At 35.6% G+C, this 72,089-nt stretch overlaps 1 protein-coding gene and 1 non-coding gene across 2 annotated transcripts; both read left to right on the forward strand.

Annotated features, from left to right (window-relative positions):
* The first annotated feature begins 6,461 nt into the window (after positions 1–6,461).
* LOC129754109 (zinc finger protein 568) lies at positions 6,462–53,599 on the forward strand. The gene is made up of 5 exons (XM_055749973.1): positions 6,462–6,574; positions 6,698–7,781; positions 41,060–42,090; positions 42,162–42,334; positions 51,754–53,599. The coding sequence occupies exons 3-5, from the start codon at positions 41,105–41,107 to the stop codon at positions 52,455–52,457; spliced, it is 1,863 nt and encodes a 620-aa protein (XP_055605948.1). The 5' UTR covers positions 6,462–6,574; positions 6,698–7,781; positions 41,060–41,104; the 3' UTR covers positions 52,458–53,599.
* Positions 53,600–55,229: 1,630 nt separating this feature from the next.
* Positions 55,230–55,302, forward strand: Trnav-uac (transfer RNA valine (anticodon UAC)). The gene has a single exon. It is a non-coding gene; the product is annotated as a tRNA-Val (tRNA).
* Positions 55,303–72,089: the final 16,787 nt, after the last annotated feature.

Here is a 72,089-nt window from a genome sequence, read left to right on the forward strand (position 1 = left end):
AAGTGGTAGAAACTTTGACACTTGTAGCACATTCTAAAAATGTAACCATGCAAACATTTTTTCAAGATCTGTGGATGTCATATATTTTCGCAAACCCCTTTTTTTGCACATTATGGAAAAAAGGCCGTGGAGTGGTATGCCGCTTACAACATTCAGGTTGTTTCCAAGTATAAGAATCCTCCCAAAACACCAGAACTTCGCCCAATCGAAACACATTCGGCGATAGTTAAGCAGAACCTTAAGAAGACCCAAATAATTTTTAGCTGCGAGAAGCCGTTCAAAGCAAACCGGCTTTCTGCAGCAAAGAAAGTGGATAAGTTGACTGTACTAAATCTGATGACTCAAAATACGATTCGCACTTCAGACTCAATGCTAGTCGCTGCAGCAGTTTAATCTTGCTTAAATTTTGCATGTTACATTCATTTTATACAATGATCATTGTAAGCCTGGAATGATTTATTAAACGTTTTATTTTTATTATTAGGCCCAATTTTTGTAACCCTGCTGTGTTCTGATGATTCAATTTTATTCAAAAAGCTAGCGTTACTGTTAAGGTTAAATAATTTAGCATCTACAGTTTTCATTCCACTGTATAGTTATAAAAACCTCTCGAATTCTTTGTTCTAAATTGAAATTTAAAGTTTTTAGGAAATATTTAAATCTAGTCTAAAACTGTGATAAATTTGAAATTATTTAAAAAAAATGCATTTCTATCTTTTCGTCGATCTTAAATAACCGAAATCAATAGATTGATAGCAAACTAGCCTGAAGCGCGTTAGAGTCATCATTCGTTCCATTCTGATTCTAGTTATACTACTGTACACTGCAGTTCTCCTTTATTATTTACTAGAACATGGGTGGCCAAACTATGACCCGCGGGCCACATGTGGCCCGCGACTAACTTTTTGTGGCCCGCGAAGCTAATTTTTGAAAAGCCATGTTCTAAGAACTAAACGTTTTTATTCTTATTTTTTTTATAGATCATTTGGATAAATATATCTGAATCAACACTAGCTAAATTCAGAACAAAGATTTAAAAATTTATTTGAAATTATATAAACTAATGGAATAAAAGTGTTTAAACACTTATTTCGAGAATACACGCTTTTGAATTGTTGTTTTTGGTCATTTTCCAAACATTGTTCTAACATTTGCAATTTTCTAGCGTACGTCAAAGTATCCGATTATAATTTAAAAAATCTGAAAAAAATCATCAAATATAATTTGAAACATGAAAAAATGAACTATATCAACATGATAATTGAAATTAAACTTTCACAACAGCTTTAACCATTCGTAACTTGAATACTATTCCAAAACCTTCGTTCATCCATAAAAATTTAATAACTTTTGCAAATTATGTAACATATCGAAAGTTTGCTCTGTAAATTTTTACAATTTGTAATTTTTCGCTCAGTTTTCCATAAAAGGGTATATTTTTGAAAATAATACCAAATCCAGATATTTTAACTGGCAACGTGCCTTGTATTTGTGTACATCAATAATGAAAAACTAAACAGATTTAACAGTTGCGTAGTAGAATTAAACTAGAACCGGTTTCGGTACTGACAAATCTTTCAGAAGAACGTATTTTTTAAGCAAATTTTTTACTTAAAGAAGGTGTAATGAACAATCAAATTCGTATTCATCCTGTGAAAAGAGTTGTATTGAGTTCATGTTAAGGTCCATACTTTGCAAAATCAATATTTTTTATGATATATTTAAAGTTCGTTGAAATAATTATATTTTTGAATGTCAAAAGCTTATTACCGTTTCTTTTTTTCAACAATTCTATTCTGCAGTTTTCCTAAATTTGTCTATAATTTTTTTCTCGGTGAACTTGAAAACTTTAAAAAAGTGGGCGGGCATTTTGTTTTTATTTGGAGACCATAAAATTGACTTGATATCCATTGTAGTCACGCGATTTGACATTTTTGGGATGAATAGGTTTCAAATCCCTTGAAAACAAACATAAATTGGGAGGGATAATTTATTTCGTATTGCATAATATTTCTACTATTTTTCAAATGTAGCAAAATTTGTTAAAATATGCAAGTTACACAAATGACTTATTAGGATGAATACTCGATGTGACCTAGGGAAATGTTTTTTTCATAGCGTTTTCAAAAATCTGTTATAATTTTTTTGAATACTCGAGAACAATTCGTTTTTGTGGCCCGCCTGCCAATCTCATTTCTGAAATTTGGCCCGCGTGTTGAAAATGTTGGCCACCCATGTACTAGAACATTAATTAATAAAGCATTGATGTTGCAGTAAAACAATGATAATTTCTACAATCTTATACCAATTGTGGTAAAAACGTCTGAAAATCATTGGTTCAAATTAACCATAGAAATCTATAAAAACTGTAAATTTTAAAATGCAAAAAATTTGGTCTAAAACCGTCGATGAAATTGAAATTTCTCCTGAAAAAAATAGTATTTCTTCGTTTTGTAAATCATTGATTCAAAAACATCAACAGTATTTCAATTCTAGCACAAAAATCAAGTTGAAATGATTGAAAAAAAAAAAAAATTACCAACAATACGACAAATAAAAAGATGTACGGATTTCAGTGCAATTATTTTACTTCTAACTAAATTTTATATTTTAAATTCTATTGAAGACTGGTCTGCTGAGATTTGTTTAGATTTAATCTGGTAAAAGAAATTCAAAAATACCAGACGTTGAAATTTTTTATGATTCCGATGACAAAAACTTGAATAAAAATGAAAAAAAAAATTTTAAAGAATAATGTTGCTGTTCTTTTGCATTGGAATAATTTTACAGATGAAAATTTATAAATATGGACTACAAATCTTCAAAAAAAAAACAAAGCGTATGGGGACTGACCGATCAAATATTTTAATTTGGCCTGAAAATGACTCAAAAAAGTCTTAATTTTCCATTTCTATAAAAATTAGCGTTACCGTGACTGCGGGTAACTCCGTGCAGCACATAATTCCGTGCATTTTCCTGAAAAAAAGTTTTTTCTATGCGAAAAATTATTTATATCCAACATAATTTTATGCAATCGTGTAGACATTGAAGTTACGCACAACGCTGTCAAATACCTAAAGCATTTCAGCTTTACACAGCCCAAGAAAAAATAAAAACGCCAGCACTCTTCGGTTGAAACGTCACTTTCTGGTGTTGCAAAGCGTTAATGCAAACTTGAGTCCGCAATGATTTAACGATTTTTGTGTGAAAAAAGAGTTTTTCGTGGAAAATCGTTTTCCTGGAGGTAAATATACGTTTCTTTAAGCATTATTGATAATTGTTGCTCCAATTTTTCCTTCGCTGGTTTATTTATTTCTAGTTTTCCCGTGAACGGAATTAGGAGCTCCAAAGCAGGCGTTGTTTACGGAAGGAGGATGAACTGTAAGAAAACTGAAAACTCCCCTCCATGCGTACATAATTTGTGAATGACCCCTTAAATCATTTTTGAATGATGCCTCATTAAAGTAAATCTACCTGCTCAGAATACTGAGAGACGGTACAAAACAACGTGCTCATATTATCGGCAATTTTTACTTCACCTTAAAGAACAGATTTTTTATGTTAATGGAAGGGAGGGACCATGTAAATCATGGATGGCCAACATTTTCTACAGGCGGGCCAAATTTCAGAAATGAGATTGGCTGGCGGGCCACAAAAACAAATTGTTCTGGAATATTTATTTAAAAAAAAAAAAAAAAGTTTTCTGAAAACTCTAAGGAAAAACATTTGCCTAGGTCACATCGAGTTAAAATTCATCTAAATATGAGAATTTTGTTACTTGCATATTTTTATAAATTTCGCTCCATTATCCGCTCCATTTCGCTGAATTATCCCTCCCAAATTATGTATGTTGTCAAGGAAAATGTCAAATTTCCTGACAACATTGGACAACAGTCAATTTTTTGGTCTCCAAATTAAAAAAAATGACCACCCTTTTTCAAAGATTTCAAGTCAACCGTTCTTCTTAGAAACATTTGATAGATAAATTAGGAAAAACTGCAGAATGGAATTGTTGAAAAAAATTAACGGTCACAAGCTTTTAACATTTAAAAGAATAATTATGTCAAAAATATTAATTTCACAAAGTAACATCAACTCAATCGAATTATTTTCAAATTTTCTATCATCTCGATTTGACAAGTGTATTAGGAAAGATTTCTTCAAACGGGGTGAATACGAATTTGATTGTTTTATTATCATTGCACTTTCATTAAGTAATTTTTTTTAAATCGTTCTTCTGAGAGATTGGTCAGTACCAAACCTGTTTTAGTTTAATTCTACTATCCAACTGCAAAATCTATCTAGTTTTTCATTATTGACGTACACTAATACAAAGCACGTTCCCAATTAAAATATATTTGGATTCGGTTTGATTTCAACAATATACCCTTTTCTGGAAAGTTGAGCAAAAAATTAAAAATAGGAAAAAATTACAGAGCCAACTTTCAATATGTTACATAATTTGCAAAAGTTATTAAATTTTTATGGATGAACGATGGTTTTGAAATAGAATTCAAGTTACGAATGGTTGAAGTTGTTGTGAAAGTATAATTTCAATGTTTATGTTGATATAATTCGGTGATTTTATTTTTAATTTAAACAATATTGATAGGGTCTTATGTACTATCTTTCTGCGGCTATCCAAACTCCTCAATATTAAAACTAGAGTTCGCTTGAACGCTCTTCATACCAACGATATGTAGCAACCAAAACTTAATCGGAAAACATTGAAAATGTGTGATAGAATTTACAGATAATGTGTTAAATGCCATACAATTTTGATATTTTAAAAATTGTAATTGTAATCGTTTTTTTCCGTGACGGTATATTTTTTGTAAATGTCCCTAAAATTCAAAGGGGTATAAGTGTAAAAATTATCAATTTTGAGTCAAATAATTATTAATGTTTCAAATTATACTTGGTGTTTTTTTTTCAGATTTTTTAAATTATATTTGGATAACTTTACGTTCGTCAGAAAATTTCAAATGTTCGAAAAATGTATGGAAAATGGCCAACAACAACAATTTAAAAGCGCGTTCTTTTGAAATTAGTTTTTATATACTTTTATTCCTTTGCCTTATATCAGTTCCAAGAAATGTTCAGATCTTTATTTTAAATTTAGCTAGTGTTGATTCAGATATATTTTTCCAAATGATATATGAAGAATAAAAAAATGTTCAGTTCTTAGAACAAGGGTTTTCCAAAATAAGCTTCGCGGGCCACAAAAAATTGGTCACGGGCCACATGTGGCCCGCGCGCCATGGTTTGGCCACCCATGATGTAAATGGTCCACCTCCTTGCGTAAAATAATGTTTTGAATCCTTATGTCGGTTTATTATAGCTTAAAAGTCATCGCATTTATTTAATCAACACAAACTGTAGATAAATAACAAAGTTCAGAGTGCACAGAATTATGAGCATGAAACACATTTTTCAGATGCATTTTTCCAAACTTTTTTCGTGTATTTCATCAACTACGATTTCCTTAAAGTACATAAAAAATCCTAACTAATGGTGGGTTTGCGACCTTTTGAATTATTCATTTGAATTTTTTACACAGCCTTGAAAAAACAAAAATCTCTTAGGTGCACGGAAATACCCGCAGTCACGGTTCTGTTTTTTTTATTCTAAACATCTTCTAAAAACACAACGTGCCTAGGTATATATAGCGAGAGAAAGTTTTTTAATAAATTGTGGCACAGCCTTGTAAATTTAAAACATTTTCTTTGATGCGGAAAAATATTTCTTGGCGATTTTAGTCTTAAAAAATCATAAAACTATGTATATTTACAACATCCGATCGGCATATTTATTTTGACATGATTTTCCGAAAAACGGCCGGTAAATGTTTTATGTTCTATGCACTTTTAAGTCATTCGGCATCAACATTTAAATTTTGATTTTTTCGATTTCCTTTGGTTTCCCCTTTGATAATTTTTGAGGGTCAAACAACCTAAACTTTGAGCGCTTTGAAGTACCCCTAAATCAAGTTCATTCAACTGAGCTGAAATTTTAAACAGGTCAGTTTTTTGGGCAAATCTACAAAATGTATATGGTCTGTTTTCAAAATTCGATCGTGATTTTTTTTTCCATACATCCATTGCCACCCTAGTGTACATACCTAGGTAATCAAGCAGCAGCACACATCCTTGAGCTTGAACGCAACAACAGCAACACCATGCGCCAAACGTAGGCCTACATAGAAACGATCATACGAAACTATACATACAAACGATCGTTTTCGGTACGAAATGCATGCAAAAGGAAAAACAGCGGAAAAACAAATCCAATACCACCGCAAAACCACCAGCAGAAACATGGGCAAAGGATGATCGTCTGTCTGGATACGCGATCGGCGTACTGTACGCTGTATAGAAAGCAGTGCCATATGCAAATGAGTGAAAACCTCAAGTTGGTACTGGTACTGGTGAGCATCGAAAGCGAAAGAACGACCGGGTGGTGGTTCATTTGTGAGACTCCCGTCGCGTTTCACCACCGGCTGCGCAGCTTGCGCGATCACTTGTGCGCGCACACGCAAGCAAGCAAACGCGAATCCTCTTGTTGTAGCTGCTAGGTAGGCTTTACGCGTAACTGGCAAGCTACTGATGCTGGATTCATTGCTTGCGAGAGGATTTCTCTCCTGCTTGGTTTTTATTTTATGTTTTTTTCTGTGTTACTATGTACTGGCACAAAACAGGGATCGCTTGCACTGCGGCTCAGCAGGAGTTTTTCCTCATTCACGAAACGATCGCTTCAACGTTCGAACGGGATTTTCCCGCGGGACTTTCTAACTAGCTACTACTTGTGGAAAAGTGAATTTCCGTGACGATCAGTCTGCGACAGGACTGCCGAGTGTGCGCACGTTTTCACGAACGAAGCCGCGGAAATTCAGTGAGCCGAAGAAAACCGGTGGGACTTGGTGTTTTGGTGTGGACTTTTTCCTTCTTTAATCTGGTTTCGTTTGGGGAAATTGAAGAACGCCAACAAAGAACGCCATCAACCGGACGTGTTTGGATCGGTCGTCATTTGGCAGTGAACTAGATTTTCAACGGTTCATCGCGGGAAAATCGGAACAAACGACTTCCCCTGAGAGTGCATGGATGTAGGGTGCGTGTCACTGGGTGGTGAAACGAATTCAGTGGTGCTCTTTGTTAATGAATTGTTTGTTTTCTCGGAGGCTAGTGGCGTGTAAAATCGCTTAACGATCGCGGACGGCACGAGGACACAATAAATTTTGCCGCTTTTCGCGAGAACGCTGCTGGTACGGATGTAGGTGATCCATCAAACCAGGTCTCGTCAAACTGCGTGTGAACAACGTGTTGATTGAGGGCATCTGCCGCAGCGTAGTACAATTCGGCACAAAACGAAGCGATCGTGAACGTTATTACCTAACAGCAGCAACAGTCGTTTTGAGTCCTGTTGATGCGGTGTGTGATCTCGGCACGGGAAAGTTTCGTGCTCACAAGTTATTAGAAAATTAGCGTCAAATCCGATTAGTGGAAAACGAAAAATTGGACGTCACCAATCTACGTTTACGTCTACGCAATCGAGCAACTAAGAAAACAACCCACCACGAGAGATGAAGGAAGTTAGCGGTGAAAATTTTGTGATCAGTCGAATTTCGCACGATCATTAGTAAATAACAAGTAGTGACATTTTTAAGACTCGCGAGAAGAGGGTTGAGAAGATTGGAGCTCAGACGCAGCAAGGAATCATTCTAACAACTGCGCCGCTTTTTCAGAACGTTCAGAAAGGGTTTTCACGCTCGTGTTCCAGCACAGGTGAGACAATCTTTACTTGATTCAGCGGGAGGGCAGAGCAATTTTAATTGATTATGAATTTTGTAGACAACATCCAAAGAAAAAAATGTTTAGAAATATAGATTGATTTAACTGTTAATCTTCGAACCGTCATTCACTCACCGAGTTGGCTTAAGTGGAATATTAGATGATTAAAAGAAAAATCGTCAGAACTGTCTCGAAAAAAGCGACTAAGTTTGGATATCCTAAGTTTAAAACGTTATTCATGGATAATTGCACTTTTCGTTTAGAATTTTTCTGATAGGAGAAATTCAAAAATTTCAATTTTTTCCCGTTATCTAGATTTACGGTAGAACAGCACTATTTTTTGTTTAAATTCAATGTTTCAACCATTTTTAAGAAAACCGTTTAAGCCTAAACCATAGGGGAGAATGAGGTGAGGATACTTGATCCCTGGGGATACTTGATTCTTTCTCTATATCTCGAATGTCTTACAAATAGGGGAGAGTGGGGTATCGTGGGCCATGGGGAAACGTGGGCCACTTTTAATATCTCAGATGTGTGTTGAGATAAAAATCTCAAACCAACTGTCATCGTCGTCGCTTTGCGTGAGCATATTTTTCTTTATGTTGTTGAATGAAATACGCATCATATGCTTCTTTTATTTATCAAGCTTAAAAAAAGTTAAAAAAATTTACTTACATAATTAAAAAACACCCGCTAATTTCATCGATAGGGAACTTCAATAAGTCACACAAACGCAACCAATTTGCCAATCATAGCTTGTGGGGAGTCATGGGCCACACATCTTGAACCACCTACATTTTTATGTTTTTATACACATTCAAAACTTTAAATACGTGTTTCCTATCTGTAAAGTTTTCTTATTCCAAATGAAGAGTTATGAAAAATATTTTGTCCATTTGCCAAAACGTTCGCGAGCCAGGTTTTGAAATCTATGCGATCATACACAGCTCTCTGTTTTATTTCATCATCTGAAATTGATTTAAAATAACGAAATGAATTAGAAAATCACAGTTTTGGATCAACTCATAAACTTTGCATGTTATTTGGTCAATTTGGGTTTGGTGGCCCACGATTCCCCACCATTTTTCAAAACCCAAAAAATATTGCTTTTTTTCAAACAGTCAGAATTTGGAGAAAATAACTTATAAAAAATAAGAAAAAAATACCATATGATACTTTGAAAAAGTAGAAAACAATACCATTTTTTATTTTCATTTTATCTTTTATAATAAAGAAGTTATGGAACAACGAAAAAAAGTGGCCCATGATTCCCCACTCTCCCATATCAATTGTTCTAGAAAAATGTGCCAAATAGAACAAAACAACAATGCTGTAATCTCAAAAAATCTTAAAAAAAAAAAAAAAATTCGAATCATAGAACTTTGTTTGAAAAATTTTATGGAATGAAGATCTTTTTTTATCACTTTGAAATAAAAAATTATAGTAAAAATATTTATTCCAATATGTTAGAGTATAATTTGAACTTCATAATTCCATATTTTCAAAGCAATAGTAAACTTTCAATTTTTTTTAGAAGAAGATTTTTCAAAATGTATGTTATGAGTTCAATTGATCCTTAGAGTCCAGAAACTTATTTTTTTATTTCTCTTTTGAATGGGTCATGGTTATTGGTTATCACGAGACTAGTAATATACATCAAATAACTAATGTTTATCCATTAATTATCTGTAAAATAGAACTCAAAATACTGTATTTATCTTAAACTAGAAAATTGCGCCTTAAAGTATGCAATGAAGTAGTAGACAAACTTTTAGAATTCACTTTGTCTGATACTTACACACTGTGAAATGAGAACTAATTTGGTAAAAAATAGTCACGGACCTTTCATCTTTGGATTTTGCTAGATTTTTTGCAAAGGTTCAGAGCACCCTGAATTAAGGATCAAGTCTCATTGAGTAAAGGATCAAGTATATTTCAACTCAAAAATTTCACTTTTTTGTCTCACGAAAATGCTTCTAGTTCATCTACGGGTTCGTGTATCGTTCTAACTTTTGGAGCATATAAACTTGAAGTTACACGCCGCCCTTTCTCCCTACATAAAGATAGAACAATCATTTTTCCCTTCATCTCAATGCAATAAACTTATACGAAACTTCAAATTAAAAAACAATTTTTTCATCGTTTGTTAGAAAATTACTTTTTGATTAAAATAAAAGGAAAGCAAATGGTGACTATTCAGAGAGGGAAAAATATGGATAAGCTTTCAATATGCTTCCAAAGGCGATAAAGTAACTTATCGTTATTTAGTCAGCCGCTCAGGTTATTGATGATGGTTTTTTAAGAGAAAATAGCGGGAAAGTTTACCTGGGATTACAAAGAAATCACGATTGAGAACTGGAACCTTCTCGATATTTGCTTGAAAATCAGTCATTTTCGGGATTCTTCTGCAATTTCGACAACTTTTCTCAACTTCTAATCTCAAACAGAGTTTTAATAAAAAAAAAATGCAGGGTTTTCATCGTTTGTAGGTCTTCGAGAAAGATTTAGATTTAAGAAAAAAAAAAAAAACACGTTAAAAAAGGAATTTAAGCCAATAAATTTTTGATTAAGATTCAACATCGAACGCTTGAAAGGGAGTTATTTTAAAATAAAAATTGTATTTTTACTGTAACTTATCACTGTGGTAAAGCTCCAGAAGATTGTGTTACCTTTGTTAAATACAAAGGCCTCGAAAAATTTTCATTTTTGATAAAAAAAAAGAATCAAATGATGTTTCTATTTGGAAGAACAATTTTTTGAAAAAATGTTAAAATCTATCAAAAAATTGAATTATTCAAAAATTTTCAAAAAAGGACTAACTAACACTAAATTATGTACCTGATCAATTTCGGATGCTATGTTTGTTTTGTGTTTAAAAAATGGTGTTGAATTTCCCTTCAAACTTTTTAGATAAATAATGTATGAATTCTTGTTATCTTTCCTTTTTCATTTTTTTTTGTCAATAAGGCTGGAACAAACATCAATTTCTTCATTTGTCACCCCTCCCTTCGAAATTTACAAAAAAAAAACCCGAAGGGGCAAATAAATAATGAAATGAAGTAATTTATGTAAATTTTGAAAACAAATTCCAATATCTTAAAGATTACAAGACTAAAAAAGATGGCAGTTATACCACCTTTTGTATTCTTGATTTGATTGAATTATTCGATACAAAATAACTTGTATTATAGCTTTTGTGCAATGATATAGTATGCAATTCTGTTGCATACAAGCTTCCGTGCAATTTATTATAATTTTTTTCGCATTATTTTTCATTGTCGTCAACCCCCCGCCCTTTTCACGATGTTCCAACTCCGAGTGACAAAAGAAGGATTTGAAATTTGTTCCGGCCTTATTTGTTATTATAAAAGAATGACGTTTAATTTGAATATTTTTCCAACACTACCCGCGGGAAGATTTTTAAATGTTTAATAAGTAATATTTTAAGTGCGTCCCGCCGGAAAGATTATAAATTCAAATTGGCCCGTTGGTTCAAAGGTTGCTCACAACTGCTTTAGATGATAATCACTTCATAAACTCTGTTCACACCGTAATTAGTGTGTTAATGAAGGTTTCGTTGCAATGTGTCTCAATTCAAATTAAATTGTTTGAATTAATGTAGCCAAAAAAACTTCTCTAAAATCATAATTCCGTTGTTTTATATGTTTATTTTAATTTAAAATTTTCTTCAAACTAAATAAGAGAAATAATCATTGCCTAGAATTGGATTCGAAAGACTCAAATCTTATTGCAATGTTCGCAAAATCTATTACGCACAGAAATTTTTTTAGCATAAGTATCCATCAAGTATTTTGTATTTGAATATTACAACTGACTCAACTTAAAAAAAGGATCGATTCAGTATTACAGTCTATCTACTTAAAGTTACATCTTTTTCTTCAAAAATCATAAAACTTAAAAAACATTGACATTACAAATACTATTGGTATTTGTAGTGGTCCTGTTTTAAACGCAAAGACCTTTAAACTTTGAATTCAAATTGGATATTAAATCAAAGCTTCGATTGAAATTTAACATTACTGTTTTCTTAATTCTTATTTGATGAAAATTTTATTTTATTTAATTTTTCTTCTGATTTCAAATTTATTGCCTTTGGATCTTCTTTTTCATTCAGCCCTTTTTATTTCCGCTTAAAAAACTTACTCGAAATAAAGTGTTAAATCCATACTTCAGTCTTCCTATCATTGATTCCCTTTTTAAAATATCGAAATCTCAGTTCTAAAGATTGATTACTACATCGATTTCCAATGTATTAATGCGAAATTAGAGAGTTGATGCTGTTTTTTATACCACAGTCGGCTTCACGTTTTCTTCAAATTACCTACATCACATAGGAGGTTACCCATGGATAGTTATCCACTAATATTTAATCTAGATTTGTTGATATGAGGTATCCATTCCTAGCATAGCTACAGTCTACACTATCGATTGTTAATTCCACCAGCGCTCGCCAAAACGAGAATTGCCAATCCTTGGTTTCAACACCTCCCATCAATGCGCAGATTGAGAATGTTGAAGAGCATCGTCGATTGCGAGCCTCCTGTAACACCAACAACTTCTTCCAGCCATCTTAAATCAGCAGACACATGCTAGCCGCAACGTAGCTGAATATCACAAGATGAACTCTTTTAGCGAACTTCTCCTTCCATTGTTTATCCCCGGCAGAAGTCGTTGTCGCAGGCCAACCATGTGGTAAATACCACAAAAGATACTGGAACAATCCAAAATCTGTGCGCCTTTAGTTGGCAGGAATCGGACTGATAATGTTTTGAAACCGAGGTCTATTGCAACCGAAACTTCTGAAGCCGATTTGCCTCTACTCATACCTATCCGATGTATGAAATTTTCACGAGGTTTTCCCATTTGCTACAGCGCGCTTCACAATTATGTTCACCTTCTCGGTTTTAATCAGCAGGATTCAATATTCGATAAACTGCTTTTACATCTGGAAAAAAAAAATCAATAGAACGAAAATTTTGACGTTCTTGCAAAACAACGCCTACTTGCACTCTCGCATTATTAACTGTCACTCTGGCGCAGAATACTGAATATTAATTCTTACACCCTTTATGAGTTTTATTCTGATTTTTTTTTCACGAATGTCCGATAATGTGGTTAAAATCTGGTTCTTAAATTTGGAACCGATATTTTGAATCTTTATGATAGGATTTTATTTGAAATTGTGATTTTTAATAGTCATTCCTTATTTCACCTCTCGACGGCTTGTCCTGGATGCCGCCGAACCATGTTATTCTATTTTATTCCTCCTCGATAAATCCGTCTCTGGATACAAGCGTCCACCACTAACCTTTAGTTTGGCGAAGGTGTAGTCGCGGAGCGAAGATAACCGTCAATCATAATTGACGGGATATATTAGTTTTACGGACAGCAGCAACCGCGGCTTCTATTTCTAGGAAAACTGACCACCACTTGAGTTTTCCTATCCCCCCAAAAATAACCTCCAAAATATCAGCTGTTTCCACCGGTCGGCCGTAGGATCGGATCGATTCGGTTCCGTGTGAGCGCAGCTGCTGCTTTCCAATTCTCAAATTTGCGACGACGGATCCCAGTAGTGGGGTGGTTGGGTGACGCACTGGCTTAGATTATTTGAGGCTTCTGCTGCTTGGAAACAAAATATCGCAGATCGGGTTTTTGGCGGCAACTTGATGTGATCTTTGGCGATGTTTCAGTTCGATGACTTAAACTGCTGCTGCTGGGAAAATACCAAGCCGGGAGAAAACCCGATACTAGGCAATTCGACTTTCGGCGGCGGAAAGCGCACATGATTAATGGTGCCTTTTTGTTGTGAAATGACGTTCATTCGACGAAGCTCAAGGATTTGGCTACTCAAAGCCAGTTTTGCTTTGTATCTATCAGCGAATGATGGACTGCGAAGATTAGCTTGGATTGAAGAACATTATAGGGAAAGATGTAAAGATTCGTGATTTATGTGAAAGAGTTACACAGATTTCTCAGATTTATGGTCTTGATAAACACTAAAGGATTTTGACCTCTAATAATTACTGAGACATGTGTACACACTAACCAGGAAACTTCGAGTTTGGTAATTCGTTTTACCGATAACAGAACTTTAACAATTTTTTCGGTAAATATTGCCGATTTTACGGTACATATCATCAGATTTCTTACCAATTCGATAAAAATCACTAGCATTCGATAAAAAATACCGAATGCTTGGTAATAAAATTATTAATTTACAGGTAATTGGTCATTTAAATGTTATTTATAATTGTCATTTATCAAAATAAATTCTGGGAGGGGGTCCATCCGGGCATCCAATTGAAGCGGTTCTTTGAGGAGAGCATTGGGCTACCTCATACATAAGGAATCGTGGATTGAGGACGGGCTCGTCTCCACACCCAGTGGAGCGCTCTTCTTTTTAATGGCTCGAATTAGAAATTATATGATTTCACAATGTTCTTTCGATGGAGAAATTATTATCCTTCCCCAAAAAAGATTTGTAAGTGCCTCTGCTCGCATATTTAATCCCTTGTAATAGTCCATTCAAAGGCATTTGGGTTCATAAAGTTTTTGAATCTTGGTCAAGTTATTAAGAAACAGTTGCTCGCTGCTACTGGCTGCGCCTTGCTAGCTGGGTGGTAGATATACATACATACAATACACAGCGCACTAGATTGGACTGTGACACTTGTGCGAACTCGAACATATGTGCGACCTGTCAAACAGAGGTGCCAGGTGTCCAGATAAATGAGGATTTGTCTTGATTTTCGAGAGACCTTCCTGATTTTTCAAATTGTCCTGAATTGTCCTGATGGTCTTTTTTAAATGTACTAAATTGTCCTGATTTTCAAAAAATATCTAAACTGTAATTGAATGTTTAGTAAAATTATCAGGATATCGAACAAATCGGTAATTAAAATAGATTAACTGATAATAATCGTCGGTTCAGATGATATTTGAATGGTGTTTTTCATATAAACTCCAGGGCATGGCAATATATTTCTCACTTCTGTGCATACATTAAGGCAACTACAATACCTTTATTTCGCCTTCCATTTTCCATGCAATTTAAGCAGATTTAGTGGTCTCCTGAAAATCCTGATTTTTTTCTTCATGGTGTCCTGATTTTTGACAAAACCACCTGGCATCCCTGCTGTCAAATCAGTATGAAATCCGAAATGAATATATAGGAGGTGTTACCGTATGTCAAATTCCCGATTCAGCCATTTTGTCCATTTTGGTTTTGCAACTGCCGAACTCATGGAGTTTATTTACCAACAAACCACTGAACAGCTGTTTCTTATGTTTGGAAACAAACTCATTGAGCGCCCTGCGCACTGCTCGCCTACTTATTGTGAAAGTCGGAGAACCTTGTGTTTCTAAAAACCTTGAAAAAAATCTGTCGAACTTCTACACGCCAAGCATTTTTTCAGTTAACCTTTGTACGGAAAACGGCGACTGCAAAACATTGCACGAAATCCAACTTTCAATGAAAGGGATAATATGCATGCTTTTCCCAATGTACATTTTAGTAGTTTTTTAAAGCCATACTCGTTCGGTTATTTTTTATTCCTTCGAGTAGATTTTTTGAATAATTCTTCATATGATTTTATATTTTCTTACTTAATGTTAGGGATTTCGGCGAATTATGAAATTAAAAGTAGAATTGATAGACAGAAATGAAAGTATTGATAGGAGGAAAAATCATTGCTCGAGCACTTTGGGTAGAAGAAATGACACGTGAGACATGAGCTTTTGTGCTGTGGACATTTTAAAATTACTTTTGTGATTCTAAACTTGAAATGCATGTTCTGAATTGAAATTTATTAGTTAGAATAATTGTCTTTTACTAAGAAAAATATTTGGCTTTGAGGATGCTTTCTGTCAAAATGAGGAATTTCAATGCACCTTCTAGAACGATTTTTTTTGCTGAAAAAATCACAAAAGTTTTAATTTGTGATTACGATGAACTTTTGTTCTTCGAAAAGCCATATTGATGAAAAATAGTTGATTTCTCAGTTAAAATATTTTAAGCAAGTTTTGTATGCATCATTTTTACCCACTTTGGTTTATTTTCTTTCAAAAAAATCAATTTAACATCATTTCAACATTCCCACGGAGTAAAAAGAAATTTAAAATTCGACTTATCGACCAGGAAAACTTCTAAATTTTATTGAAAATTCGAGCGTTTTCGTATATTTTGAAACGGTTTTTTCCTGCCTCCATAGGACCGCGCTTGAACGTACTTCACATGTTGAAAATTCGGTGAAAAACAACCGGTTTCAGCGATTCCCGTTTGCTGTGCATATTATGATTTAAAATTTGAAGATTCAGTTAGGTATCCCTACAGCAAGACTAATAAATATATTTTTCATAAACTTATATTTCGAGCAAAATCATAGCAAATCGATACACACCTAACCTAAACCTAAAAATTTGGCCAACCCCAAGCAAGGCCCCGATTGTTATCGATTGGCCGCGTCAGCCATGTTTCTAGCGTAGCAATCAATTTCCATGCCGGGCGCTAAGTAAGACTTAACTTAACCAACCACCCCGGCCAGGGGCACGATTGATGAAAGGAAAACAATCCGTTGACACGTAGTAAAATCACTTGTTGTTTGCTGTTGTTATTGTTGTTTTGCTAATGGAAGTCTTGTGTGCTGTTGTACGTAAAATGCTGATGGGCTTCAATGGAAACAACACGTTGTTTCCTCATGGGAAAACTTTTGACGTCAGATCTTTGTTTTAGGGTCGTTCGAATTGTGGTGGACTAGTTTTTAACATTAACCCACCACTACACAGAGCTGTCTGTTGGGACTACATATATGTAGTCTATTTTATAGTTTTAAAATGTTCTGATTTCAGCCGCTAATCCAGACAACGGCGACGCAAGTAATAAAACTTCAACCTTACCGATTAATATTCCCTACAACCCGGTTCGAAAATCCTTGTACAAATTTCGAAATCGAAAATAGACCGATACCCGCGTTAGCCGTATATCTACTTATACATCATCGGTTCGAAACGGCTCGAGTGCGATCATCATAAATGCAAATAACAAGTTGCTTTTAAAGGCACACCTTGACGTTCGCTTTCGGTTTCCCGGCCTCTTTACGCAAACCCTGGTTTTCCATCCCATCTCCAACGCGGATGAAGATGAAACCACCACCCTTAAAGTCATTAGCCGATCGGCCGATCAATCGGTGGTGAACCTATTTTTATCCTCACGGATCATTCCTCCTCCATTGGATCGTGTACAAAATATTAATCTGTTATTTATACACTTTCCAGGCGCTCTCGATTGAGGTTTTCTCGCATCATTTCTGAAATAGGGTGCGCGATTTCCCATTGGCTTAGTAGCGGCCGCTATTTTTGATCGTGCCAAATCGCGGTTCCGTCAGACTGGGCCAGACTTGCGATTCCCTTTTCGAACTTTTCTCTATCGTTAAGAATTGTCTAATTCACTTTTGCGTTCATGCACCCAACTAAGAAGTAGATCGACCGAAAAACGTCGAGCACAACATTGTTATTCTACCGAGAAGACAACTTTCAGAAGAATACCAAACTTGGAAGAGTTAGTTTTTCAAATTGAGTTTATCAACCAGCAATTCTTACTAATTCTATTCTCCACGAAATTTTATTATTTCTTCATCCTATTATTCCATAATAAACTCATAATCCCAACCACTATATGGGAATCTATTTTCAGGTTTTATTGGCAGTTCTTGGGAGCCGGGAGTTAAAACAGACCGACACCCTTGCCTTGATAGTCCTGTGTTCGTTATGTGGATCAGAACGGATACACCGTAGACAAATGGCAGGCCGGCAAGCGGTTTCTTCCTCGATTGATTTCCTATTAGATTTACGAGTATATTTTTATAAATGCAAACCACCACCTATTTTAAGGAGAAAGCAAAACCGAATTCGATTGAATCAATTATGCGTGACCCTCGAGGCGTCTGGTCAGATCGCCCGAGGAAGATGGGAATTTGAACTTACTCAGCTTCCCTTGACATCAAAAACGTTCGGTTTGATATTGTGTTGTACAACATAAAAAATGTAATTTCCTTAAGAAGAGCTACAAGCTGTTGGATTAATCTGAAAACAGATGTGTACGTGAAAAAAATTTCAACTCCTTTGCATTCTACCAGGAGAGATGCTTTACATTGCCGGCAGGATTGGGTTGGGTAGAATAGCTGGAGGGTTAAAGGATAACAAAGCTCAGGATAATTTACTAATCCCTCGGCACAATAGGCCATCCCATTCGCCGAAGGTTATTTGACCGAAGGTTGTTTGCTCGAATAGGACGTAAGTAAGGCCGAGTGGTCGTTAGGCCGAATAGAGGATACCCAATAGCATACCTAGCATGCATTCCGCCTAACGTCCATTCGGCCTAGCATCCATGGGGCCCATCTACGAAGGATGTTCATTAAGCATAGGGGAAAGTCTGGTAAGGCGGACACAGCGGATAAAACGGACACTTTCAATATTTCGAAAATTACAATGTTTGGAACAAATCTAATGATGGGAATATGTTCGTCTAAGTGTATCAACACTTTCGAGACCTGTTGTTTATTTATAGCAAGCAAGGTCCCATAATAGTAAACAAAGCAAACAAAAACGTGGAGGATCCATTATCTGATGTAATTTCCTCTCCTCATGAAATAGTTCATAACTCGCAAAATTTATGAAAAATTTAATCGTTTTCAAAGGTAGAGTGTTTATTATGCTTTGTTGTGATAGGGCGGCAAATGAAAAGCGATGCACTGGTACTGATAGCAGACTATATTTATAGTTTAGTAGTGATGGTGCATCGCTTTTCATTTGCCGCCCTATCACAACATTCTTCAATTAAATCAGTGACCCTAGCTATTCCGGCCCTAATACAACTCACTTCAACCTTGTATCGAGAGCAAAGAGTCCGATTTGCTACTTTTAGCGCTCTCAACAGAGATGGTCAATCAAATATCAGCGTTTTGCCTGATAATGATCCTACGCTTATGATACGAACAAAGAATATTTGGCAAAACGGAACACTTTAAACTTTTAGATTAATTCTGCTTCTACGCAGTACGCAACTCGATACAAAATGGCTAACAGAAGTGAAAATTTTCCTCGTGCGGTCACTTTTGGCGGCAACCATGACGTTTAGTTTTCGCTGTTATTTCTCAGCGACTTTTGAACAACCGCGGACTGGAACGGTGGCCAGTTTTCCAACAGGCTTCTTTTAAACCATCTGGAGGAAAATCATAGAATTTCCGTCAAAAGGCTTGGACAACAAACGTTTGGAAAAAAAAATTTGCTAAGGCGGGTAAGACGGACACCTCAAGGTCGGGTAAAACGGACGCACAAGTTTCTCCAGGTATTTTGAAATTTTCATCGGTTTGATCCTCCATATGCCTTCGAAAGACCTTGGCAAGAGCAATTGTCGGTCTAAAAGCACTCGGCATGTCAAACAGGCCATAAAAACTGCAAAAATCGGATCTCCAGTTAAGAAAGCGCCTATAAAACACGGAATTCCGAAATCACACTGTTTTGCTGCTGGACTTGGACCATTTGGTTCCATTTTGGTTTTAAAACGTTTTCAAATGCTTAAATCACAAAAATATTTAGTTTTACAGCAATTTTTGCGGCAACATGTTCCTTTTTTGAGCAGTGTCCGTTTTACCCGAACATTTTGGAAAAGTGTAATTTTCAAGCATGTTTTGGATAGCTATAAAAACAGTCTTGATGAAGGAAATTTACTAATTCCAATGGTTATTGCGTTAGCAAACAACCAAAACTGCCCATCTGCACGAAAACTGCGATGAAAAAAGCAATATCTGATTTTCTATTGCGATTCTACCTTAGGGTGTCCGTCTTACCCGACTTTCCCCTATCTTTTATTAGGATTAACGTTCAGTCGACATACATAATGACCATTCGGCCTAACGCCTGTAACGTTTATTAGTGTACATACGGCTAAAGCACTCACAAAGTGAGGAAATGCGAATAAGAGTGAGACAACCAATTTGAAGTCGGTCCCCTTCACGCTCGAATTGTATTAACCATTTATGGTTCAAAAATAACCATTTTTGACCTTTCTCTTTAGCATTTAGAGATTTATATTTTTACCAAATAGTTTTGTAGGGGTAGATAATAAGTGTGAAAATGTTGGAAAATAATTGTAATGGCATTTTTGTAAAAGTCTTATATATCACCGGTCACGATAGTCATTCCTCCAATGATTAGCTGCATCACCTCCTCCTCTTCTTCCCAGATTCTGGCCATTTTGTCTTCGATCCCTCAAGAACCCTGGTCACCTGCGTTACGATCCCCTCAGGAATAGGGCTTCTGCTGTTGCTGGCCTTGATGCGATTTTTTTGGCCCTGTGGCAACAATTGACCCCTCATTCGCATATTCGTGTTCCGCATTCCCTGCGTCTCACTAGCATCTGGTTGAACATTGACTGGTACAACTTGTAAAAATCAGTTAATTAATTCTGATTCAGCTGCAGGCTGCCGTTGCATCATCCGGGAATCTGTTGTTGCTGCTACTATTGGTTCGGAGATTGATTGTGTTGTTGTTAAGGTTCTCGCCGAGACATTTTGAGCTACCAGCAGCAAAGAATCTACCGGCTCCTCTACGGTCGGTGTTTTATGGATAGTTCGATCGGATTCAGCTTTCCGGAGGGTACGGAAAATGGCCATACCAGCTTCTCAATGCTCTCGATTATCGGAGGACCCGCAATTTCATCATCCTATTTCGAGTATCTAGCATATTATTTATTAAAGACCTACCCTCAGCAGAGATCGTTTGCCGTTTAATTTTCACTTCAAGCAATACAAAACGTTTTAATACTTGAGTTCGTTTTTTTTTTCAAAAACGCACCTGGCTGCAAAAGCAATCTTTTCCAAAATGGCTATAAAGAAATAACAATTTTTTCAATCATTTTGTGGTAAGTATTCGAGAATTTCCCGAATGGCTAAAATTCTTTCTAGAAATATTGTTAAAAAATAACCAAATTGGCGATTTAAACACAAAAATCATAAAAAAATGGTTATAAAAAAATGAGCGTGTTCCAAATTGTGGCGCACAAACGTCAAAGCGAAGAGAAAGAGAGAAAAAAATGATCCAGCATAAAACTTAAAATCGGCAGGAGGCAATTGCGTCGGCGTTTCATCCCGATTCCGGGGTTACAACGCAAGAGGCGGAAGCTATGACACCTAACCTCAAAAGAGCCCTCCCAGTTCCTCTCGATTGCGAAATTAAAGCGCTAGAGACGGACGGCACCTAACTTCAAAATAAAACCTCATATAGAGGCTAGAGCTTCCACGTTTCATACCGGTTCCGTGTACGATAAATATCGTACGACGGCCGTAAAGGAAACACGCGACAAAATAAGTTTTTATTTTCTGAGGATGGCTGAAATTCAATAAGCCGAAACGTAAAAAACAGCAGTCTTGTTTTCCGTCGTAAATCATCGAAAAATGTCAATTAAAGAAAAGCACAAGAAAGTGCGGTGATCAAAACCAAACAAATAAAACTTTGATATTGGTTGGGGTTTCCAATAGCAGTAACATCCAAATGCAGCTTAATGTTTATAAAACGAGAGTTCCATACATTTGCAAGCAATCAACATATTTATTATCGAGTGAGGCACCCCCTCAACATGATATTAAATCGGGAGGGTCCATTTTATTTAAATCATTTATTTGTGGGGGAGGGTCCATTATATATAATATGTTATCACATATTCTTGATTTATTTCTCGATGAAAATTACCCTGGGTGTTTTCTGGCCAATTTTGCTTCATGTTTCCTTAATTTCAAATGGGGACCCCACTTTTTTGATGGGAGGGACTTTTGTGTGCTATGAATAATCCTAACATATAAACAAAACTTTATGAGAACCACCTATCAATTGATTGAATAAAAATAAATTTTATCGTATTTTCCAATTATTTTGTATAGGAGCCTTCCCTCCCTATAATGGGGAGGAAACTGACTTCAGACGACATTCTATACGATCTTTTCACTATGTAGTTGGAATTGCAATTCGTTACATCATTATTGTAATCAACTTAAGTTATCATTTCTGATACGATTTCATGTTTGCTGGGCATGAGCAGATAGGATCAGGCTTGGCAAAAGTCATCGTCATGAGGCGTGAAGCTGTGACTGTGAAGCCTCTTGGTCCGTCAAACTCAATTGACTGTTCCTTAACGACCAGTCACTTCGTTTGCCAGTCATTCATTCCCCATTCATTTGAAGCTAAAATAATAACCTAGTCAAGCAATCGCATTCAAACAACCGATGACGAAAAAGAAAAGCATTTATTATTATTGTTGCTCCTGCCAGCAAGCCGAAGACGACCGAAGAGGAACAAGAAAAGCATTTATTATTATTGTTGCTCATGCCAGCAAGCTCGTTTTCAGTTTTTTATTGCAATTGTTGCTCTCTGCCAGCAAGTCGTTCAATTACTTGTACCTGCCGTCAGCAGCCGATCGAAGTGTGAAGAGATTTGCCAGTCACTTTCGGGAGAAATTTTGACCATGTGTAGGAGCTTCGCCAGTCGATGATGGAGAAATGTTGATTGTTGTCGTGCTTTATCCGTCATGCGAGTAGTGAGGCTCCGTCAATTGAGAACAGTGCCAGTCGTTTGATGAAACAAAACTAGTCGGGTCAACCGTGACGGGCGAAATTTACCATCACTGGATAGGATGAAAAGCAATTTTTTTAAAACTATTTTCTGGCTATTTAAATCTATAAAACTTGTAGTATTTGCTAAGCCTAACGTGTAAAATAAAAAAAATACCATATTCGATTTATTTTTTTCAAGGGCTGAGATGTTTACACTTAATTTCAGGAATTTAAGATTTTTTTTAGTTTTATCGGCTGTTAGCTTTATGTTCACAGTCATAAATTATCATAAGGTCAATAAAGTTCTTTAGAGCATATTGTTAAAGTGTAAGATATTATTATTAATTTCCATAGTTTTCCGTCTCACGACATAAATGGATGCACATAATTTCTGAAATTCAGTGTGTATTATTTACACACACACATATATTATTTTTTAATTATTAAGAGAGATCAATTCCTTTAACATTTCTCGGCAGAAGTTTCGACCAATACAGTCAGTAAACCTGATCAGTAGACGGGACCGTGCAAAAAATCCGAAACAACCGTAGAAGGAAAAATTCTCTAAAACGAAGCTCTGAGCTTTCCATTTTCATCTAGACCACTTCAGATTCGTCAATAAGAAAGTAAATGATCAAATTGGCGATTTTACTATAACTAAACAATGTTTTATTTCGTATGGTTAAATATTACACTCGTATTTTTTTTCTATGAAGAATTCTACAAATCATCTTGAGGCGCGCTGAATAGAATAATAATTTCATCGGACATTTGTTATTGACTGACATTAATTCATATCCTACTTTCTAGAGCAACGGCCATATTTTATACTTCAGAAGTGAAGTAGAATTTGAGAAAGATTTGTGCGCCAACGTAAACAAAACGCATCTTGTAAAATTTATGAAAATGCATTAAATATTATAAACATGATTTTTTTAAACTTAAGTAAAAAAATAAACTGTTTAGATAGAAGATACACGCGGTTGTTTTCATTTGATTAGGAAAGTTTGGGGAAAGATTTCTCAAAAATTACCCCAATCTCATATGTACGTAAGTATGACAGGTTCTGCTTTTTTCAGCCGGTAAGTTTTTTTTTTTGGTTGAGAAAAACCAAAATACAGTTCTTTTGTGTGCGCTGACGCATTTCTCGAAAACCTGCTGATATGTTTGATGAAATCTTTCCCGTGGTCGAGGAAGAAGTGTGATGTGACAGGAATGCCCGTGTCACATTTTTTCACCTGAGATTGCGTTCCAATGTTTTTCAGATGCTAAAATCCGGAATTCTTGATTCCGCAATCGAGAACCAATCGAATCCCTTTAGGATTATTGAGCGTTTTAAGTTCAATATTTTGTGTTAAATAAGTACTTTAAGCTCTCTTGCTTAAGTAACTCATGATTTAGTACTCATGACAATTATTTTTTTTAATTTTGTAGAATTCAGCAAAAAAATGACTTACACGTGCCTGATGCTTTACTCAAGGGAAAGTAAATCCAACACCGGCACAGGTTGTTTCGAGGATTGGCAGATGCTGGTTCATCTTCCGTTTTCGAACATCTCGATTTTTTTTCTATGAAGAATTCTACAAATCATCTTGAGGCGCGCTGAATAGAATAATAATTTCATCGGACATTTGTTATTGACTGACATTAATTCATATCCTACTTTCTAGAGCAACGGCCATATTTTATACTTCAGAAGTGAAGTAGAATTTGAGAAAGATTTGTGCGCCAACGTAAACAAAACGCATCTTGTAAAATTTATGAAAATGCATTAAATATTATAAACATGATTTTTTTAAACTTAAGTAAAAAAATAAACTGTTTAGATAGAAGATACACGCGGTTGTTTTCATTTGATTAGGAAAATTTGGTTGTTTCGTTATTATATTTTATTTGGTAAATAAATTCTCTTCACATGCTGTCGATTACAGGCGGTTGCAAAAACTGGGATGCGGATCAAGGTTGCCGAAAAAAAAATCTGTGTTTTTGATAAAAAAAATCTGACTTTCTGTAATTTTATCCAAAAATTCGGTAAAGGTTTTCCGTAATGCTGTTTCCTTTGATTTCATTGAAAATTCATGATAAATTGGGCCTTTTAACATTTTAGTTGGGAAAAATCAGTTAACATTACCAATTTTATCATACTTATCTAATTCAAGGTAAGAAATACTCACTTTATATTGATAAAAATAAATATATTTTTGGAAATCCATTTCTGTGATATCTGCGAATATTTAAAAATTCTGTGTTCTGTAACACAGATTCTGTGATGAAAATTTGCTCAAAATTCTGTGAAATTAAGTTTTTTCTGTGATTTCGATAACCTTGTTACGGATGCGTTATCAATGGAATAGTTTATTTGTTGGTTAAAAACTTTTTTGAATTTCAAATGGAAGAAATTTTTTTCTATTTAACCTAAAATATGTTTGCAAGAATGAGGTATTATTTTTTTTCATCAATATAGATATTCTTCATAGCTACGTTAGAACTTCAACTTCAAGCCAGTTTCTAAGTATTCAAAGAAATCGAATAATTTTTATCAGTTTTTTTTAAAGTTTGCTGTGGTATCTAAGGAATTTAAATGTTTTTCTGGCAAGCAAATAAAGTTATTGTATTTTTTAAGCTTTGAGCTTGGGAATTTCGATATTTGCGCATCCTTGGCCATGATAAAAATGTAGAAATTTTTCACCAACGTTATTACCAGATTAAAAGTTCATAACTGTGGGAATTACAATTTCATAAATTGTATGTCTTCAATCTTCCCATGAACCAAGAAGAATATTCGTTGATTATCAAGTAAACAGATGAAACATTAATTTGCAAACTACGACAAAAAAGACAAGAGACAAATTTATTCACTTTAGACAGAAATAAAGTAAACAAATTCTTATAAAATTATGATGAAACTGAATTTGTAAATGTGTGTTCTTCAGGAAGTTCTTTTGAAATGAAGTCTTTTATGCATAAAAACATTAAGCAGGTATAACTGGCCGTGTTTTTTTTAAAGTAGTGGTAGGTTCAGTTTATTCTGAACTGGAAAACTTGTTTTGAAAAAAAAACGAACACACACAATAGGATCTCAGTGAAACTTCATGTTTCTTTTAAGAGATCTAATTTACTTAACTCTAAGGCGTACATCTTTCAAGGATAAGATGGCTAGCATCTTACAAATGCAAACCACCAACCCACAGAAAGTGTACTATGTATGCCGTGACCGGGATACGATCTCATGACCTCTGGCTTGGAAGAAGATGTTTAAGATCTGACTTTTATTTTTCAGAAAATCGCGCAAATATTATTTCTTATTTTCTGTCATTATTTTACGTCTGGCATTTCTGTCATCGCAAAACTAGTTTTTCTGTTCATGACTCTCACTCAGGCTGAGAAAACGTCAACATTCAAGACAGTTGTTGATGGGGATGTTTACGATGAGATTAAATTCAAAAAGGGAACATCTCACTCATCATAATCCCAATATTATGAGATTTCGCAGCCTTGCTATGTAATATAAAGCTTTTGAGAAAAAAAATTAGTCATATGATATGAATGAACTTTGAATTCAGAATTCAATAGATTTGGGAAAAACAATTCATAAAGAAATTACTCGGTTTTGATTCAAAATTCCCGATTTTTTCCCGGTTTTCCCGGTTTGCTGGCCACATCATACTTTAAGAAGAACTTCACATAAAGCCAATGACAGTACTATGAAACCATTTGGGAAAAATATATAAAAGGGTAAAATTAAGTTCAGTTAAGGTTTTAGGAATTTCATGGTTTGAAGCCATTTCCTTACTACAAAGACTTCATATTTATATTCCTTGTTAACATTCGGTGATGAAAATGCCTTTCAACAAATAAGACTGCTTTTTGAACATAATTGAGATTTTTTCATTGTTAACGCTTTGATTTCGTTTTACTATAAGATTTCCGAAATAGCTTGAAAAATTTTATTCGAGAGCCAGGTTTTTTCGATAGATAAGGTCAAAGCACTTGTATTTCGACGGATTGATAGAAGCAGATTGGGAAATGGTCTTTCCTCTAAGTCAAGTTCAAGAGGAAACCCACCAAGTCTACCGACTCATAGTACCAAAGCTGGTTCAGCTCAGCCAAACATTTTCCCATCCGTCAAATGATGATCGCGCTGCGGTGTGCCGCGTTACGAATGACGTCGTCGACGTTCTACGTTTACTACAGTTTTTGGACGAGCTCCAAGCCGTTGTAAACAGATATTTTCCCTCGGGAGCTGGCCGTTTTTTTTTTGTCCACTTGAGGATTTTCCATCCCAAAAAAATGGGGAAGCAGGTTCGTTGTCCTTCCGAGAATTGTTTTTTTCTTTTCTTCGGAGAAGTGTTTCAGTAGAAATTGGTAAAGCGTTGCTAAGCTGGGTTTAGTTTTCCTAAGTCGAATTTCCGAACCTATACCCACCTGTCAACGCAGCGCAAAGTTTGGGGAAAGATTACTCAAAAATTACCCCAATCTCATATGTACGTAAGTATGACAGGTTTTGTTTTTTTACAGCCGGTTAAAGTTTTTTTTTTTTGTTGAGAAAAACCAAAATACAGTTCTCTTGTGTGCGCTGACGCATTTCTCGAAAACCTGCTGATATGTTTGATGAAATCTTTCCCGTGGTCGAGGAAGAAGTGTGATGTGACAGGAATGCCCGTGTCACATTTTTTCACCTGAGATTGCGTTCCAATGTTTTTCAGATGCTAAAATCCGGAATTCTTGATTCCGCAATCGAGAACCAATCGAATCCCTTTAGGATTATTGAGCGTTTTAAGTTCAATATTTTGTGTTAAATAAGTACTTTAAGCTCTCTTGCTTAAGTAACTCATGATTTAGTACTCATGACAATTATTTTTTTTAATTTTGTAGAATTCAGCAAAAAAATGACTTACACGTGCCTGATGCTTTACTCAAGGGAAAGTAAATCCAACACCGGCACAGGTTGTTTCGAGGATTGGCAGATGCTGGTTCATCTTCCGTTTTCGAACATCTCGAACAGGTTTCCCCAAAATGCGCGTGTGGGGTGCGAGGTTCTTTTTTCTTCCCCAACTCACTCAGCATCGTGACTGACTGACGTACACTTTCGAACGCTCTGACAGCTGTTATTTGAGGAAAAAGCAAAATAATGATGCAGAATATTCCAAATAGGCAACAACCTAGCCGAAAAAAAGATCCATCTCGATGATCCCCCCGGCTGATTTTGAAGAACTTTTTTCGGACGATCTTCCGTTTAATTTTACTTTGGCTCATTAGATCATCCACTTGTTGGAGTTGAGTTGTTTTGCTATTGACTTTCCTGGTGGTAAGTTTTTTTTTTATTTCGTTTGTGTGTACCAAACTGGCAGGGGGTTGGAAAATTTCGGCAAAAATACAGCCGCTTTCCCCAACAGAAACACAGCGCGTAGTGGATTATTGATGATGCTCGGATCGATCGGTCATCAATCTTGTTTTTGTGGGTTTGGTTTTGCACGGCGCAAAAAGCCAAAACAGGGGCAATTTGTTTAGTGTTACTTTGGGGGGTTCCTTTTTCACCAACCACTCACTCACTCTTCACGGATCTTTACCTGTATAGTTTTGAAGAAGTTGGATGGTGGTTGACCGTGGAAATGGTTCAGCATTTTCTCTCATCCCGATTTTGACAGGTTATTTTTACTTTCGATGAGCTGTTTATCAATTTGTGGCGGTAATTAATGCCAACGGATTGCGATGAATGTGTTCATAATTGGAAGTCGTGCGATAAACTAGCTTGAAAGGTTCATAACTTAGCTGGCGAAAATTGATTATCTTTTCAAACATTCTAAAAGCCGAATATTTACTGCCGATGATTTTTTGTGCCCATGATTCAATAACTAATTTTGTAAGATTTTGATGTCCCGAATTCAAAACATTTAACAGATATTGTCCAGGGCCGCAGGAAGAACCGGCTCATGGGGGTTGGGGGGGGGGGGGGGGGGGTTTGATGACAATTTTTTCCTCAATCATTTTTGCTTGAAAAATGCATGCACAATGCACAAGTGAAAAAAATGTATATTTATGTAGGGGAGAGTGGGGTATCGTGGGCCAGGGGGAAACGTGGGCCACTTTTAATATCTCAGATGTGTGTTGAGATGAAAATCTCAAACCAACTGTCATCGTCGTCGTTTTGCGTGAGCATATATTTCTATATTTTGTTGACTGAGATACGCATGATATGCTTCTTTTATTTATCAAGCTAAAAAAAGTTAGAAAAATTTACTTACATAATTAAAAAAAACACCCGCTAATTTCATCGATGGGGAACTTAAAGTGCATAACAAAAATATGCTCATACGCTTATGATCTTAGTTTTGTCATGATCTTTCACATGAAAAAGGAATTTTTGATGAAACATCAATAAGTCACACAAACGCAACCAATTTGCAAATCATAGCTTGTGGGGAATCGTGGGCCACACATCTTGAACCACCTATATTTTTAAGTTTTTATACACATTGAGGAATTAAAATACGTTTTTCCTATCTGTAAAGTTTTCTTATGCCAAATGAAGAGTTATGAAAAATATTTTGTACATCCTTTATAAGAAATTTTGCCAAAACGTTCGCGAGCCAGGTTTTGGAATCTATTCGATCATACACAGCTTCCTTTTTTATTTCATCATCTGAAATTGCTTTAAAATAACGAAATGTATTATGAAATCACAGTGTTGGGTCAACTCATAAGCTTTGCATGTTATTTGGTCAATTTGGATTTAGTGGCCCACGATTCCCCACCATTTTTCAAAATCCAAAAAATATTGCTTTTTTTTTAAACAGTCTAAATTTGGAGAAAATAACTTATTAAAAATAAAAAAAAAACCATATGATACCGTGAAAATGTAGAAAACCATACCATTTTTTATTTTAATTTTATCTTTTACTAGCTGACCCGGTGTGCTTTGCTACACCTTTCAAAATCAAATGATATTTTCAGAATTTACTCAAATTTTTACTGCTTTGTTGGCATTATTTTAAATAAAATTATAACATAATTCATAAGCAACCACTATAAAATGAGAGCTGCAGCTGGAGTTTCGGATGGCAATCCAAAAATAACTTAAACTTATATTCTGAATCTTGATCCATAAATTTGTTTTAAAGATCTGATAATTTTAATCTGTTTCTTTAAGCTTCGCCCTAAAAAAGGAGGGTCTCAAATAAATCGTACGCAAATAATTCAACTCATAAAATATGGTTGTTTTTGCTTGATATATTCTGGATTTATGCTAGAAAACTGATAAGAGAGACCCCCCCTGTCCTTCCCTCCCCTCCCTGCTGAACGGGGGGTGATCTTTAATAATCATACCCATTTTATTCATTCCCAAAAATCTTTTGTATCAAATATTGTTAAATTGGTTGAAAAGTTTTAAAGCTTTACAACAAAATTTATATGGAACCCCCTCCTTTTTTCTCCTCTCTACACTGTAAAGCGAAAGGGTCTATAACAATCGTAGAAACATATCTCGTAACCAAGTACCTTTCCATGCCATATTTGTTTCCATTTGTTGGCTTCATTAGCATAAATTGAGAACTAATGCTAACGAAATTGTATTGGGCTAACCTCCCTCCTCCTCCCTCCTCCTACTCACTGAATAGAGCATGGTGTGTCAGATAATCATAGAATCATACCAAAATGATTTTCCATGTTAAGTTTTGTCCATTTCTCTCCTCTTCCCTCTTTATTCCCAATTCTATCATCCCACCGCAAGAAAGGAATTGTTTGACGTAAAAAAATTTCTCGTATAAAAATACCATCCCATGCCAAATTTGGTTTTATTTGCGTTGTAAATTCTTGAGTTATGCATAAACCTGAAAGGAAGTACCATCCCCCTTCCTTTCTCTCCATTGAATGGAGGGGTGAGAACATAATATTCATAAAAGTATTTTTTGTTCTCAAATACTTTTTGATACCAAATTTTATTTCATTTGCTCTATTAATTCTCGAGTTATGCAAAAAAAATGTATAGAAGCCCCCCTTTCCCCCTTTTTATATTTCCGTTGAAAAAAGGTGGCGCTTCAATTTATAATAGAATCATTTATCGTATCCAAATACCCTCACATGCCAAATATGGTTCAATTTGCTCGATCAGCTCTCCAGTTATACTGAAAATTGTAAGGGAGACCTCTTCTCCCCCTTTTCATCCACCTTTTTGAAGGTATGAGGGATACGAAATATTCATAGAAGCATTTCTCGTACCCTAATATCATGCCAAATTAGGTTCCATTTGTTGTTGTAGTTCTTGTGTTGTGCAATAAAAATTTTATGAAACTTCCCTCCCGCTTTCCTTTCTCCCCGCTGGAAGATGGAAGGGGTCTCAAACAATCATTAGAACATGTCACGTTCCCAAACTTCCACCCATGCCAAATTTGGTTCCGTTTGCTTGATTAGTTTTTGAGTTATGTAAAAAATTAAAAAGAGGGCTCCTCCCCCCTTTCTATCTCCCTACTGGAAAGAGGGAGGGGTCTGAAATAATCATTGAAATATTATTCGTATCCAAATACCTTCCCATGCCAAATTTGGTTTCATTTGCTTTATTAATTTTTGAGTAATGTAAAAAAAATATGAAAGAGGCCCCTCCCCCTTTCAACTGCAGGGAGGAAGGGGCCTCAAATAATAATTGAAATATTTTTCATATCAAAATACATTCCCATGCCAAATTTGGTTCCAATATCTCGATTAGTTTTCGAGTTATATGAAAAATTGTAAGGTAACCCCCCTCCCCCGTTCCTATCACCCCACTGAGAGGAGGGAGGGGTACCTAATATTCATTGAAATATTCCCCGTTCCCAAATACCACCTCATGCCAAATTTGATACCATTTGCTTGATGGGTTCTCGAGTTATGCAAAAAATAGTTTTTTATTTGGGAGGCCCCTCCCCCCCTTCCTGTTAGGGGGAGGGGTCCGAAACCAGAATAGGAACCTTCCCCGGCCTCCATTACCCCCACCTGCCAAGTTTCACGTTTCACGGTTTAGTAGTTTCCGAGTCTATAGGGAACAGACAGAAAGACAGACAGACAGACAGACAGACAGACAGAAATTCATTTTTATATATATAGATAATAAAGAAGTTATGGAACAAAAAAGTGGTCCATGATTCCCCACTCTCCCATACTAATTACAAGTTTATTAAATTGCGCATTAGAAGTTAGATATTTATTTTTGAAAATAAGTCCTAGGAGTTACTAATGTTTTTTCATAAAGTTTTCAAAAATAAGAAGACATGTGATACAGCTCAGTTCGTAAGTCAGTTGCCTCCTGAGCTGATTTCCGTGATTTCGAGCACATGAACACAGTTGTTCTTGTTGTTCCAAAAAGTTTTTCAATGACTGGTGTGCCAAGCCAACTGCATTGTTGATAAAAGTCGCGAGTGACACAATGATGTAGAAACGATGATCGATGAAAGGGATTTTTAACGCTTCATTTAAAGAATTTTTTTTACTTAGGTATTTAAATGAGCAAGCTTATTCTTTTGAACCACAAGCATAACCATTTTAAGCATGGCTAAAAATGTATTAAATACTCTGAAATGAGGTCCTCAGAGCCAAAGGGGTATAAGTGACAAAATGGTCGATTTTGAGTTAATGATGCAAAACGATTTTTCATATTTAAAACTAAAGCTTAGTTCTTTTAGAAATGGGACACTTTCATTTGCTAATAGCTCGTTAACTAGTTATTGGATATTAAAAATTTTGACAGCATTTTGTTGCCTGTAAAAAGTACTATTCGACCTATTTTTTTCAAAATTTAAAATTAACTCGTTTTTGAGATATGTACGATGCAAGAGAAAAAGAAAAAAATAATTTTGCACAGTTTCCTTTAAAATTCGTCATTATCAAATTGATAGCTGACAAAACCGTTGATTATTCAAAGAATTACTGAGTTTTTGTGGTGGATAAGTATGCAAACACTGTCAATAATGTCCACAAAGTTCAAATCAAGTATTGGAGTGAAGCACATGATCGGCAACAACGGTTAAGGGTCATCAAGGAAGTCAAGTCTCATACCAGCCTTTTTAATTTTCAATAAACGAAAAACTAAGGGTAGATCGCTGAAATGTCCAAAACAATTTTCTCCGATAAGCTGAAAGTGTTGCCTAGTGATGACTCATTGAAACCCAACCTCAAACAACCATTTTTTGATAGTTCCAAAGCTCTTAAGCTGTTAAACCGGTACAAAAAAAAAAACGTTAAAAAATGTGATCAAAAATAATCAAATTTGTTCATTTCGAAACAACTGTATATTCACTGAAATGCTTCCAGTTTCTTTTAAAAGAGAAGTATTGGACCGAAAAGTATCAGAAATTGAAGAAGGAAGGTGAAGCCACCTAAAATATAGATTTTACGAAGTATAAGTTGAAGAAACTGATCAATACCATGACTGAGAAAAGTGTGCGCCGGCCAATGGGAGATACCAAAAATAAAGTAGAAATTTCCTTAACAAAAAACAGTAAATATTTTTTTTCAAATTTTTTCATGAAAGATCATAACATTACCTTCATTTTCTTCATAGAAACTATTTCGTTCAAACGAATAGTTTTTGAGATACAGGCATTCGTAACTGTCCCATTTCTAAAAGAACTAAGCTTTATTTGGAAAATGACCAAACACAACAACTTAAAAGCGTGTTTTCTCGAAATAAGCTTTTATGCACTTATACCCCTGTGGCTCCAAGGGCCTCAAATAGTTAAAAAAAGAAATAGGGTTACGGTTAAAATAAGGTTTATTCTCTACTCTTGTAAACTCGATTAAAATTGAAAATTTTAGTATGGACCTTTGATTTTGAAGAATTTGCAATGAATGTAAATAGGTAACATTAAATAAATTTTTCAGCTGAATTTTTACCTGAGGATAAAAAAACAAGTCAAGAATTATAATTTATTATTAAACATTTCATAATTTTAATCCTGTGATTGAAGTTTTCAAAATTAAAATCTAGATTTTTCAAAAAATAAATTCATTTAAATGAATCTAGATATGATTTTTATATATGATTTTCACCAGGTTTGTGTTTCTTAAGGGGGGGGGGGGGGGGGGGGGGGTAGGGTCTAACACTTTCAAAAAATCGATTTTTTTATTTTTTTTTTCTTATTGTAAAACATTTCAAGAATGTTGTGTCAAATTTTCAAGTCAATTGAAGCAAAACTGTAGAAATTATAGGTCTTTATCTCCTCCTATCTTATACTGCAAGAAAGCAAGAGCAGAAACTTCAAACGCGTTTTTCTCGAAAGCACATTTTTAAAGTCCGTGTACATCGTCATTTGAAAACTACTTATCCGATTCTTTTCAAATTTGGAACATATTTTCTACATATAAAATACCAGACCCCAACGTTTTTCTTTTTTATTTTTTTTACTTTGGGGAGATTTTACAGATAAAAAATGGCGGATTTTTTCGTGAAAAATCGTAGATTTTACTTCAAACAGCCACAAAAATTTCATAATTTTTTTTTTAAGTTAAATAAAAACGTTGGGGTCCAGATAAACTTCTATTAAAAATATTTTGCTCTGATTTTTTGACTTCAGATGATTCTGGGCTGAGATACAGTGTCCACCGCAAACCGTGTTTTTTAAAAGGCATCCTCGAAAGTGCTCCGTCACCGGCTCACTTTTCAATATTTTTCTACGAAAAAAATTACTAAATGTTGTTTTAACAATGCTTTGTATAATGCAAAAAATTTGAATACATTTGTTTGAACGATAGCTCTAGAAAAAAATCGTGAAAATGGTGTTTTTTTTACCCGTTAGACCCTACCCCCCCCTTAACTGACTTTGATTGAAATTTAATTTAATTTAATTTTAAATTTAATTGATTCCTTCAATTTGAATCCTTAATAAAATTCTAACAGTGATATTTTAATATTGATTAGAAAAACTAAATTAGAGCTTAATCAAATGCGAATCTTGAATTTTTGTTCCAAGTCAAAATTCTGCATTTTTAACCTTAATTCAAAACCTGATTCTCAATTCCAGATGAGAAATTCTATAAATGTAAAACTAAAAAGCGAAATTTGTATCAGAACCCTTAACCAAAAATTTCTTATTCGATTCTGAATTTTCGGTTATCAATATGATTTTTTTTTAAAATTATTTATTCGTAATTGAACAATTCTAGACTCATAAATTTTTCTTATCTTTCAACTCCGCATAAACACCGGATAAAAATTTTAGATCCTAATTCAAAAAATGGTTTGAATTTTAAATATTGATAATGATCCAAACTCATAATCAAGAACAATAAACTGGATACTTACTAGATATTTTTTCACAAGTTTCCGGCTGGGCAAATCCAGGCAATTTTATCTTAAAACCTTGCGAAATCAGGGCATATTGTTTCAAAATTTTCCCTAAAATCCGGCCAAAATTCAGGCAAATTTAAGAACTATTCCATTAAAATCAAGATGAGCAACACGTGAAAAACTTTTTTAATTTTATCGAAACACTTCAGCCGATTCAGAATCATATTGAAGGCTACTAAATCATGGATTATGTTTATTTTGACAAAATTGTTTTGAAAAAAAATTGAACGCAAAATACATTATTCTAAGAACTAAATTGAAATTTTCGTTTGATTTTGCAAATAGAATGAGAAAATCTGGTTGAAATTCGGACAATCTGGTAAGCTTAGTCTAACTTTTTTGGAATTCATTTTTTGGGACTCAATAATTATCAACAAGTGAATTTTTTTTTGAAAAACTGTTGTAGAATTGTGGTCCTCGCATGAGATTTCGAGGTTTTGGAGTTGAGATTGTAACTGTATTGTTACTCTTGAATCATTTTAGTTGTTTATCAAATTTTGATTGGAAATGTCAAAGCATAAAAAATTTCACTTAGCATTTTTGAATCTTCTGGGGGGGGGGGGGGGGGTTGACCCTCAACCCCCCCCCCCCCTCCGTTCCTACGGCCATGATATTGTCTATCACTTGCGTGTGGAATTTTTTTAAATGATCGATCAGTTTTAGGTAAAATCTATCTTTCATAACTGATAAACCAATAAACCTTCATAAATATCAAAAGCTGGTTTTAAATAATTTACAACCCTTCATTCAATCAAGGACTCAAATATTGCCTAGATATTCTTGTATCAGAGAATCAGAGACGCTTTCAAAAAATTGAATTCTGCTTACAATTTTTTAGAAATTCCAAAAAATGAGATTAAATATGACTTATTCTGACATCATTAAGAGGGGGGTAAGGTCTAACATTTTCAAAAAATCGATTTTTTAATTTTTTTATTTTCTTATTGTAAAACATTTTAAGAATGTTGTGTCAAATTTTCAAGTCAATTGAAACAAAACTGTGAAAATTATAGGTCTTTATCTCCTCCTATCTAATACTGCAAGAAAGCAAGAGCAGAAACTTCATACGCGTTTTTCTCGAAAGCACATTTTTAAAGTCCGTGGATATCGTCATTTGAAAACTTCTTATCCGATTCTTTTCAAATTTGGAACATATTTTCTACATATAAAATACCAGACCCCAACGTTTTTCTTTTTTTTTTACTTTGGGAAGATTTTACAGATAAAAAATGGCGGATTTTTTCGTGAAAAATCGTAGTTTTTACTTCAAACAGCCACAAAAATTTCATAAATTTTTTTTTAAGTTAAATAAAAACGTTGGGGTCGAGAAAAACATCCATCTATTAAAAATATTTTGCTCTGATTTTTTTACTTCAGATGATTCTGTGCTGAGATACAGTGTCCACCGCAAATCCTGTTTTCTGAAAGGCATCCTCGAAAGTGCTCCGTCACCGGCTCATTTCCCCCCCCCCCCTTAAAGAAAGTCATTGAGTATTGTAAATTAAAAATTTTAATTCATTCGACAACTTAGACTGCGAAATGTTTTGACTTACGCTTTTAAAAATATCAAAGATTCAATTAAGTTTAATTTTTCTTTAAAATTTCGTCAAAATTCTAGTTTTTGCAGGTTAGAAAATAAAATAACAGTATGAAAACTTCCATAACATTTTTCTCAGAATTCAAAATTACTCGCGGTCTTTGGGAAAGTTGATGATTGAGTCAATTAGTATTTGTATTTTACAGTTTTGTCACAAGAGAAACACAAATAATTTTCTATCTATTTTTTTACTTAATCTCGAAAACTAGAGCTGACAAAAAAAAAAATTGAATAGTTGTACTCAGCGCCCCCGAATAAGTCGAAATCAGTTTTGAGATTCGTTGCACCTCAGAAAAATGTGAATTTTGTTTTCTCGTGTCATCCTATTTTCAGAAATTTCATGAGCAAATCATGAAAAACATTGATTAAAATAAATTGACTAAATTGAGTTATTTTACTTAAAAATAAATAGCAATCCACATTACCAAGATTTTCATGATTCAGCCTTATATATAACTGTAGCCAAAAATATGACTGTAACATTGTAACAAATCTGGTTGAAAATCTGTGAATTATGATTTTTCCATGATTTTGAAACCATGCTCACCATCTCAATGCAAAGATTTCATACGGAACTTCAAATTAGAAAAAGAACACCGTTTATAGGAAAAAGGAGGCTTCACGACAAAATTTAAATAAATTGTGAAACAACTTTTCAAAAATGGGCACACAAAAAAATCGCTATGGTTAAGCTCCATGAAACTTTTAAATGGAAGTGATGGCGAAAAACACCATCGCATCGATTCGAATAAAAAAAAAGGATTTTTCTAAGAAAACGATTCATTTTTTTTTACGAACAATAGAAAGACTTTCGAAAATTCGTTTTTAACACGTTCGTCGCCACGCTCATTTTGGTAGTTTTACTAGCCGGCCCCAAAAATGTTTTAAATTATTGAAAAATTACGTTAAGCTCTGAAAACATTTATAAACTAAATTTTATTTTAAATGCCTTGCAATCTTCTGCGATCATGTGCTAACATTAGAGTGGCAAAGGATGTGTGGGAAAAATTTCATGATCCAATTTCGAAAACCGACCATAAACATTTTGTAGATTGGAAAAAAAACTAACTTGTTCAAAATTTCAGCTTGATTGAACTTGATTTAATGGTGCTTCAAAGCGCTCGAGGTTTCGGTTTATTGGCCTTCAAAACTCACTTATGGGGGACACCAAAGGAAATCCGTAAAAATGAAATTTTTATTTTAATACCAAATGACTTTAAAATGCATTAAACGTCGAGATCTGGTGTAATCTCGAAAAAAATATCTGGTCAAAAATCGTATTTCTGAAACAAAAAATCGGAAAACCGGAATTTTTCGGAAAATCGACTTAGTTTCAGAAAGTCGATTTTCGGTAAAAATTTTGTTTTTGAGATTCCATTAGATCTCGACTTCTTGTTTTTCTAAGTCATTTGACATAAAAATTAACATTTCGGATTTCCTGATTTCCCTCGGTCGCTCCTTACGTGATTTTTGAAATTCTTAAATCGATTTTTGACAAAGAAATTTTTTTACAGATAACACCAGATTGCGACGCTTTATGCATGTTTAAGTCATTTGTCAGTCAAATTAAAATTTCGATTTTTTCGATTTCCTTTAGTTGCCCCCCTTTGATGATTTTTGAGGGTAAAAAAAAAACCGATACTTTGAGCGCTTTGCGGCACCCCCAAATCAAGTCCGATTTAGCTGACATTTTGCATAGGTCGGTTTGCAAAATTCGACATGACCCATTTGGCTGCCCCCCTAACGAAGATTGTTTAAAAATATTAGAGATTTTAGGTTAAATTAAATCACGAAGATAATTCCAGGCTCAAATAATATAGAAACAAAAAATTTCGAAATTAAAAAAATCTAGTCAAGGTTTTCTTATCAAAAGGAAGCTTCTTCATTTAATTTAGCTTCAAAGAACTTCTTTCATGCAAATTTTTTGAAAATACCATGCTGCTTTTCTCCTATCACCTCTTTCAAGCATTGATTTAGTATTTGAAATTAGCCGCATTCATCCACCACTTTTAGCCACGGCGCTAAAATATCTATTGATGAAATGAGCCAACTGGAACAGGTTTGGCAGTCTTTCAAATCATTTGAGTTTTTTTTAATGGTGTTTCCTTTTGTGTGTTTTATCAGTGTGGGCAAAACTAGGTGAAAGACTATTGTTTGAGAATGTATTAAAATTTATTATTAGTTCAAAGTTAAAAGTCAACAGCGAGTTGAAACCAAAAAATCAAAACCCCGTTCTAAATTAAGCTATCATTTTTGTTTAAGTTTTAATAATTTAAATACACTACGATTCTGATTCTATCCTCAGCATCTCTTTGATTTCAGTATTTTTGGAAACGTATCGAGTGCCGAAATACGTTCCAAGTTCCCCCTGAACGCGATAGACAGAGGATATGTTTTTTTTTTCAATTTCAAACCCAACAAAAATCGTGTAGTTAGGGGAACCGAGTTGCTCATGTAGGTATTACCTATACCTTCCAGGAGATTTTCCCATTTCCTGGATTCAAATGAACAACCGGAACGTGAGATAGGAAAACAGGAAACGATTTTGTTTGATTTAAATGGCTTTCGAGAACATGCGTTCTCTTTTTCTGAAACAATACTAGGGGCACGGTAGCGGGATTGTATGTTTTGATTTACTTAATTGGTGGATCGTTAGAAAAATATTTAGGAAACGAAATATTCCCACTTTTTAATCCAAAAAGATGCCGTTGAATAGGAAGGGAATATAGTTGTTTTATTTTTTTTTTAAGAATTTCTAATAAATTCAAAATATTTTTAAGTATTTCTTCGATTGTGCTGTGCTGTCGATTATGATTATTGTTCTTGACTTCATTCAACAAATACATTATAATGTTTTCAACTAAGTGCAAAACGATTAGATAGACTCCGCGTTCGATATTCCATCTAAACTCATTCTGAAGAACATCGTTCGGAAGTCTTTAAATAATGAGTATTTCAATAATAAGTTTTTCATAACTTTTGATAAATCATCGATTGTTAAAGATATTTCTCAAATTTGAGTTGAAATTCATTTGTAAACTTTCGAATTTGTAAAAATGTTGTTTTGAAATTCGAATGACAAATTTATGTTTTATATATTTATGCCTTCCTAAAAAAGCTGCTCGCTTAATTAGAGGCATTTTCTAAGCCTTGCTTTTTAAAAAGGTTCAATAACAAGGTTCTATTTAATTTTTAATATGGATTCAGCACAAATTTAACTTTTTCCAGTGATCAGCCAGCAAGGTTCTAATTATTTAGAAAACAAAAAGTCTTCTCAAAATGTGTCATAGTTGTTCTGTTTGTTAACAACGTGATTTTTGTTTCAAAAATTTCATAAAAAAAAATGTTACAGATTGAGTTTTTATCTTCTTATCTATATTTACAAAAATGAATTCCTGTCTGTCTGTCTGTCTATTCCATAGAGACTCGGAAACTACCGAATCAATTTGCTTGAAACTTGGCACTTGGCAGGTGGGTGCTTTTGAGGACTAAAAAGGTTCCTGGTTTCCCCTCACATGAGGGAAGGAGAGGGTCTCTTAACGAAAAGACAAAGCTTGTAATCTATTTCTGAAAGATTTTTCTACGAAAATTTGTAAATGGATACCTAAATAGTTGAAAAAAAATGCATTGCAGAATTTATATATTTTCTAGTTTTTGAAGGATTTCGGTCTTTCGAGAACAGACCTTTAAGATTTTTTTTTTATTTTTAGATTTCAAGAGGTTAAGGTTAAGAGAAGGTAAAAATGAGAAATTTTTGAATCTGATATTAGTGATCTACTTATCACGCTTATCGTAGCCTACGATAAACTCTTTGTAAGCCAAGTATTCAAGAATATTTAATAAGATTTTCGAAGGTGATGGAAAGTATTGGAGAAACATGAGGTATCAAAGAAAGAAAGAACATAAGTCGTAAATATTCTGAATTTTTCGAAAAAGGTACAACGGCTCACCGGCAGGACTTGAACCCGCAATCTATTTAATATATTTTTTCTAAAATATCTTAATATTAAAATATAAACCAGGAATAAAAATAATAATAATTATTATTAATACTGAAAAGATTAGAAAACTAGTGTTCAAATAAATAAAACAGTATTTTTGCGCCAGCACTAAATTTTACTCCGGAAGTCCGGATTTCCGTCTTCCGACTAACCTCCGACAAAGGAAAATGGAGTAGGTTGTCGAAAGTCTCTATTCAGCTGACAGTTCACCAGCGACATTTCAAAAAATTTTATTTAAATTCACAAAACACGTCCCACCAAACCATGCTTGCAGCTTCCTGAACGCAAATAGATTTTTTGGCGGTAATATGAAGGGGGAGAGGTGCATCGGAAAAACATTTTCCTCAATCTACCGAACGTACCTTCTTAGTACGCGTAGCTTTGGATGTCTAAGGGAACACCGCGGTAAGAAAAAACGCCAGGAAGACAACTTGTTCCTCGGTACGAGTAAAAAAAAACCCCACACACCAAATGGTCTACCACAGCACCAACCATATGAAAGTAATAAATTTGCTTTGATGATTTTCACCTCTAAAAGCAATTGAAATTATGGGTATTTCGAGGGAGACGGTTGCCGCCTGTTTCATTTTCCGCGTCAGCAGGATGGACTGAAAAGCGTAAATGTTTAGGTGGTGGTCGCGACTTGGAAATAGTTCCGGGATTCGAGCGCGAACGAAAACGATCGCCTTTTAGTAGATTTTAATTGATCTGTTTTTTGTTTGTTTCTTCAACAGGGACTATCCAGTCGGTTTGTCGTGCACATTGATCGTCGCGTCGAAATGGTTCAGGAAATGTCGAGTAACGTTCCGGAGGAACTTTACAACCTAACACAGCTGGCGGAAGTATCGATTGCAGCAGGGAAAATGAACACAGGCAGTTCTACCTTGGCGATATCAGGGAATCAGTACCATCAGCAGCAACACCAGCAGCAGTTTCATACCGGCTTACAGTATTCTTCTGGCTACAGTAATGGGTCGGTCAAGTGCTACTCACTTCAACATGAGTCACTGATGAGCCCGGTAGCCGCTTATCATCCGGCTGAGTATTATCAGCATTCTGCCGATGGAACAACCCCCGCTTATCACGGCCAGTTGCGTGCCGATAACGATACCGAAAGGAGTGCTAATCTGCGCAGTCCATCGCCAGTTTCTCATCCACAATCGACGAGTCAGTCCTATTCGGCCACCAAGAAAAAGTGGAAGACAAACTGGGAGATCAACCGGAATCTTAAGCTGCACCAACAGCACAGGATCAACAAGATAAGAGATGCAAATGGGCACAGCAGCTGTAGTGGTGGTAGCGCCCATGAAGAATCGTACGAAGCAACTGACCTCACCTATTACACATCTACGATACGGACTGACGACAATGACTGCGTTGCCACCGATCTGAGCCCCTCGAGACCTGGCAGCAACAGTAGCAGCATCAGTAACGATCGACACCCTGGGCCCGAAGGTCGCACATCGGACCGGAGGAATTCTTACGCTTCGGAAGAATCCGTCGATTCGAATTACTCCTACTCGCACAAAGTCTTCGACAGGAAAAAGTCTCGAACGTTGTCGTGGAACAGCGCAAGCAGCAACTACAGTCAGGGTGAAGAATTGCATCACTACCACGATCTCAGTGAATCGGGTCGGCCCAGCGGAAGCGGTAGTAGCAGCAGTGGCGATGAAATCGGCTCCTCCGACGATGTGCACAGCTGTCCGGAGTGCGGCAAGAAGTATTCCACCTCGTCGAATTTGGCACGGCATCGTCAGACGCATAGGTAGGTTCATGCCGAAGAAATCACATGAAAATAACAGAAAAATCCTAACTCTATGATTCCTCATCTCGTAGGTCACTGCAGGACAAGAAGGCTAGACGATGTCCGCACTGCTCCAAGGTGTACGTATCGATGCCAGCTTATTCGATGCACGTGCGCACTCACAACCAGGGTTGCCAGTGTCCCACGTGTGGCAAGTGCTTTTCAAGACCGTGGCTGCTGCAGGGGCATATTCGAACTCATACTGGTAAGTTTGGAAACGATTCTTTGCCTGACTTAAAATTCGCACTAGACTGAGTCGATTCGGGGTCGTTTTTGAATTGCTCAAAACCTGGGGTCTAAAATGCTTCGTTTTGGTTCAAAACTCGTCCATGATTTTTGGCAGAATTTCTAAGTAACGTTTACATGAGTAAATTTGAACTTTTTTTTGTATAGGAAAATTGAATATTTTGTTTTGAAAAATCTTTGAAAATTTATTTTTCGACATATCGGTGAAATGTATATTCTTGAAGAAAGAATATCAGAAATGAAAATTGATAAAGATGGATAGAGAAGTGAGGAGAAAATTTACAGATGTTGAAAAGAGCGAAAGAGCATTTATGCGAGGAAAACTTATTAATGTAACCATACTTTCGTCCGGAGTATACGTGTTCACCACATGTAGACTTCGGACCAACCAGATTTCATTGTATACAGTGAGCGAAATAAGAATAGCACCACTATGTGTTTTGCTTGTTAAAATATGAATGATTGAAAATTACGAAAATTTTCTTCCACAGATTGTTCTGAATTGCTTAACGGATAAATCAAGCAAAAGTTTACTTTTTTTGGACGTAGCAATTGGCGTTGAGGACCAATAATGTGGAAAAGGGGTGCAAAATAAGAATAGAACCACTTGAGTTTTTCCAACAAAAACTAGATCAGTTTTAAAAATTTACTGTGTAAAAGTGAATAATAATGCTTCTACGAGTTATTTGAATAGATATAACTGCATTTTAGGAGTTTTCCAGAATTCTAAAGGTTTTCAAAGGTTTTAAAATGGGGGTTTTAAGAGATGCTCCTCTAGCGTTAAATAATTAGATATTTGAGCTATAAAACTTTATCAAACTACTTGATTTCTTCATTAACATTCATAAGTATGATGCAAAATGATGAAACATAGATTTGAGGCTGAGTTTGAATCCAAAAAGCAGGTTAGAATTGAAAAATACTAATGTTTTTTAATAATCAAACACTATTTCTCTAGTTTTAAGTCATAGATGGCAGCACTATCTTGCAATTAAACCAAATTCATGCCCATTTTCGAATATCTGGGATTAATTAGGGAGTGCTGGACGATTTTGGTCAAGAAATAAATACATGTACCGTGTGAACGCTTTGGAAATTCTAAGATCACTAAATCCAAAAAAATAGAATTGCATCAAGGTCACTAAAAGTGAATTTTTTGGACCGATTATCAGAATAAAGTTATACTTTGGGATGCAGCTTGATGGACCAGACGGCTATCAGTATTATTTGAATGATTTGCAATTGAATTGGCAATTGAGAGGAGCAGGAATTTTGGCAATTGTACATTTTTGTGCTGGTGATTCTTTTGTAAATCCGGAAAAGCTTTCTGCAGCGTGAACTTCCACAAAACTGTAATGGGAAAAAACCTAAAAATGATGAATATGGGCCTAAATAAACCTGGAAAATCAATATTAAGAGTTAATTTTGTTTTAACTGCAAGATAGTGCTGCCATCTACGACTTGAAACTGAACAAAAACAAAGTTTTTGATTTACAACCTATTTTTTCTGATTAAAAATTAATCCCGAATGTTTGTTTCATCATTTCACGTCATTTTAATGAAGAAAGTTAGTAATTTGATAAAGAATTACAGCTCAAATATTTAATTCCTTAACGCTAGAGGAGCATCTCTTAAAACCCCCATTTTAAAACCATTGAAATCCTTTGGAATTCTGGAAAACTCCTAAAATGCAGTTATCTTTTCAAATAACTCGTAGAAGCATTATTATTCACTTTTACACAGTAAATTTTTGAAAATAATCTTGTTTTTCTTAGAAAAACTCAAGTGGTTCTATTCTTATTTCGCACCCCTTTTTCACATTATTGGTCCTCAACGCTAATTGCTACGTCCAAAACAAGTAAACTTATGCTTGATTTATCCGTTAAGCAATTCAGAACAATCTGTGGAAGAAAATTTTCGTAATTTTCAATCATTCATATTTTAACAAGCAAAACACATAGTGGTGCTATTCTTATTTCGCTCACTGTAGGTGAAGGTAGTGCCACCTCTATCTCGGTACTACTTCTCCTAAATAATGAAATGTTGCGGGGTAAAGAAGATACAGTTTTCGACAAAGTTGATCAGCGAAAAATTTTCGTGAGAGAATTTATAAATCGGCACCAAAACCATCAGCTGGCTCGGTTACACAGAAGAAACAAAAATGATGTTGATTTTTCAGAAAAAAAAACAATTTTCGCATACAAACAAAAAAGTTCAAATTTACTCATGTAAACGTTACTTAAAAATTCTGCAAAAAATCATGGATGAGTTTTGAACCAAAACGAAGCTTTTTAGACCCCAGGGTTTGGGAAATTAAAAAATGACCCCGAATTGACTCAGTCTAATACGCACTTCACACGGACACCAAAATAGTTACAAAAATAGAGTATAAAATTAACTTTCGATTCAGAAGTCAATTACTCTGAACTCTGAAACCAGATTAAAAATAGAAATAAAAACTCAGGTTACAGAATCAAAACAGAAAATTTAAAATTCAGAATTAAGACTCAGAATGCAGCTTTTCAAATAAAAATCTGAGTTTTTGATAATCAGAATCTTGATTCAAGATAATATAGATTCAAATTACGGATCAATAAATCGGGTTTTCATAACCCACTAACCTAAAATTAGAACTGAGAAATTATAATTCAGAAAATCTGAATACTGATTCATATCACAGACTCAGCATTCATACTAAGAATTTAGGACTTTTAACGTTATTTTAGCTTGTTGTCATTAGGGTGTTTCGGTGACCGGTACTAGTGCGTGGATTTTCCAATTAGAGATCACTGTCGAATACGAATGTCCTTTAAACGAACGCTGTGTAGCTGATCGCGCCTCTTTCTCAATAGCTCACAATGAACCAGTGTGGTTTGACTTGTAATCGACTTCCAGTTGTGCAGTTTCGGAAACTTTTTTGTTGAGCTTTTGGACCACAACACGTCTTTTAACACTTGACAAGCAAGAATCTAAAATCGTCCGTAAATGGCGAGTCATAGATTTATACAGCACCAGTTCAGCAGTTTTGTGTAGTCTTGTAAACTACGGTATACCAGCTGGCTAAACTAAGCTTGAAAACATTGTTTACGACCGCGTCCCGCAATTTGCGCCTCATATTCTTGTGACATGTTCCGAGCGTACCTAGACATAAGATTTGATCCGCAAAAAATCGATGAGAACTGAGGGTTTTTACTGAATTCATTTTGTGAAATAAATATGCTTCTAAAAACATTAACTGAAAAATTTAATAACACTTAAATTTTTACACTTTCTACCGCGTATTCAAGGGGATACTTCATATTTTTTCGGTTCGCTTTGTGCCTTGGCCCTAGACATACTGACATTGGCAAAAACCAGATCGTTGAACCGATCGCCATGGGCCAAATGTTGTTTGAGGCACTTTGGGCAGTGGAAAGCAGATTCTGCTTCGATAAAACGAGTATCAATACTCCTCCTCAACACACGCATTCTGCAGTCTTCTAACTGCCTCCGTCGGATCTTCCTGAAGATGGTCTGCTCTTTTTCAACGCGCGTACCGGACCTCATTCGTCGCGTTCTTTTGCACGGCGCTCTATCCCATGTTGCTGTACGACGAACTTCTATCTTTTGGCTCGTCCATCAACCAGTGACTCCAGCCCGTCGATCTTCCATGATTCCTAGCTCGTCGACCGCCAATAGGCTATCAGGTGCGATGACCTTTCAATAGGCCCCTGATCCGACGACCTTCCATAGTCCCTGATCCGACGACCTCCACCTGGCTCCGATCCGACGACCTTCCATGGACTCCTGGTCTCGACTCCCTTGCTGCGGCTTCAAGGTTTCTCCTGCGCCTCGACACCTCTCCTGAGGCCTCCCTGTTGGTTCCAGTCCGACGACACTCTCTTGGCTTTCTGGTCCGACGGCCATCCATGGAACCGGCTTGACGACCTTCGATGGTAACCCGCTCGAAAAATCCTCCAGTGGCTTCTGATCTGACGACCACCACCTGATTAGATCACCACGACCTTCCATGATAGCGGACCACCAACATTCCATGGCTTTCGATTCAACGACTCACCAGTGCCTCTGGCCCGCCGACAGCAATCGTGGCCCCGGCCCAACGACCTTCCATGGCACCGATCCGACAACCTTCCAGTGGCTCCCGTCCGACGACCTTGTTTGGTTCCGGCTCGACACTCCTCGGCAACACGACGTACCTCTGGCTTCCGACTCGCTGACCTTCCAATGAATTCCGGTCCGCTTCTAATGGATCCGACCCATTACCCTGTCAGATGTCTAGCTTGTACCCCATGTTCTTCCAGGCTTCAGGATATCGATCATCTGATTTGTCCATTTAAGGCCATAATGTTCCCCTAGTTTTCTTTTCTATTCAAGACAATCGGAATATCTGTTTGGCCTGTAGGGCGATTTACAATGTATCGGAGCGTCCGATTTGTCAAAGGCACCCGTTGTTTTATATTCGCTTAAAATATGACAACCTGAAGCTGACACTGTCGTTAACAATAAAGAATTCAGTTCGGACAACGAAAAACTGAGATGGAAGAGACATTCAAAATTTGAGCTTTAGGGTTTACTACGGCTTCATGACAACAATGACTATCTTTTTGAATTCTATTTTCTACTCAGAACCTTAAGTCAGCCTCCTCCACTGTTATCCCCAATGGCACCTTCGTCTTAAACTTTTATTGGTCAGATTATTTACAACTAAGGTTTGCGATTTCTCATTGTGGTTCTGCAGGGCATTCGACTGCTTGGATAATCCCTTAGAAAACACCAATTTTGCTACCTTCAGAACATTTTCCGCAGTTCAGGCTCTTTGAACTACCTACGTCCATGTCTTGACGATATTCTACAGAAGCACAAGCTATTTCGGCATCTAGGTCTTGGTGTATTTGTGCACATTACTGGTGCTCTTCACAAACTTCTACCATAACTAACAGGTCACACTCTGTTATGCATGTTTACGCACCTCTTTCAACGAGTGGAGCCCTCTCCTCGAAAAAATTATCGCCTGAAAATTCTTACTCTATTCCTGTCAGTAGTCTTGGGGCCCTTGAGTTGTGGCCCAATTCAATGGGAAGGGTTCGCCTCCTGCAGATGGGCTTTACTGGTCCCTACGCTATCTTTTTTGGGACCGGCACAGAGTTGGCTACGGCTTTGCGGGGCCCAGGCTTATGAGTTAGACCAGCGCAAGTCGGGAAACGCATCTGATGCCTGTATCTACAGGTTTTTATTCTAGCGAGGATTTTTCAGTAGTTTGAAAGCTTGAATCTGAAAGTTCTTCTGCTAGACCGTCGTATTGATAAAAAAACAGGGTGCCATCCATGGAGCGACTATATCCGTGGTCTATTCTTGGGTCTAAGTTACACAAAAATTGGAATAACGAGATTAAAGATCCAATCCAGTAAAAAAATTGGCAATCCCAATAGTGGTACATTAGCTGTAAAACGGTTGAGAATTTCGTTAAATTGGGTAAGGTCGAGAACACAGTGAGCGCGAAGCGAACTGCGAAGCGGATTCTCAACGAAAAAACGCTTCTCATTGAAACATTGAAAGAAAAAACATCGCCCGGCCACAGTGCCAGTGTTCCGAAAATCACTCATTTCCAATGAATGTTTCTGGTTGCACTTCGCACCTGAATGTACAGCGGTCGGGTTTCGTTATTGATTGCTACTGGACCTACCCGATCATCGATCGTTCAATTCATCGCTAAAACACAGATCACCTCGCACGATGCTTGCTGTCAAAACATTGCAGCACCATCATCAAATTGGAATCTCACCTATGCGCAATGCATATGACGAATCATGTTGGTCTTCGATCAGGAGTGAATGGATCAGGCAGTGAGTGAGTGATACATGAAACCGATGATGAGCGTAATTTGTTTGATTTGAAACATAGCAAATTAATAAATTTTTTTTTTATAACGTTTTTTAACATCAGTTTGATCAAAATCAAATTGTAGTTGTGTTTGTGAGGGAAAGATGTTCACTTTCGCCGTGTTTTTCAATTTTTACAAGTTCTCTTTTTAAACTGTCGTCCGTCACGTTAAAACTACTGAGAATTTATGGTGTCCCGCACAACTGTTTGATTTTTCTCGTCCTGCAAAAATAATTTTGAATTTCATATAAATCAGGCAGATACTGAGTGAGCGACATTCAGAATGGATCAGTTTGTATCTCACTCATCTCCGATATGCGATGTTTGCAAAGCCGATGATTCTGAATGAGGCGACTCGGTTTGCATAGCTGATTGGAGCGCTGATCGAGATTGCATACCAGTCAGGCGAAGCAGTTGCGAGAATGTTTCCAACAGGAAACGCATCCTGAGTGTTTGTTTTGTTTGATTTTCGGAACACTGCACAGTGCAAGCGATTTTTCGCGCGAAAAATCGGCTCGATCGCGCAAATTCATCCAGGGGTTCATCCGGACATACACTGAAAATATTCTTTCACGAATTTTTCATCGCAAATGATAACTTCTCAAATTGTTTATTAAATTATCATTGCTGTTTCTCTGATGGTTATGAAAAATGCGGGGTTTTTTTCGCGCGAATTTCCGCAAATAACGCGGTGTCAGTTTTTTACAATGGAAACAAATTGGAACTGGCAATGAACAACCGGTGGCATGATACTCACACAAAATGTCTATAGGGAGAAGGACGGATAGACGTTGAAATTTTTTGTCCACTTCACTTCGAACTGCTGTAAATAACTGAAAATCGCATGAACTCCCTACAATATGGGTATTGAATAAAAGGGCTCAAAAAGTACATAAAAATGACAAAAATTTAACGAAATACATATGTCAAAAATTTGAAAAAGCACTGAAAAAAATGTACAAAAATACTACCAATGTTATAAAAATAAAACAAAATAATGCAAAAATGTAATATAACTGTGATAAAAATAAGAATAAAGTGGCAAAAATCTAAAAGTGCTACGACAAAAATACAAACGAAAAAGTGACAAATGACAAAAGTTTGAATCAATTACGACAGAAGAAGTAATAAATGATGCCTAAAATATGACAAATTTTACAAAATGATGACACAAATATGTAAACAAATTACAAAAATGACTAAACTATGACAAATGTGATAAAAAAAATAACAAAATTTTGACAAAAATGCAAAAACCTGACAGATCTAGAAAAAGGACAAATATTTGACAAAAAATTACAAATATGATAAAATAATTTAAAAAAATCAGATAAACATATGATAAAACTATGAAAAAATTATAACAAAGTTGGTGAAAATCAGGCAAAAATTGACATTAGAATGATAAAAGTATGACAAATGTGCTAGAATATTTCAAAGTTCTGACAAAACTATGACGAAAATCTGACAAAATTTTGAACAAAGGGAACAAATATATAACAAAATTCTGACAAAAATATGTCAAAAAATTGACAAATACGGCAGTAAAATGACAAATATTTTATAAAAATATTACAAATGTAATAAAAATATGACGAAATAATGACATAGTCATAACTATGTCTTGATGCCATAGTTTTGTCAATTTATCATCACATTTGTAATATTTTTTTAGTATTGTCAGATTTCCAAGTTTGGTCATTTTTTTAGTTGTTATAGCCATTTTTTTACATTTGTAATATTTGCCATAATTTTATAAAAAAAAATTCAAATTTTTGTATAAATATGACAAATGGCAGAAATTTTACAAAACTCGAAAAATACAAGTTTAGTAAAATTTCTGCCATTTGTCATATTTTTATTTAATTTGTTTTTATATTTCGGTCGTGGCTTTGTCATTATATTGTCAGATTTTTCAAATTTTTGTCATATTTTTCTCATTTTTTGGTCATAATTTCGTCATTCTCTTCCCATTAAGCGCCGATGTGGTCTAGCGGATAGGCTGGCGCGAGTCTGGTATTGGTATGCCAGGCGTACTGGGTTCGATTCCCGGTATGGGCAAGAAAAACTTTTGGGTTCGATTCCCTTAAGTTGCCGACAGGTAAGATGTGTTTCCATTCTATAATTGACTATATAATAGGAATGTTCAATCAGTTGCCAGCTGGTCAGGTATATACACGGATGCCGGAATACCTGTAAGTAAACTAGCCCACCTGATTGATTCGTTCTTCCAAAACATACCTACATCAACACAATACATTCATACATAACAGTTCATACGAAGCCATGGGGTCCGGGTATGACGGCGCGCTGCATTGGAGATTTGTCGAACATAATAATCTAAAGAATGCATGTGAGCACATACTTTGGCAGAAACTGCGGTGAATCCGTGCACCCATGGTGGATTACCAACATACATACATACATACATAATTTCGTCATTCTCTTCCCATTTGTTATATTTGTCATATTTGTCTCATATTTTTTTCAGAGTTTCGTAATTTGTTTTGCCATAATATTATCACCTTTTAGCCTTTCTCCCTTGAGTCCTTTCTCCTCATACCCATATTGTGGGTGTTTCATGCGATTTTCAGTTATTTCAAGCATTTTGAAGTTAGACGAAAGGTCGATCGACTAGTTGTTGTGATTTTATATTAAGATTATGAACAGTAATTTACTGGATTTTAACTAAGAAAAGATTGTAGTGTTTGATTAAAGTTACTTAGATTTGTATTTTTTTCTCTATGAATTTTGCTATTGCTTTGTATGTTTTCTCTTTAGAATTTAGTAGTATGATTCCTAAATCATCGTTTAAAACAAGGCAAGGGAATTCGTTTCTACATTGTGTGTATTTATAGCATTTAAAAAGAATATGTTCAATGTCTTCTGCAGTTCCACAAATTTCGCATTAGAGGTGTTTTTAGGTTATTTCCTGATGAAAATTAGACAGATATCGTTTCTAGAACAATATTCTTCTGCGTCGTCGAGAACTTTCTATTTGGACCCGCTCAACTTCCGACGGCAGGAATCTCAATCCGGTAAATATGGCCTTCCTGTTACACTTACAGATAAGTAAAGAAGTGGTAACTCTTGTCCTGAATCTTCTCATCCATTATAGTTCTGCGATTATGTGATTCCGCTCTTTGGCATAAAACATTGCTCCGTCAACCGATGAATGTTAAAACTGAAAAGACCTCTCTGTACTAGACTCCAGCTTCAGCACATTTGACAACTTAATGTGGATCTTACAACTACGACATAAGCTTCTGAATAGAAGTTCCGACATTATACCACCTTACTAAGGTCGTAATACTTACGCCGTACTGACAATAACCTCGAAAACCATTAAGCTATAACGAAACCCAACTATCCTGAAATGGTTTTTAAAAAATGACCTCTTTTTTTAATTTTTAATGGGGTTCCACCAGACCTTGTAAGAAATTTCTGCAGGACAAAGTTCAACACGAATTAACGAGATTCCTTCTTTCCGCATTCCAGGCGAAAAACCGTTCAAGTGCAGCATCTGCCAGAAAGCGTTTGCCGACAAGTCGAACCTGAGGGCCCACGTCCAGACGCACTCCAACACCAAACCGCACTCGTGCAGCCGCTGCGGCAAAGCGTTCGCCCTCAAGTCCTACCTCTACAAGCACGAGGATTCGTCCTGCATGAAGAACAAAACGACAACCAGTGGCGGGGGAGTTGGCAGTAAAAGTCACCATCCCAAGTCGCCGTCATCGAACCCAAATTCACCGGGGAAGGTGCGCAGGAAAGCCGAGAAACACAAGAGGCAGGGTTCTTCGGAGAGTCTACGGAACTTCGGAGCTGGTCATCCGGCTATTGGGACATCGGAAGTGGCATCAACCGTGATGAGTGCCGTAGATTTGGCTCTGCAAGCAGAGATTCAGCTCAAGAAGGATGCCGTTCGGGCTAAGATCCGAGAGGTTTTGGAGGACAACTGTAAGAAGTCGGCCCAGCTTAGGGCGGCGGCTGCAGCGGCGGCACAGGTTGTCCAGGGAACGTCAACGCCAACCGACAACCGGATCAGTGTGATTCGAACCACGGCCAGTACCACGCAGGATGGGTACGGCTACCTGGTGCGTCATGATTTTTCTAGTTCGCCTCAAGCTGGACTAGGAACTTTGGATGGCAACACTGGCACTAGCAGTTATGAGTATCACAGGAACTATGCCATCATTGCATGATGGAGTTGTGTGATGGGTTAATCTGTGCCGAAATAGCTCAACAAAGACCAAAACATTAAATTTTTAAAGCATTTAGCTATTTTTGTTTGGAATATTGAAGATTTCTACAAGTGATTTCTTCAATATAGAACTTTTTTATTTGTCTTGTAAAAATTAAAAAAAAAAAACAAACTGTGAATTCTCACGTGCCTTAATAAGGTTAATGTTAGTGATCTTTCTCTTCTCAAGTGAAACTATTGTAAGATGTAAAAAAAACAAACTACCGCCTAACGAAAACTGTGTAAAGTATTTGTGTACCGCAAAAAAAAGTTTGTAAAAGTCATTATTCTGTAAAAATCGACTAGATTCTACAGTTAGTATTTTGTAAAGTTGAAAGCTTGCGAAAGCGATCTCCATGTAGCAATGTGCCAAAAATCATACATCACGGAAAACAACGAAACGACGAAGCCTCAGAACAAAACAAAAAAAAAAACAATCATAAACACTGTACATTTTCTACTGTTTCGTTCGTTTTCCCGTACTATCACTCTGTTCGAGTATGTTTAGCATTTAAGTTCTTACAATTTGTTCTTAGTTTTACATTTTATGGTTTTTTGTTTGCTTCAGTTTCGGTTTATCTACCCAAGGACGAGAATGTTCTAGTCTTGCAATTTATGTTAGTTTATTCGTTAGCATTTCGATTAAGTTCGTTTGTATTTTATTTTCGATGTTTTTTTTTAACTACAAATGTATGTGCCATATCACCACAAACCAATGAGTTATTCTAATCATTTGCCCTAATCTTACCAATTCGTTCGGTTTTAGTTATGGTAACGTTTAAGTTAATCATTTAACCCAAAAAAGTTTATTATTGAGTTTTTCGCTGTTATAGTTTGGTAATAATTTTCATGAAGCTGGATTACGATGGTGCTTCAACAATAGTTAGGGCGATAAGTATGGGACGCCACTGAGCGCCCTTTTGCCGGAAAGGCCGGATTGTGCAATCTACGTACATATTTAAGTTTATGAAAAAGCTAGACTTAAGAATGATTTAAGTAAACTGTAAATGAAATTCATAAAGCTGGAAAGATTTTTCTCAGATAGATTTCTTAAGTAGGTAGAATAGAATGCAATATGACAAGACTTATTAAAAATAAATACTTAACTAAAAAAAATGTGAGGTTCTTCAATTTTTATCACACATCACACCTTTTTGATAAGAGTAATTAAACAGACAAAATGGCTTGAAAGGGCAAAAATCAAATAAAAAAATACATGACCAATGATGACCAGTTTTATTTTGAATTATCTGGAATGAAAATGAAAGTTATATGATAAAAACCTTATTAAATTATCTGAATAAAGTTAAAAATTTTATATCAGATTTAGCCTAAAAATTCTGTTTGCAGATTCAGATTTTAAATTTTTCAGTTTTTATCCGGATTCAGATTTCGAATTTAGTTTTAGATTACCGATTTAGATGTCAGTTTGGGCATTATGTTCTAATTTTTTATCCAAATTCAAGATTGCAGTTTGAGATTTGAGTTCCTTTTTCAGATCAAACTGCAATTTTCATATAGATTTCAGGTTCGGATTTCAGACAGAATTTTTGGATTTAAAATTCTAAATTAAATTTAGATTCAGAGTTCCGAAACCGGGTACAGAATTCAAATTCTTATTCATCTGGAAGATATAGAATAAAATTCTTATTCAAGTTCCAGATTTTCATCATAAGTTAACCACCGTTAATTGATTTTTGTAAATTTATTTTCGGCATATCGGTGAAATTGTAGGTATATTCCGTTCGGAGTATACGTGTTCACCACATGTAAGCTTCGGACCATCCAAATTTCATTATTTAGATTAAGGTAGTGCCACCTCTATCCCGGTCCTATTTTTCCTTAATAATGAAATGTTGTGGGGTGAAGTATGGTGTACGTTAATAAGTTTCCCTCTTTAAAATGCTCTTTCGCTCTTTTCAACATCTGTAAATTTTCTCCTAACTTTTCTATCCATCTTTATCAATTTTCAATTCTGATATTCTTTCTCCAAGAATATAAAATTTCAACGATATGCCGAAAATAAATTTACAAAGTTCCAGATTCTGGATTCAGATTCAAATTAGAGATTGAGAATCGAAAATTATAAATTTAATTTAAATCTTGAAGTTTAAACCAGACCAGACACCACATTTGAATTTAATTTTAACCTCTTTAAAACAGTTGGAAGATTCTGAATCTAAATTTTAAATTAAAATTCAGAGTTCAGATATGCTTTCAACTGTATTAAACGAGGTTTAATTCTGAAAGTCGTTTTGCATAATTTGTATAAGACTTATCGATTTTGCACACATTTATTTGATCTCATTTAAAAATCTAAATCAACCATTTCGGTTCAGTGGTTCCATTGTTTAGCAATTTCTAAACCTTTCATCAGAATGCATCAAATTTCAACTGAAACAACTTTTAACTCAAAAAATCATCAACCCCATCAGCCGTTCAACGTTAAATCAACTACACCGTTTACACCGCACTTGTCAACAAGCAAGCTGTTCAGTGTAGCTTCTTCCTCTGCTATAATAAATCTTCCCCTCATTTCTTGCGCTGCTATAAAAGCACACCGTTGTTGTTGGTCGTTCTCTTTCTTCCCGTTGCGAACCGGTTCAACCAAGCGCATGCGCAGATGGGAGGAGCAAATCTTGTTTTTTCCCCTTTGGGTTTATTTTTAGCTCCGAGATGGTAGTTATGGAACACGAAGAATAACATTGACTGTGTGCAACCTTATTGATATGGCGGTTCCATAGTGTAGCGGTTATCACGTCTGCTTTACACGCAGAAGGTCTCCAGTTCGATCCTGGATGGAACCAAATCTTTTTTGTATAATTTAACATTCAGGTTCATATTGATTTTTGTTGTACAATTGTATCACCAATCAATTTAATTATTATTCTGAGAAATCTACACAAATAATATTCAGTTGACTTGATGAGTGCCCATTCCGCTGGATTGTTTTGGGCACTTTTTCCTTTGCATGGATGTACCGATGCCTTATTTTTCCGGTTTCGCTAAAATGTCACTTTAAAAGTCCTTTACTGCTTAGAGAACTTTCTTGTCATTCAAGGTTGAATCAAAATATTCATCACATTCAGAAGTAAGAAAAGAAAAATAATCAAAATGGGAACCATCTTCCAGGTTTTTCTCCGAGGTTTCAAACATCGATGACTAATTCATCCCAAAGAATGGAAAGATCAGAAAAACGAAACGAGAAACATAACAGCAAGCTTTTTAATTAAAATTTTAGAAAAAAAAAATGAGAGAGAGCTTAAAGCTTTTGACTTTTTTTGTTCTAGAAAAAGGCATAAATTATCATCATATTCAAGCAATATTAATGTTTTACGAAAGACCAAAAGAACAGTATATTTTTACCAATTCAATTCTCTCAAATCTTTATAGACTGTTCTTGAACTTCTAAGCACACCTAATGTTAACGGTAATTTTGAGTCGAAGATTTTTTTTCGAATTCCACTGGCTGCGTCCTTTTGTTTACACATTTCTGTAAGTGATATCATCAAAAAAACATTTAGTTTGTGACTTTGTATTACATTTCAAAATGCATGGTCTTACTCCGGAGAAGGGAAAAATTAAACAAGTGGTGTACTGCTACTGTGAGTGGAATCTCATTGAGAAAATTGGCCAAAGAATTGGCTAATAAAAATATGGTTAACATTGTACATTTGAAGATAAACCTAGGAGTGGTCGAAAATCTGGTCCTGTAAGTCCTGCTATCGACAAAAAGGTCATGAATGTCTGCAAACAGAAACCATCGGCTTTCGTTCGGGATGTGGCGAGAAAAGTCGGGACCTCGAGGTCTAACGTGATGCGTGCTAAAGAGCGACTTGGGCTCAAGACGTACCGGAAGCAGAAAAAAACTAAAAGGAACCCAAATCAAGCCGCTTATGTCAAGCAAGAGTCTGGAAACTGTATGATTCAATATTTTGCAAAAGTTCTCGGTGCATTATCATGGACGATAAAATGTATGTGAAATTGGACTATAAAACCCTTCCTGGGCCACAATACTTCACTGTACGCAAGAACGAGGATATCCCCAAAACGGAGAAGGACATTTACACCGAAAAATTTGGCAAGAAGGTGATGGTGGCAGGCAATTCGCGAGTGGGGCCAATAATCTAGCCCGTACGTCACATCGGAAACAATGAATACCCAGAACTATAGTGCATCAACCTAATTGGATGGCACCGGGCACTTCGTCAGCTAGGTATACCACGCCGAGGGTGTTCCTGTGGCCATTCGTGTTTTTAAATACTCGGACGAACCCCTCGGTGGATATACAGGAAGTAATCAATCTCGATGTCAATAATATTGTAGAGATTGAAAGAAGTTTGAATGATTTCAATTTAAAATCTTCTTCGGGCCTAAGTGACAGAAGCAAGTTTAACTAAAGAGTTAGTTTAATATTGTCAAAATTTCAATAGGATGAGAAGTGTCGTTAAGATTAATAAAATTTACAAAAAGGTGTTCGCTTGTTCTTACCCTGTTATTTTAGGCACTGAAACTAGTTGGCACCGATGCGTGAACAGTGAAGAAATTTTCGTTGATAGATTTTAAGTATTTATAGATGATCGAGATAAATCGCTATCTGAGAAAAAGTCTGGTGGGGGAGTGTTAATTGCAGTTACTACAGATTATAATTCAGAACCAATTTCATCAAGTAAATTTAAAGAGTGGGTCAAATCAGTTATCGAAAATCAAATACATACTTTAGCCTCACTCTATTTCCCTCCACAAACGCTTAAAAAGGCTCGTACGAACTATTCTTTGGATTTGCTAGAAACACTTAATCAAAATTTGAACCTGAAAATAATGCACAGTGGTGCAGAACATCAATCTAGCTGTACGAAATTAATAGCTCTCAGGGGTGAAGAGATAGACATTTGATGTCTTCAGCAACATTGTTCAGTTTTACATTGAGCATATTCCAACATCAAAAGTTTTGCCGAGGGGTCCACCGATAGCGAGATACAAATGCTAACTTTTTTGTTCCTCAAGTTAGGGCTTTGATGTCTTCGACAAAGTTGTTTATCTGATCAAAATACATAAGTTTGTTGAATATGTCAAAGTCCTATCACACCACCCTCAGGAGTTACAGTCAAAGTAAAAAAAAGCTCTTGAAAAACAGTTTTTTGAACCTAACACGTTGTAGATTGGATAAAATGGCTCGCTGTTTTTGAAACAAAGTTGTAACAAGCTACGATCTACAATTGTCTCATACATTATGATGGGTTTAAAAGTTATTGAAGCCCTATAGAAAGCATTTAGTGTATTTTATTGGCAATTTTTGAAGGCTCTTTTCGATGAACGAACTGAACGAACGAAAAAAACTGCAACACTTTATTAATGAATAAAATGTTATCAACGTTTTTCTATGAGTAAAATAGGTAATTTTCATATAAAAAGTGTATTTTCAATCATTCAGATCTCTACTATTTCCACCGATTTCCCCGCTAATTTCAAATGGAAATGGTTCCGCTTATCTTCAAAAATAATCACAAAAAAGTGGGTGTTGCGAAAATGTGCACTTTTCGATGGACGTTGAAGGCTCGTGAAATAAATTGCCAATAAAATACACTAAATGCTTTCTATAGGGCTTCAATAACTTCTAAACTCATCATAATGTATGAGACAATTGTAGATCGCAACTCGTTACAACTTTGTTTCAAAGACAGCGAACCATTTTATCCAATCTACAACGTGTCAGGTTCAAAAAACTGTTTTTTCAAGAGATTTTTTTTACTTTGACTGTAACTCCTGAGGGTGGTGTGATAGGACTTTGACATATTCAACAAACTTATGTATTTTGATCCAGGCCCGTGCGAAGGACCCGTCCATGGGGGGGGGGGGGGTTTCGAAATCCGAATTCAGCCAAAAATAATAACAAACCAAAAATATACAAGAAATATGGAAATTGATTTCTACACCATTTTATTTGCATAGAATTATCACACAAACTAAAAAAATCTTAATCAAAATTTAACTTTAAAGTTGCTACTTCGAATCAAATCAGTAAACATCATTATCGATTAAAAAACATGATTTAATATAATGAAAATTAGAAAAACGTTTATAAATTTTCAATCAAAGGTTTTAAATTTAAATATTTCAAGATCTGAATATTATGTCGCAATCAACTATGTTATTCTTATTTAAATTATAGTTTCAATGGCAGAAGAAAATGTTTTCAGAAAATAAAAATTCAGAATTGAAAAACAAAGACAAACTAATGAAAAATATTTCATTTAATTTCAATAGTTTTGAAAATTTGGTAAATTTATTTGAAAATTAAAACGACATATGAAGATAAAAGATAAGTTTTTTTTTATATTTTAGAAGGATTTTTTATTTCAAAAACTCGTCTTATTATTTAAAAAAAAATCAAAAAAAATTTAATTGATAACTTAAAGGAACATCATTTTGGTGCCTATAATTGAATTTTGTCTATCACCTTGCGTTTTGTTGATATGAAGAAGCTTTGAAATGTATCAGTTTCAAGTGAAATGAATCAATGATAACTGATGAAGTAACAAATTTACAGTTTCAGAAAAAAAAATCAGATTCTGATTTTTTTATTATACCCGTTTTAATTCAATTAAGGAATAATAATTAAAATGTTTAACAGTTTATGAAAGTTTGGAAAGATAACATTACAAATACTTCTGACATTACTGGATAAAGTTAAAAAAAAAAGAATTCATTAAAAAATTGTTCAAACTTGCAAAACGATTAGATTTTTGCTTTAAAGATATATAAAATTAAATTTGGTTAAACACTTCATTTTTATTTTGGGTATTTTCATCCGGTAAAAACAGCTTCACTGACAATCAGAAAAAGCACACAAATTGAAAAACTCTATAACTTTTCTCGTAGAGTTCAAATTGACTTGAAGTCTAAAAAAAAATGTTTCGTTTTTGTTTTAAAGTTTTGTCAAAACAAACGCATATATTTCTGAAATGATTACAAAATATTTGCAAAAGTTATTCAAAAAGCAAAAGTTGATAGAAAAATTGCATATGTAGATCAAGGGCACCCAAATAAGTCAAAATTACCTTTTAAATTCTTTGCACCTCGAAGAATATTAATTTTGTGACCTTGTGTAATTTATCAAAACGTTTTTGAATGTAATGTTGAGATTTTAGAAGAACAAGAAACACAAAACAAAATTGAGACTGAAATTGGTTTTATGAAAAATATTTTATATCAGCACATTTCATTTTTCGGTTAATGAAAATCTTAAGTAATAAAATAGAGGATACGAGGCTTTAGATTTTGATTTGTTGATTCTGATGACCATCGTAAGTCATGATACATAGCTTTCAACTTGTTGATGTATAAAATTAGTGTTCGATGAATTAATTCTGAATTTAAAATGGTTGGTTTCAAATTCTGAATTTGATTGATAACATTTCTTAATAAAAACTCATTCTAAAGGCGATGTAGGGTTTTTGTATGTCAAGTTAAGAGTTTCAATCCAAAAGGTTAATTGAATTTCAAATCGAAATTTATAATTAAAAATTAGTCGATAAATAAAAGGTCTCAAGCCTAGGGTGACGTAAGACAAATTTCCGCCGGAGGCGAGAAAATTTTCTAACTTTCTTGTTAACACTTATTTATCACATTTAAGGATCAAGTAATTTTTTTTACTTCTTCGAAAATTTTATTTGGAAAAAATCTTCATGGGGGGGGGGGGTTAAACCCCTAAACCCCCCCCCCCCGTTCGCACGGGCTTGTTTTGATCAGATAAACAACTTTGTCGAAGACATCAAAGCCCTAACTTGAGGAACAAAAAAGTTAGCATTTTTATCTCGCTATCGGTGGACTCCTCGGCAAAACTTTTGATGTTGGAATATGCTCAATGTAAAACTGAACAATGTTGCTGAAGACATCAAATGTCTATCTCTTCATCCCTGGGAGCTATTAATTTCGTACAGCTAGATTGATGTTCTGCACCACTGTGTAATGTACAAAGTCACTTACTCCGCTGTAGAAAAACGAAGTGTTCCACATTGCAATAGAATACTCTATATTTATACATGAAAACGCCACACTGTTGGATATTAGTTAATCTGAGCAATACTACGATTTCGAACAAGCCAATTACGTAATTTTTAAGAACAAATTAAATGTTGTAGATTGGCAAACATTTATTCGAAACCAAAACCCAGAACAAGCAGTGGATGATTTCTATTAAATTATATACGATATTTAAAAAAAACGACAGTACCAAAAAAGCAAAGAAGTATACAGAAAAGATCTAAAATTCTAGCATCGTATATTAGAACAATAATAAATCTTAAAAATAGATAACAGAAAGCTCATAAAGCTTACAAAAGAAATACATAATTGTGATGTCAATCGTTAAAATTATTTAGCCATATGCGAGCAGCTGAACATAGAAACTAAAAATTCGTTCGAGCAGTACAACAATATGATGGAAAATAATATCAAGAATAACCCTAAAAATTTTTCAACTTTGTCAAAGAAAAGCAAAAATCTCAAAATTTCCCATCGCAAATGAAACTTGAAAGCAAAATAGGGAATACTTCAAATGAAATCAGTAATCTATTTTCGAATTTTTTACAAGAAGTTTATAGTACGCATGACGACAATGATCGGGATTTTGATTATTTTTCATATCTTAGTGATCCGTTACAAAATGTTGATGCCAATAACATATTGCTCAGTGGAATACTTGCTTCTTTGGATGCAGTTGCTGTCAAAAGAAATAGCCAAACCATTATTCTGGCTGTTTAATTCCTCTTTGTAAACAAGTATACTTCTTGCAATATGGAAAGAGTCTTTTTTGGTTCCAATATTCAAAAGTGGTGTCAAATCTGATGTACGAAATTATCGTGGAGTTGCTATATTATCTTGCATTCCTGAATTATTCGAATCCATTATTAATAGAAATATATTTTCACAAGTAAAAAATTTTATCTCGAATAAAACAACATGGTTTTTTAAAGCTCCGACTGAAGGGAGAGGGGGCTCCCATACAAAAAATAACATAAAATATGACACAATCTATGCAATTTGTTAGTAATTTTCATCGAATTTCCCACACAAACGTATTTTGACATAATTAAATGATTGATTATGGTGGTGGACAAATTTTGATGTATTTAGACCAATAATTGTATTTTCAAATATTGTTGTAGGGAAGGGGGAAGGGGGGTTATTACATACATTTATTGTAAACTATATCAGAACTCGAGTAATTTTCAAACGATTTTGATCAAAATTGGCACGTAATAAAATTTTTAATGTCATGAGATTATTGAAAAATTTCTTTTTTGTGAAGGGGGCTCCTTTACAAAATTTTCATTAATATGATTAAACTCGAACAGTTTTCTAACAAATTTTGTTAAAATTCATAAACATAAACGTTTTAACACGATTAGATGATTTATTGATTTGGCAAACAGGTTTTGATCTAATTATATGATATGTTTTCTTTCAATTCTTTTCATTTAAATAAGGAGGACACTCATCTCTATCTATAAAAATGAATGTTTATCTGTCTGTCTGTCTGTATTTTCCCTATAGACTCGAAAACTATCGAATCAATCACTTTGAAATGTTGTATGTACGAGTTTCCTGAGATGGTTTCTAAAATACTTTCAAACCGCTCCAACTTAAAGAAGGGGGGCTCCCATACAAAACCAATAAAAATATGATACCATTCGAACAATTTCCAAAAACTACTGAATCGATCAGCTTCAAATTTGGTTTGTAGCCGTTTTCAAAATCGAGAATGCTTTTATGTAATACTTTTAAACTTCTCAGAATCTTAAAAAAGGGGGCTCCCATACTAAATTACCAAAAATTTGACAGAATTCGAACAATTTTTGAAAACTACTGAACCGATCAACGTGAAATTTGGTGTGTAGCCGTTTTCAAGACCGGAAATGGTTTCTATTACTCATTTAAACCGTTGCAAATCCTGAAAGGGGGGGCTCCCATACAAAGTAAACAAAAATGGTCAAAGTTTTAACAATCCTTGAAAAACTTTTGTAAAAATTGGTAAACGTAAGCGTTTTGGCATAATGAGATGATTTATTAAAATGACAAATAAGTTTTAACATTAACAGACGCTTTCCATTTTCACGAAAGAGGACTATCATCAATCTATATTTATAAAAAGCAATTTCTGTGGGTTTGTTTGTTTGTTTGTCCTCTATAGACTCAGCTGTCTTAAGAGCTAGAGAGCTGAAATTTGGCATGGATGCTCATTAGGACCATGAATGATGAAAAATGTTTTCAGATTTTCGGATGACCCCTTCTGAAGGGGGTCGTCCATACAAGACAAATATTGTTTTCGCGTTTTTCACGTTATTTTTCGTCGGATCGTGATGAAAATTTGCAAATTGAGGTTTTGAGGGATGGGAAATCGATTTTAGGTATTAAATTTTGGGTCAGGGGTCGGCAAAAAGGGTCGTCCATATTAACTTTTCAATATTTTTGTGATATTGACGTTAGTGGTTTTAGGCACGGGAAATGGATTGCCGGTATCAAATTTTGTGTAAGGGACCGTCCATATTAAGTGTGCGCTATTTTTGCGATTTCAGGTATCAAATTTTGTGTAAGGGAACGGCAAAAGGGGTCATCCATATTACATTTTAGTTTTTTAGTGATACTGACGTTATTAAACATCGGAATGAGATGAAAATTTGCACATAGAAATTATTAAGAACGAATAAATGATTCCAATTATCCAATTTAGGGTCAGAGGTCGGCCAAAGAGGACGTTCATATAAACTATTCACTGTTTTTTTTTGCGATATTAACGTTATTATGCAATGGATTGGTTTGAAAATTTGCACACGGGAGTTTTGGAGGAAGGGTAATTGATTTCAGATATTAAAGTTCAGTAAAAGAGGCCACCGATCTGCAACGATCGAGTCGAAATTTATACACGGTTTATTGGAGTTGGGATGGTCAACTAATCTCTGATTTCAAATAATTTCAATATTGGTATCAAACGACAAAAAAGAGGTCTTATTAACTGTCAAACTTGCTTTGCAATAGTTACGTAAGTTTGTATCGCATCGAAAAGAAAATTCATTAACGGGGGTGTTTTGGCACGGTCAATTAATTCCTTATTTCAAATGTAGTAGCAAACGACAGAAAAGTGATCGTACATATAATGTGCAATTATTGCTTAAAAAGGCATTCGGAATTGCATCTGGAAAATGCCTGTTAATTGACATTTATTCAAACTGAACATGACATATTATAAATTGAAAGCAAAACGGACTTCGTATGGGATCAGCTAGTATTCAATAAATGTAACATAACATCATTAACAAAACCAATGTCTTAGTGTTTTAATAAAGTTTGACACACTTTTTGATTATGTGCAAATTCGCCTGTTTGACTCCTCCCGCATCAAAAGGGGCGATTATTTTTTTAATTTAAAGGCTTTATAAATTGTATTGAAGATCCCTCCTATTTTAAGGTGGCTCCTTCAACCTACAAACCTTTAAGTTACGTTGAGACTCAAGACAATTTAGAAGCTCAGAATCCATGAAAAATAGTTCGCTTTTGAATTATGAACTTATTTCCACTTCCTTTGCACGTTTAAAATGTTATGTATGTATTCGCTGAGGTGGCAATTATAGGGGCCCTCCGAGAAAAATTTCCCGATCCCCCCGAAGGCTTAATCCGGCCCTGAAACACAGTTTTTTGTAATGCTGTAGCTTTTGAGGTTTTATAGCAGTTATCATAAGAACGTTCCGGCCAGAAGACACAAACATGAGAAAACATGTAAAACTGAATGTTTCCAATGAATAAAACTCGTAGGAAACATATCAGTTTGTCTATTTTGTCCTCGGGAACATATCAGCTTCCGAGATTTGTTTATTGACAAACGTTCCTAAGTAATGCCAAGTTTATTAGCCATATCGGAAAATATGAACAATACCAGTTTTAAGTGATAGGCTCGGTTTGATGACGGATATCGAAGCGCGAAATCGAACAGTTAGGTATCGCATGTTAACCTTTGACGTTGCAAACAATCGAATCGTTTTTTTCTATCATCCAACAATCAAACAAGACACACATAGAATCGTTACTACGTGGTAGATCGTTATCTTAACTAAGCGTTCTGAGATTGATATCATCATTTTCTTCACGTATTCCGCTAGGTAGCATCGTGCGTTTTGCGAAAACGGGGAAAAGCGTTTTTCCACCTTTGAGCAGAGTGTTAGATTTTCCGTGTGTTCGGTAGCCTTCATCCGTCATAATAATCATTATTATATGGAAATTTTCCGAGCAGAGCTGGTTTTTATGGCTTTTTTGGCCGGTAGATTAACCAACCTGAAGGAAGCCCGTTGCAACATTGTACTAATATTTATGACAGCTAAGATTGTCGCTGCCAGGGAAAGGGGAGAGGGGGACTCATTCGGTAGCAGGGTTGATTTATGGGACCATCATCGGAGTGATCGGTAGCGGTTCATCAACGCATGAGAATATTATGAAACAGGAAGATTCGCCTTTGATTTATGGCCCAGCTTGAAGAAAACTGTCTTTGTCGTGAGCATGTTTTCGTTATTTTCATCGTGTCAGAATAATTTGTTCGATGTTAATGAGGCTCTGCCGGAAATGTTCAATGTAAGTGTCATGTATTGGAAACCGGATGTTTAATTGAAATTGGCTTTTGTTTTATGAAGTGATGTGGTTCCAAAGTGGGAAAAAACGTAAATTCTTCCATCGATGATATCAGAAAAGATTTAAGGCCTATGAGTTGATTAACCAGACAGTAGCATCAAGAAATTAAGAATTAAACATTGAAATGTAAAATCACTTAACTTACAGCTAAGCATGAATATGTTCTCAAACCTACAATGTTAGAACAAAAAAACATCACACAGCTGTCATATCGAGTAAAATATCTTAATGATCACTCATTCCCATATCGGCTGGAAAGTGAAAAAGTTAACCTAAATTTTACATCGTTAACCTTATGATTTATGGCACCACGACTTGGCCCAGTCCAAGTGGCAAGTGGCTAATCTGTCGATTAACTGCTTATTTGCTTTTATCCATTTAGTGAGAACCACCATCATACATGCTTAGGTTTCCCGCTGTTGGGGGCGATACAAATAATCGATTGAGTGCGAAGTGTCCATCCAGTACGGATCAAAGACGCGGAGATGGAGTCATCTCAATGCACATTACTCATAAACGCGCCAACAACAGTATGCGATATCATAACATCTGGATTTGGCTGACTTGGCTGGCTGAGTAGCTCAGGGTTCTGGTGTTCCGTCGTACATACAAAAGGGAAAAACGATCAAGAATGAAAATCCATCTTCTATCACGATCTCTCTGCGCCAGAAGTTTAACGCGTGCGGGTAGTTTGGTGTAAGGTGCTCGAAAAGATGATATCTAGCCACATAATAAGTAGTTAGCTTGAGTGCTGGAAGAAACAAAACTTTATATCATTATAATTGGAACAAATGTTTGCTAAGGAAACAGTAGAAATATGTGAAACTTTCAACGAAACTTTTGAATCTATATATATAAAAATGAATTTCTGTCTGTCTGTCTATCTGTCTGTCTGTCTTTCTGTCTGTTCCCTATAGACTCAGAAACTACTGAACCGATTTACGTGAAACTTGGCATGTGGGGGTATTGGAGGCCGGGGAAGGTTCCTATTGTGGTTTGGGACCCCTCCCTCTCTCATGAAGGGGGGGGAGGGGCCTCCCAAACAAAAGACAATTTTTTGCATAACTCGAGAATCAATCAAGCAAATGGTATCAAAATTGGCATGGGGTGGTATTTGGAAACGGGGAATATTTCAATGAATATTAGGTACCCCGCCCTCCTCTCAGTGGTGTGATAGGAAAGGGGGAGGGGGCTACCTTACAATTTTTCATATAACTCGAAAACTTTTCAAGATATTGGAACCAAATTTGGAATGGGAAGGTATTTTGATATGAAAAATATTTCTATATATATTTGAGACCCCTCCCTCTTTGCAGTTGAAAGAGGGTGGGGCCTCTTTCATATTTTTTTACATAACTCAAAAACTAATAAAGGAAATGAAGCCAAATTCGGCATGGGAAGGTATTTGGATACGATAAATATTTCTATGATTATTTGAGACTCCTCCCGCTTTCCAGTGAGGAGATATAAAGGGGAAGGGCCGTCTTTTTAATTTTTTACATAACTCAAAAACTAATCAAGCAAATGGAATCAAATTTGGCATGAACGGATATTTGGGAACGTGACATGTTCTAATAATTGTTTGAGATCGAGCAAATGGAAACATAGTTGGCATGTGAGGTTATTTGGATATGAGAAATGTTTCTATTCTTAATTGAAGCCCCACCTTTTTTTCAGCGGAAAGATATAAAGGGGGAAAAGGGGAGCTTCCATACAAATTTTTTGCATAACTCGAGAATTTATCGGGCAAATGAAACCAAATTTGGCATCAAAAAGTATTTGAGTACGAAAAATACTTTTTTGAATATTAAGTTCTCATCCCTTCATTCAGTGGGGAGAACGGAAGCGGGATGGTACTTCCTTTCAAGTTTATGCATAACTCAAGAATTTACTACGCGAATAAAAAAAATGGCATGGGATGGTATTTCAATACGAGAAATTTTTCTATGTGAAACAATTCCTTTCTTGCAGTAGGAGAATAGAATTGAGAATATAGGAAGGGAAGAGGAAATCTTATATTTAACTTTTTTTTACAATATCCGAGAAATGGACAAAACTTAACATGGAAAATCAATTTTGTATGATTCTATGATTATCTGACATACCATCCTCCTTTCAGTGAGAAGGTACATAGGAGGAGTGAGGTGACTATTAAAGACCACGACCTCCATTCAGCAGGGGATGATGGGAAGGACAGGAGGGGCTCTCTTATCAGTTTGAGAACGATTAATTTGAGACCCTCCTTTTTCAGGGCGAAGCTTAAAGAAACAGATTAAAAATATCAGATCTTTAACGCAAATTTATTGATCAAGATTCAGAAAATTACTTTTAGTCATCTTTGTGTTGCGATTCGAAACTCTAGCTGTGGCTCTCATTTTAAGGCGGTTACTTATAAATTATTTTATTTGAAACAATGCCAACAAAACATTAAAATTTTGAGTAATTTCTGAAAATATCATTCGTTTTTGAAAAGTGTAGCAAAGCACACCGGGTCAGCTAGTAATTTATAAAATTCAATTGGGCGAAACTATCTGTTGAAGCATTATCGTTGGATAACGTAAAGTTACACCTATTCAAAATGGGATTAATTCTTCTATTCGTGTAGGACCAATAGGCGAAACTGAGTGACTAAAAAAACAGTTACCTCCTGAGCCGTTGTCCTTGAGTGAGAGCTCAAGAGTAAACTTCGAACACAGTTGTACCATCATTAACATAAAGTCGCGAATTACACAAAAATGTTCAAACGACTATAATCGAAACTAGCAAAAAAAAAATTAACTTCAAAATCAATACAAAAATTGGGCGAAACATCCATGCTTAACTGGTATCGAAAAAGGGCAAAACTCCTCAATTTATTAAATTAATGAGAAAATGTAGAATAAAGGGCGAACAAGGGCGATATTATTGCGACACATTCAACAGGGCATAACTTTTATACCATGATTGCACACCGAAATTTGCACACTTTCTCATTGATATGTATTGTTTACATGATGTCAAACTCGAAGCCGTGTTTTTCGATTCAACGAAAATGGTGGTGAACCAACGCGAGTCGAGAGAACAAATTCTTTCCAAACACCTGGAATTTCCATCGGCAGTTGGGAAAAATTTTATCGAAATGCAGTCTTCGGATCTATTTCATAACTTAGGCTTTAAGAAACCCCGTTTTTGAAAGAAATCGGCCGACGGGAACCAAAGTTATTGATGAAAAACTGGTTTTTCATGTTTCTCCCGAACAACTCTAGCTGCTGGACTATCTCAAATGTGCTCAAGAGAAAACGCAAACGGTAGAGTTCTTGACTTGATCTTTACAAACAGACCTGAGATAGCCGAGATTGTGGATCCCCCGAATTCTATCTTGCCAACTGACCGCCATCACCAACCGCATGTTATTTTACTCGATTGCTTTGAAGAAAATGTTGTAATCGAAGACGAATATCATCTCGACCTCGATTTCAGAAGATGTAATTTTCCCCTCGTAATAGAAGCACTAGCATCCATAGATTGGTCACAGCTTATTGGCAGCCTTTATCCCGATGAAGCTGTCTCGATCTTCTACGAACAGTTGGTAAGAATAGTCGCGCTTCACACTCCAAAGAAACGACCTTTCCAACATCAGTCGTACAAGCAACCTTGGTGGAACGCCGACCTTCGTCGTTTAAGAAACAGGCTACGCAAGATACGCAAACGATACTTCTTGAATAAAACAGCAGCAAATAAAGCCGATCTAGCATCAACGGAAGCTGATTACTCAGCGTTATGCAACACTCTTTTCAGGAGATACGTCAATGATATGGAGAGGGAAGTGAAAAGCAATCCTTCTGAATTCTGGAAATTTATCAAGTCTAGACGTCGTACCAGCAGCTTTCCATCGCGAATATCGTTTGACGGGCGCTCCTCCGAAACTGCCTGTGAATCTACAAACCTTTTTGCAGATTTTTTTAAGAGCGTTTATTCAACACAAATGCCACCTGCTATTAACGAAAACTTCGCAACATTGCCTGCATTTGACATCAACCTTCCTCAGCCGCTTCTAACCCCGCATGAAGTCTTGATAGCTCTGAAAACTATCGATCCGTCGAAAGGACCAGGTCCAGATAGCATTCCGCCGTGTCTTATACTGGGCATTGCGGAATCACTTGCCGAACCACTGCAAATCATTTTTAATCGGTCACTTAACGAAGGTATTTTCCCTAGCATTTGGAAGACGGCCGCTATAACACCAATACACAAATCGGGAAACAATCATAGCGTGGAGAACTACAGACCTATTTCGATTCTCTGTTGCTTGTCAAAGGTTTTTGAGTCAATTATCTACGAGAGACTTTACAACGCTGCTAAACCAATAATAACCGAACACCAACATGGTTTCATGAAAAAAAGGTCAACGGTCTCGAATCTGATGAGCTACTCTGCCACACTCCATACCGCTATCAGCAAAAAGCAACAAGTAGATGCCATTTACATAGATTTCTCAAAAGCATTTGATAAAGTTCCACATGAAATCGCCATCAGGAAAATAGAACGTTATGGCTTTCCGTCATGGTATACAAAATGGCTCTACTCCTACTTGACAAATCGACGAGCATTTGTGAATCTACGAGGAATCAGATCTCAGCCATTTGACGTCCCTTCCGGTGTTCCCCAGGGTAGCCACATAGGACCACTAATCTTTATCCTTTTTGTTAATGATCTTGCTTGTTTACTGCAATCCTCTAAATTGATGTACGCAGATGACCTTAAGATTTATCGGAAAATCGAATCACCAGTGGACTGTGCAGCACTTCAAGCCGACATCTCGACACTTTTAGACTGATGCAAGTCTCATGGGATGGAAGCTAATGCCAGTAAATGCCGATGCATAACTTTCTGCAGAGCTAGAACTCCACTTCGTTTTGCCTACAAAATGGACACAGCAGAAATGGAACGAGTAGTTTCGATTAAAGATCTCGGAGTTATTTTTTATCAGAAACTGAGTTTTTCAGAACACATAGCCGCCACAACCGCAAAAGCCTTTGCCATTTTTGGCTTTATTCGTAGAAACACTATTGAGTTTGAGGATGTATATTGTCTTAAAGCGGTTTACTGCGCCTTGGTGCGCAGCGTTCTGGAATACGCCGTGGTAGTTTGGGCGCCGCATCAAACAGTACATACTGAAAGATTAGAAAGGGTACAAAAGAAGTTCCTACGATTTGCACTCCGTCGACTGCCGTGGAATGATGCCGTTCGACTGCCACCGTATGCCGAAAGATGCAATCTAAAAATTCTTGAGACCCTGCGACGCAGACGAATATACATCCAAAGAATGTTTGTTTTTGATTTGTTGATGAACAATATTGACTGTCCTCTACTGCTACAAAGCATCCACATTCATGCTCCAGCGAGACGTCTTCGTCAATAGAACTTTTTGTGGATTCCATCTAGTCGCACAGTTTTTGCCCAAAATAACCCTATGCATAATTGTTGTCGTGTTTTTAATGAAGTGTCTAACATTTTTAATTTTAATCAGTCCAAAGTCCAACTCATGTTTAGTTTAAGATATGTCTGTATGGTTTCTATCAAAGACATTAAATAAATAAAAATAAAAATGTCTCAAAATCCCATACAAACTTCAGCCTCGTTGAGCGACCCCTTCCAGTGATCCGATCTGGCCCAAATTTGGCATGAGATCTTTTACTAGGACTAGGATCAATTTCAGCCTGCAGCGCATAACATTTCACAGGTTTTGAATTTCCCATACAAATTTGGGGCAGTCTAATGTACATACAAGGTAGAGAACTTCCCAAATCGCGATGAGTGGCAACAATCGACGGCTAAAACTCGGGCACGGACTCTACGAGAAGATGTTGACAAAATATGGACGACGAAACGTATATAAAAGCCGATTTTAAGAAAATTCCGGGGTTGGAGTTTTTTACCGGCAAGAGCAAGTTCGATGTGCACGACAAATTGAAGAAGAAGAAATATCTCGTTTGGCAAGCCATCTGCTCTTGCGGACTGAGGTGGAGCCTTTCGTGACAAAGGGCACAGAAAATAACGAGATCTGCAAATCGCATTTTGCCGTTCTTGCAGCAGCACGACGAAACTCTGCTATTTTGGTCAGATTTGGCATCATGCCACTATTTTAAAAGTGTCCTGGAATTGTATGAGGCCAATTCTGTCCATTTTGTTCCAAAGGACGTGAACCCGCCAAACTCCCCGGAGTTGCGCCCGGTGGAGCAGTACTGGACAATAACGAAGCGGGAACTTCGGAAGAGCAAGAAAACAGTCAAAGACGAGAAGGACATGTTAAGAAAATAGAAAAAAAAACTGAGAAACTGGTATCGAATGACACTGTAAATAGGATTGTTCGATCTCCAGAAAAAAAAACTCCAAGGTCGATTCAGATGGAGAGTCCTGGGATCGATCCGTCTAAAAAATCAGAGCTTGAAGATCGATCTTCGATTAATCGATCTTTTCCATTAGTAAAAAGAGGGAACTGCTACATATGGAAAGAAAATTTTAATAGCGCTTCAATGTAAGGTACACCGGAGTGAGTGGAGACTCGGGGTAAGTGGTGACGATGGCTATTCAAACAATAGTGTGTACTATTTTTTCAAACTTTTAATGCAGAATGTTAAATTTACTTGTAAATTATCCATGAACTGTAAAAAAAGACACGTTTACGTCTATAACGGATGCTTACAGCCTTACAGCGTCGTTTTGTTTACTTTCGACTTTTTACTTCGATGTCGAATTGAAGTGCATAATTTTCATTTGCAATTTTCTCGTAAACAAGCTTGCTCTTGACGACAAATTCTGCGTTGGAACAATCCTTATAATAATAAGTTTGGAAAAGAAATGGCGGTTTTAAATGAAGAAAAAGAGATTTTTTGCAAAACACTAAAATTTTTGTCTTCAAACTCTAAGTGGG

This window comes from Uranotaenia lowii, chromosome 3 (genome assembly GCF_029784155.1).
Source record: "Uranotaenia lowii strain MFRU-FL chromosome 3, ASM2978415v1, whole genome shotgun sequence".
NCBI classification, from domain to species: domain Eukaryota; kingdom Metazoa; phylum Arthropoda; class Insecta; order Diptera; family Culicidae; genus Uranotaenia; species Uranotaenia lowii.

Excerpts from the sequence above, each read along its gene's own strand:
- LOC129754109 (XM_055749973.1), top strand. The coding sequence starts at position 41,105 with ATGGTTCAGGAAATGTCGAGTAACGTTCCGGAGGAACTTTACAACCTA. Across the intron at positions 42,091-42,161 it reads CGGCATCGTCAGACGCATAG|GTCACTGCAGGACAAGAAGG; the intron begins GTAGGTTCATGC and ends CTCATCTCGTAG. Across the intron at positions 42,335-51,753 it reads GCATATTCGAACTCATACTG|GCGAAAAACCGTTCAAGTGC; the intron begins GTAAGTTTGGAA and ends TCCGCATTCCAG.